Here is a 72089-nt window from a genome sequence, read left to right as displayed (position 1 = left end):
ATAAAAATGATATTTTTGTATTTCAAACCTTGTGTATTGTTTTCAATCATATATTTCGTCTATGTTTATATTTTTATAAAAATATTGATAAATTTTTGGGGGTCCATAATATCAGCATATTTTTTCCGCGCGAAAATTGCACTTCGATTAAAATTGGTACTTTCCTCCAGCGTACCTAGCTTTCTTGATGTTAATTTTTTTATACAGTAAGTAACAATCATTAAACAACGAACTTCCTCATGTATCCGAACTTCCTTCCTGTATGTATGTTTTTGTTGTTAATAGAAAAATAAAAATATTGCGTAGGAAAAAAAATGGTGTTCCATATTACCAACCTCTACATTTCCACCGTTTTTTTACGTATAAAAGTTCTCTTGGTAAAAATTGCTAAGACGAATAACTATCTATTCAATACCGGGTGCGTTCCAAAAGTGGCTCACCCCTAAAACTTTTTTATTTTTACAGATAAATAAACGAGATTTGGTATGTAGTATATGACATAACTTAGGATTGATTTACGTATTCAATTGTTTTCGATGACTTCTGTTTCACCGGAAATGACTACAACTTTTGATTTTTAAATAGCACCCTCGGTATTTTTTTACTTTATTCGATAGAAAATGACACTCGAATGACATATCATATGTCAACTTTTGACATATTCGCTCAAAAACAAATTGTATTTTAAATTTCAATCTATGGTGCCATGGCTGTGTTAAAAACATAGTGTTTAATAAACAGTGAATTATAAAGCATGAAAATGGTTACCCATAATATAATGAAATTTGAAGACCCCTAAAACCTCAACTAAACATATACATACAGGGTGAGTCTCGAAATAAGTGCAAATATTTTTAGGGATAGTATATTTTGACCATATTAGAAACACGATTATGAGTTTGCTTTCGTGGAAATTTTTTTTAAAAAATTTGGAATTTATTGAACAAATTTTTGTATTTTTTTAGTTTTTAGTTAAAATACATAATTTCTTGATAATATGGCAACATAGGTAGTAGATTAAATTTACAAGCAAGAAGACCCCGAAAAGATCCAGTCGTTCTCAAAATTTTAGCAAAAAATATTTTTTTTTGGAAATTTTCAAAATAAAATAACTCGGGTATTTTGGATTTATTTGAAATACGGCAAAGAGAAAATATGTTTCCTTCATCGAGATCTACCAGCCCTGAAAATATAATATTTGCACTTATTTAAGACTCTGTCTAGACCCTGTATAGATCATATCAAATAAAATTTTAGTCGCGTGATTAAGCTGGACCGGTACAGCGTTGCTCACTTTTACATATTTTCTTTTAATCAAACTAGTTAAAAAGTATGTAGCATTGCGTCTCCTACAAGCAGGAATCCTATTAACATCGAAATCCGAATCTTATATTAAAAAACTTACAGGCACCAATTTTCATCCAAATATCGACTTGAGTTCAGAAATTATATAGCAAAATCGAAATAAAAATGATACTTCTACACTCCTGTATCTCCTAAACGAAGCATTTTAGAACAAACATTTATCCGAACTTTTTACTTATTTTTATCCGCATAATGATGCTCCAATTTTTATCCAAATATCTGCATTAGTTGAGAAGTTATTTTGGAAAAATCAAAACAAAAATGAAATTTCTATACCCTGTATCTTCGAAAAGAATTATTTTAGGTCATAAATTTATACGAATTTTTTCATCTGCAGAATATGCTGCTGAAGTTTCCCGAATACAATTGAGACCATCCTGTATAATATGCCCTATTATTATTTTTCAGTGCATAGTAATATTGTTACCGAAATAATTCACTGATACCCTTGAACTGTAATTAACACAAAATTACAGACCGGTACAGCGTTGCCCACTTTTACATATTCTCATTTAATCAAATAATTTTAGGAAACAACAACAAACTAATTATAAATTATATAAACATTTATTATTTACATTATTAAAACTCACCTTCTCAACAGCACTTATAAGGGACATAAAAGGCTATTACTACCATTTTCCTGCTCAAACTATTATAATAAGGTTGTGATGAGCTTTTTGCAACGACTATTAAGCTATCTTGTATACTTCGCTCTAAAAGAGGCTCCAAAAAGAACAATGTTTGACTGCAAGGTCTGCTATTAAACATTTTTAAGCTTAAAGTATCACAACACCATTTATTTAAACCAAAAACTTGTAATACAAAACTAAAGTGTCAAAACGAATGACAATGTCAGGAAATAAATAAATGTCTACCTAACCTAACTTGACATTTTTTACAGCAAAGCTATTACCTGAATCCCCAGCGGGAAATTTAAATTCCAGTTAGTCAGCCCCATAGATAAAAGACTTATACTATTAAATAGATAGGCAACTTATAATACATTTCAATTTTATTATACAAGGGCGCCTCTGGTAGACGGAGGAAGAAATACTAATGGAAGAGAGGGGTGCGGGGAAGGGGGGTTGTTTTAGTTAATTAAAAATAAATTTAGACATACATGTAAGAACACTTTGTGTGCTTTTAATTAGGTCGAACATATTATAAACGATAAATCAACTGAATTAAAAGCATACAAAGTGTTCTTATATGTCGGATATTAATTAAAAAATATATTAAAAATGCTAGAAATAGTATATATTAAGTTGTTACAGTTATAATTTAATCTTTGGTGGTTTTCAGCAAATAGCAGGCAGTTTTACATAATTTTCCTCCCTTTGAAGTGAATTGGAAACGGCTAGGTATATAATTTTGGTGTAGGCAAGATTCCCAGTTTGTTTCCGTTTGGGACCTGAAATAATCAAAACAAATTAAATCAGATGTAATTATCTGCTGATCATAAAAAAAAACGCGCGTCCTTAATTCCTTACATGCACCGTAAAAAAATTAAATAACTGCTCTGCAAGTAGCATTTATTAGCAGTACTAATTTAAAAAATCTATAACTGTAAGTAGATATGTTTAATTTACTTACCATTGTATCCTTCGGAAACCAGGTGTACGACAATTAAACTCCATGATAAAAAATAATTAAGAGTTATTACAAAACACAAATTGTCCCACCATTTTTAAAAAACATTGTCTAAAACAGAATACTGGCAAAAAATCTGAAGGAATTTAATTTTACAATAATTCGACAAATCAAACCGTAAAATCACAACAAAAGCGTCTCTGAGTGACAGTTAAAAATCAAATTTTATTATTGTCAGATATTGACATTTGCATTGTTAATATTGACAGTTTTAATAATTTGCGCCTCTGCATCTTGGAGGAAAAACTATTTTTAATGAACTGTCATTTCCATTTAAGTTTCCCAGCCTGGTCAGCCCGTCGCCGAATATGTCCAGGCAACAATCAATTAAAAATCGGTCTCTCAATTACGTAACTAAAAGTTTACTTTAATATCGTTTATAGTATTAAATTATGTTATTAAATATGTTTTTATATGTGCACATAATATAAGTTTCATAAAACAAGATAACCCCTAACCTGAGCGCTCAATAAATATTTAATATCCTAAATCTAATACTTATAAGTTCTAATTAAATCCAAGCGAACTATAAGTTTTTAATCCGGCGTCTCAGAGGGGGCCGTTAAAATGTTTTCATTAGAAGTGGCTCATTTGCGATCTAAATATTGCACTATCTACTCTCTGGAGAGGCCCACTTAAGAACTCCAAAGCTCCCCGGATGAGGGTTTTCAAAATATTCATTCTATCGATCGCAGTTGGCGGTTTGGTTCTCGTGGCTCTAACCCAATAATTTTAGATTAAATTTAATAAAACAATAAGAACAAATTGGTAGGTTGAAGTTTTGACGCAGATAGGTTTTACTTGATGGAAAAACCACAAAATTTCATCCAGTTTAACATATTGAATTATATGACTTTTTTGCATTTACACACCTAATTTGTACTTTTTAACTAAGAATATAGTTCAGTAAATAAGGACACAAAAAGGCCCAAGTCTCGGCATAATTCGTCGACCTAGACTTTTTAGGCGGATTGTGGGTTCAAGTTTCGTTTAGCCGAAATCAGTTACATAGAATATCGGTTTATACGATGAGTCTATACAAGAAAACTAGCACTACATAATTTGATTTTTGCCGCGGAAATTCTTTGTTTTTGAGAAAACTCGAATTTTTTATTTTTCCCATTATTAACTAAAATTTAAAAAGCGTTTTCACTTTACGGTGTTTTTAATAGTTTTTTTCATTATAGCATGACGTAAAAACATTTAATATAATGATGTAAACTAATTTTTATTCGAAAATATATTTTTATCACAATAATTTTCATTGATTTTTCCGGGTTTAGAAGTGCCGAAATGTGATAGGAAGTTTTATTAAAATGTGATTAAACAATACTTCAAACTTTCTGAGATTGCTTAAAGAGACTCTAAGAACAACTGTTAGAAAAAGTATTGACAAATAAGCTATTATTAGTGAAAATATGAATAAGTTTGTAAAAAACTGAAAATTTTTGGGTTAAGGAAAGTTTGTCCGGTTTTTTTATTAGCATAAAATATGATAACAATTCAAACAAGTTCCAAAATGTGATAGCTGTTGATTCTACTTTTTAAATGAACTTTCAGTCATCAAAAAATATTAAATTTTAGCCGAGTTATTAAACCATTTGTCCTAACAATCCATGATACCCTATCTTCGGAGCCGTTAAGACTTGGAGAAAAAATTCAGGAATCTTCGACACGGAATATCTCGAAAACGACTAATTTGACGTAAAAAATTATAAGGACTATTTTTGTAGGTAGTTACCTACAAAAATCGTAGGTCCTAGCTTCATTTTTTATTCCAAGAAAATAATTGTAAATTGCATATTTTGGCAGATATTTGCGAAAAACTGATTTTTAGGCCATTTGAGACCATTTTTTTTCGGCCAAAGCTGGCAGAGCACGGTGTTATATTTTTTACCCCTAAATCTACTTCCGAAAAGGTACACAATCCGCCTAAAAAGTCCCGGTCGACAAATTAGGCCGTGGTTTCAACCTTCATTTACTGGACTAATATTATTAGTGACTGTTATTTATAGTTTTTTATATATCTAAAGTGATTGTGCCATGTAAAAGGTTTAACGTAAAAGATTATTGAAAATTCTGAAGTTATTGGGCAACTAAAGAAAAAATAAAGTGGGACGAATGTAAGTAACACGATTCGTTGATAGTGGCTTTTTATATAAATAAATAGTTAAGCGTTATTTACTACTGGAACAGTGGCGGCTTAACCATGAAGTCAAATGGCCCCCCCCCCCAAAAAAAATTAGGAGAAAATCAGAAAAACTAAGAAATTTAAATTATACTTTTTGTAAATCACTTTTTTCATCCTAAAATATTCAAAACTATTCTCAATTTATCCAATTTTCGCTTGAAAACATGTTATTTTAACTATTTTCTCTACTGCCGGTCAAAATTTCATTTTATCCTTCGTTCCCGCTATGTTTTACACGTATTAAACTCCAAGTGCCGCGGCTCGTGACGCCAACAAGGTAAGGTATACTACGTATAGAAAATATAATGGGTTCAGGTGCGATAGATATTATATATATAGTTGATTAAGGATAGATAGTTGATTAAGGAATATCAAGTGCATTATTTCTATATAAATATATTATAGGATTTCAGTCATATCGCTATAAAAAATTCGCGGTTTGGGCAGTTTGGGTGTTTATAAAAACTCAAATTATAAAACAGCCTAGGCTTTTCGATCGTTTATCGCGTATCGCGTATAATGTTTGGTTTAGTCAATATAAATCAATATTTAAATTTTTAATATTGAAAAAAAAAATAGTTTTAGTTGTCGTAGCTTTGTTGTAGCCGAGGGTTTGAGATGCAGCGCGAAATTTGTGTAGGTAATAATTCATAATTTTCTGGTTCTGGATAAATGATGAACTTTTGACTGATTCTGGAATAGATATTTTCAAATAGACAACATATTGTGTTTAGTTTGTAAAATCGTACTGTTAAAAGAAAACAATTGCTTAAATTTCAAAAAACGTTTAGAGAAAGAATTGACTTAAAATATAAAAAAATGTGAAATTAAACTTAGAAATGTGTATGTGTATACAGGGTGAGTCTTAAATAAATGCAAATGTTTTTAGGGGTGGCATAATTTAACCCCAAAAACACGATTATGAAGGTTTTCGCGAATTTTTTTTTTAAATTCGCAATTTTTTGAAATAAAATTTGGAAATTTCTTAGTTTTTATTTAAAAAACATAATTTGTTGATAATATTATGGCAACATAGGTAGTAAACTAAATTGACATGAAAGAAAATCCAGAAAAGATCCAATGGTTCTTAAAATTTTTAACAAAAAATATTATTTTTGGAAATATTCAAAGTAAAATAAGTCGGTTATTTTGGATTTATTTGAAAAACGGCAAAGAGAAAATATATTTCTTTTCTCGAGATCTACCAGTCCTGAAAATATTTGCACTTATTTTAGACTCACCCTGTATATGTATTTATATTTTTGTGACATTATTATTTAAGTGTCTTTTAAATCCTACCGTGGACAATTTGTGTAAAGAACATTGACTGGGTTTTTAGTGAAATGGCACTAGCGAATGGCGCGAATGGCACTAGTGAAAGTTTTACAACGCAACGATTCAGTCATAAAAAGGATCACTAACACTTATCAAGTGTCAACTACAAAACTTTAAAAAAAATATATAATATATTAAATTATATTTTGATCTCTTAGAAATTAATGAAAAAACCTCTTTTCAAATTATATTAACTCTCAATTTGTCTCTTTTGTTCATAAATAATTTAGTTGGAGATGTGCATCTGTGCCTCTCATCCATAAAAGCATATTAAATCATAAAACTCCTCGTCACATAAAAGACCAACTCTTGCTAAAATGCTAGATGCTCTGTTGTATATACATACATAGTTGTGTACCAGTTAAAAGCTTTGGATATGTTCGTAGAGTAGTAGCATTATTTTTATTTTATAACTTTGTTGGAGTTTTAAAGTGTAGGTATATTCAGGTTTATTTAGAGAGTACTAAACAATCATAACGACAAATTTTATTATTTCTTGGATTTAGAGTTTGGTATAAGTTAAATGATTAATTATTTTTAATAGAATATACAAAGTGGTCCGAATTATATTCGGGAAACAAAGTTAGTATTAATTTAACTTCTAAAATGCTTCGTTTTAGAAATACAGGGTGTAGAAATTTTATTTTTAGTTCGGATTTTTCCAGATAATTTCTGAAATAATGTCAGTATTTTGATAAGAAAATTATGTCAGGGTGTGTTGTGACATGAGAAATTTGATTTCGATGTCAATATGACTTTTACTTGTACAGGGCCCGCCGCCACCTATATATTTTTAACTAGCTCGAAGATTAATAATATCTTTTCGTCTGTACTTGTATAAAACTACTAAGTGAAAAAATATAAATTTCTGCCTCTTTTACGTAAATAAGATCCTTGGTAAAAATCGCTACGAGTAATGGTTCTCAAAATCTTTGGAATCGAAATAGGCAATACATATCATAATTGACAAAAATTATAAATGTTGACTGGGTAGTTATTAATCTGAAATAATAAATTTTGTTTAATAGAACTGTTGTATCGTATTTTTTTATAGAAAAATTCATGACTGGCTTAAAAAATAAATAGTTCGCAGATTTATTATTTCAGTCAAATAACTATCTAGTGAACCTGTTTATTTTTTGTCAATAATAATATGTATTGACTATTTCCATTCTAAATATCTTAAAAACCATTACGTGTAACGACTTTACCAAGAGATTTTTACGTAAAAAATGGCTTTATACAGGTACAGACGAAAAGTTATTACTCTTAAAACCAGTTAAAATACATGTAGGTGGCGCTCTCTACAAGTATAAGAGTCATATTGACATCGAAATCGAATTTCTCATGTCAAAAAACAACGAGACATCAAATTTCATGCAAATATAGACTTTAGTTCAAAAATGATTAAAAACAAAGAAATAAAAATGAGACTTCTACACTCTGTATCTCCTAAACGAATCATTTTAGGACATACATTTATATAAACTTTTTTACTTATTTTTATCTAATACAATTCAGACTACCCTGTATAATATCTAATGTTTAAGAAATTTCAGGCATCACAAAGTCCATAAAGCAATGTGTATGTTTTAACTAAAGTGCGTAAGGCAGAAAACCTAAGTTACAGTCGTGAACTAAAGAATTGATATTCTTAAATTTAAATGGATAGGTTAATTATCGAAAACTCATAAAACATCCGAGCCGTAAAAAATAGGGTGACACTCTAAGATGGAACCATAATATTAGTCTAGAGACAAAATATTGAAACACGGCGCAACTGAAGAACAAACATACAATATATGTATTACTTAGTTATCAGTCAAATGGAGCTGCATATGATTCTAATGGCAGAAAAAGACACATTTAAAAATGGCCGGTGAATCATAAATTAACAAATTATGCAAGTAGAACGGAATTTTGATATATTTCAACTTTTATTGTTTGCAAAACTGTGTTACGGGATTTTAAAATTAGTGATTGGTACTGATGCTAAAACAAATTATCGATTGGAAGATGTTAGCAAATTATGTCAATTCACTGACAACATTTTTTTGGCTTTTCCTTTTCAACATTTTTAACTTTATTATTTGTTAAATTGAAATATTTTCAATTTTGAATCTTATATGTTTTCAGTAGGACTATAGTGTTCAACATGCAAAAAGGAATCTGACATAATCACGGGATATTTTCATTACAAAAATTTTAATTAATTAACAAGGTTAGAAATTGAATGAATCGGCAAAGTAGCTTGTAAAAGTAATAAAAAAAGGAATAATATGATAAGTCCTTATAACAGTACATTTCGGTTTTTAAATTTATGAAAATACGTAGATGTAGAACTTCTTATTATGAACTGATTATTATGAATTTCAAATGTATTTTATAGTATGTATATATCGGTAAGGTGCCCGGTGGCGTAGAGGTACAGGCTCTCGTCTACCAATCTCAAGGTGTTGGTTCGATTCCCACACCCGGCATTTCATCAGCTGACTATTTTTATTAAAATAAAAATAGTTTGGGTACCTAGGTCGACTCAGCCTTAAATGAGTACTTGGGATTCACAATCCTGAGGTAATAATAGGCGGTTGAAGCGTAGTGCTAGTCACATTGCGATCGCATAATTATTATTGATAATGTTTTATTTAATTTTAACATTACTACTTTTTCAGTGAATCTTTAAATCTGTTGTTTTTTGTTAAGTTCGTTATTTAAACATATGTATGTAATACACTCATATTAACACTAATCATATTTTTACGTTTTTATTCATCATTTTCAATGCCCCCCCCCGGTTGCATCTTTGTAAAGGACTGTGAATTTTTTTGGATCAAAACTAGTTTCTATTACCTTAATATGCGTTTTATCATCAAAATTTATTAAGAGCACCTAATCTAATCTATATTCTTTAGTACACTTATTTAAAAATAAAAAAAATAGAAAAACTTAAAATAAATCCTTTTATTTTTTATGTTTGATTAGCCTCACATTATTGGGGCAAACGAATTTAAATATCGTCTAAAAAGTTAATCATATTACTTATTTTTTGGTTTATTTTGACGCTAGTGGTAAATTATCGAAATTATTATATTTATTGCCAATCAAACAAGCAAAATAAAAATAACCAGCTTATATGTATTAACTATAATTATTGTACATTGTAGATTGTATGTGAACACCAAGACATTATAGACCTATTGTGTCCCCCTTTTTTGAGTTATAACTCAAAATCATACAACCTCAAGGCTTTGACAAAAGCCAGTATCTGAGATGGTTTTACAGATGTTAGTTCTTACGAAACTTTATGGCATGAATGGTTGTCATCTCGGGGCACTCAGTGTTGACGTGTTGGGGTGTTCTAGTGTTTCTCAATTTTCATTACAGAATCAGCATTCGCCGTTGTTTCTTTGCTTCAATCTACTGAGGTGTTCAATGATGGGACAGTGGCCTGTTAAAACCCTGTTACAATCCGAAGACTGTTCTTACTTATCAAGGAAAATCTTTAATTTTTTTCGGTCATAAGTCCGGAAAAATTTCTTTGAGTGTCTTAGACCTTTGGAGGATTCCTATTTCAGGTTACAGATGGAATCTTTCAGGTTCTTGAGTTTTGTTTTAAGTTGGTTGCCACTTGGAAGGCAGAACGGTTCTGGTCCAGTTAATGGAAGTGTTTGCTTCCTTTCCAGCTATATCGCATGTTTTTTCATTACCTTCTATGTCTTGTTGGGCTACCCAGGGTAGGAGAACTTTAATTTCTTAAAAAATGTAGCGATATTTAAGACAAGAATATCTTTTTGAAGTGGAACTTCTTTACGCGCGATGGGAGGAAAATCTGAAGGCCGCGAGTCGGCGTTGATTGACGGCTGCGGGACATGACCTTGTCATAATGCGAAGGTCATGCGAAATAATCGTTGACAGGAGATATGCCCATAGATGAAAAGATATGCCTTATTTTGATTATTTTATAGGGCTATGGCACAGGTTATGGTTGAGAATTGTATTTTAGTTCATTTAATTTAATAATTACTAAAATCAGCAGTTCCAAAAATATATTTAAAAATAAAAGATAAAAATCCAAAATATTTATTATCTATTAACATGGATTTGAATGATAATAGGTAAAAACACAAAATTGATTCGAATAATGCTAACATTTGCCTATATTTGCCCAAGTAAATAATCAAAAATGCACTTTTTATATCAAGAATAGTAATGGGTATATCTAGTTTCCAAGGATTTCAATAAATCTTTAATATCCAGGTTTAAAAAAAAACGATTCTTGATTTGAGGTTAGATCATTCATTGCCAATATGACGTTAGCCACGGGTCACGGGTCATTCTGTCACCGAACTAGTAAGGGGTTTTCTTTTAATATATCGATAACATATTTTCTAACAGAGAAAAATGCAATTACTCTTTTTTCCCTTGTATGGCAAAATAACTAAGATCTCTGGGACTATGCGTATATTGCTTTCTTTGATGGTGCCTCGAATAACGTTAACATTTGCCTATAAAGTTATGTCCCTATCTTAAGTTCTATGAAATGTTTAATAAAAATTAAAAATCATTATAACATTATAAAGCTAGAATAGTATATGGTATTATATTATCTCTAATTTTTTTTAAGTTTGTAAAAAGCATTTATAAAAAATATATGTGTATACTTTAAATCCATCAATTTAATAGCTGTTAGTAAGAAGTTTCACTTCAAATATGAGCACATAGTGCACACACTGTTTTTTTCCATTCAATTTGTACATTTATCTGTCGTATTTCATAAAAATTAATGTTATTAAATAAATAGAACATTGAGCGACCTATCAAGACAACTCTCCTTACGTTAATTTTCTTGGAGATCTCATTGGAAATTGAAATTGTTTTTTTTTCTGGAAAAGAACTTCTCACATAGCGGACCTTTTTTCAAATACAAAAGCGGTAATAAATGGGTCCTCGTAGCCGCTACGCCCATCCGTCCGCCCATTTTGGATTTTCTGGTTTCGATTACGAGACGTCGATACGTTTTGTCAACCCTTGATATATTATGGGGCGCTACATTCATCGAATGGATCCAATAGGGTCTGGATTTCGTTCTATATATCAATGTTTAAATAATTTTGAAAAAGAACAGAAAAAGTCAACTAGCAAGAATTCAAATTAATTATATTATTGTCGTAGCAAAATAAAATTACACTAAATCACTACAATACACCAAAACACTTTTACTTTTACACTGGACGCGCGTTTCGCTAACCATGTTAGCATCATCAGCAGATGATTATAAACTTACATATAAACATAAAGTACAATCTATAAGTTGAGCGTTTATATACTCGCCCAGTAGGTACCGAGTGGGCGTGGCAAAATCTAGCCAACCGAGTCAGAGCCAACTAAGCGTAACAGTTAATTTTCTCCACTAGAGTAGTAGGAACAAAGAACTTGAAGGAATTGGACCGTTGACTCTCTTCATACTATCTTTACATTTATTAATTCTGATGCTTTCATATGCATCTAATTGCCTGTAATTTGAGACTTGTTTAATTAATTTTAAATTATTAAGATCTATACAATGTTCTTTATCAACAATATGTTCAGCAACGCAAGATTTATCCGGTCTACCATATCTTATCTGAGCTAAATGTTCTTTAAATCTAGTTAATATTGATCTTCTAGTTTGCGCAACATATTTCTGATTCAATCTTTACAAGAAATTTCATAAATACCCGACCTTTCCAGTGGAGGTGTTTTATCCTTTGGATTACCTAATAATTGTTGTAATTTATTATTAGCACTATACACAAGTTTATAATTGACATTCTTAAAAATTCCTTTTAGACCACGGGATAACTCTCTATCAAACGGTATTGAAAAATATTTAGACGTATCTTTCTCCACTTGAAAAGTCGAATTTTCAGAAATCATTAACCTATACCTACGTTTTCTAATTAATTTATCAACTAGTGAAGGAGAATATCCATTACACTCAGCTACATTCCTACTGTAATCTCTTTCTATCTATCTTCATATCTTTCGTTGGAAAGTGGAAAACTAAGTAATCTATGAACTAAGAAATTTAAATTAGCCATTTTATGTTCAACACTATGATGTGATTCATTAGGAATATATCTGCGTGCGGTGGTAGTTTTCCTATAGATATCAAATTCAAGGCAATTATTAGTATTTCTAATAACCAATACATCTAGAAATGGTAATCTGTCGTTGTTCTCAATTTCATGCGTAAATTTAATGGAAGGAAAACGATTATTTAACTTAGAAATAAAATTATCTATGGTGTCTGAATGTGTGTCAAAAACAGCAAAAATATCATCCACATACCTAAACCATGCTCTTGGAAAATCTGCTGATGATGCTAACGTGGTTAGCGAAACGCGCGTCCAGTGTAAAAGTAAAAGTGTTTTGGTATTTTGTGGTAATTTAGTGTAATTTTATTTTGCTGTGTAACACCAAAGGTTCCAACCCTCAACTGTAATAATTATTGTCGTAAGTATATATTCAATATAATTTTTCCAACTTTATTACAGTTTTTTTCTCAATTTCTTTCTCCAGTGTTTTGTTTCTTTCTCGAAATAATTAAATAATTTATATATTTTTTAGTGATTTAAAATATGAAAAATAATTTTAAAAATTTAGTTATTTTTTTGTTTTAATAAACAAAAATAGTATTTTGGAAGAGTTTTTCTCTTCCTGGCATTAGTCTTTCGAAAATCTTCCAAAGGGGCGCCTGAGATGAACCGCCTATTTAAAAATAAACATATTTCTTTAAATTCAAAACATTTATTTTTAAGACACTCTGTATACATAAATAAAATTATTGATTTTTAAAATATTATTCGTAAACTATGGAGAGGGAAATCAGACAACGAATAGTGATGATAGATGTTAAAGTAGGTAATATATTTTAGACTACCATTTGAGACGCATTAATGTTATTTTGGTTTGTAAATTTTGGTTATTGAGACAAAGAATGTTATTAAAGTTAAAGTAAATGTTCTCTCATTATTTAACTAATGTTAACTAAAGCATATATTTTGTTTCCTTGTTGTAATATTCTGTTCTAAAGTTTTTCCTTATTTATTTGATCTAACAAAGATATTGTATAGCATGTGTATGTATTTAATTGATTTGATTTATGCTGTAAATAATTTCTAGTTTAAAATTAAATCTAAATCCAATCGTTTACTGTCCATTCGTGTCGATGTTTTTGGTTCAGCATGATTTAGAGTGACAATAAGGGCCTTCTTGCTTGTGTAAACAATAGATCTTGTATTTTCAAATAAAACACTGGATTTCCCTCATAACTTCTTTATTACATTTTAGTACTTAGGATTACGACACAAACATGTGTATCGTGCGAGCGCACGGTACCGACTGACTGGGGCGGGCGCCTCACTCACCATCTTATCTCCCGTAACATTCTATCGCCTCTGTCATAAAAACCATGCATTATGAATAATACAATCTGACATATACATAAACCATAATTTGTTAATCATAATAATACACTATATAAACAAGGTACTCATAAAAATCATAACACTTGTACTAATAATTTCCAACCGTGCATGGGCGAATATCTTAACCAAAGAATGGTATAACTCATAGTCTAAAGATATTGGCACCAACCATATCAATTCTAGCTGAGTAGCTTCCCGAATCCAGGGACCTCAGTACTTGAAGTGGGGACCTGCTAACTAACAAAACCTCTTCAGTTATGAATGTTTAATACATTCATAACTAACCTAACCTCAAACCTTGCTATGAAGACAGTATTTTTATTATTCTCTTTAATTAAAGTTCAGAACAGCATAGTTGGATTCTTTGGAATAGTGTTCAGGGTTTTCTCTGCCGTGCAGTACGGCACTCCTTTTCATTTCATTTAATAAAATAAATAGGGCTATTTTATATTTAGCGTTTGATTTACATAACTTATCCTCAGATTTTCCAAAATATTGCTTTTGTCGACCGCATTCGAGGTAATCACAATGAAAATATTTTTAACACAACCTATGTTCCTTTATATCATATAAATTGTTTTTTATACAGCTGGCCAAAATATTACCACTTCAACTTTGTTGAACGAATTTCGGTTGTTATTGTTGTTACAACTTACTCCTATACCTTGTTAACGGGGCTTAATTGTAACACCTTTTATTATAGGTTGAAGTTTGTTGTTGTGATACGTTTAGATTGTATAACTTAAAGATATTTTTTTGAAATTTACTTATGTGTATGTGTAGTTAATTAATTTTTATTGTTTGTAGCTTTTTTTGGATGTAAATCTAATACCCGAAAAAGAGGTGAAAATACCTCAAAACTCCTAGTTATAAAAACCAAATTTTGAACCTTTTTAAATAAAGACCTTTTTATACAATTTCACGCATATGCTTAAATAGTTCATGATGATAGGGACATTTAACTAAAATATTATTTTTCGATGAAGCTATCTTTAAACGTAATGGATTTATGGTAAATAAACGTAATGCCAACAAAAAATGTAAATTTTTTGTTGGCCATGTCGACTATTTTATCTAACAGAATATTAACTCATTTAATTAAGGAAAATATTCTTGTAATATCTTTATTAAATACTTATCTAAAACGAACAAAAATAAACAAGAAGATTAACAATAATAATTAAAGATTTTAATACATTTATTTGTTGAAAAGCTTTGCCTAGTAAAAATGCTAGAGTTCTTTGGCTTAAAACCTACATTCTGGCGTTTTAAAAAAGCGACGAATTTGTGATATTTTGATATGCCAGTCTTTTCCCTTAATTCTAGCGTTGTCCGTATCATGCTGTACGTAGCCCAAAGAGTAGATGGCTTTTTCTGCCTTGCCATGTCGCTAAAATATGCCATCAAGACTGTCTCCGAAGCAATATTCTTCGCATTTTTTTAGACACACCATTTTTCGTATACTTTCAATGCTATTTCATATCGCCCCCTACTTTTCTCTGGAAGTAAACTGGCTTCTGCTCCTTTTGCAGCTTCTGTAAGTCCTGGTGGACTACCAATATTAAAGTAGCCTTCATGGTCAGAACTTTCCTACAACATTCTGGCTTTCTATGTTATATAAATTCGAAAAAGCGAACGAGAAATTCAAAACTGTCACGTAGTTGTTTGTTTTGCTCCTTTGAATAAGAAGACTAAGGAAGGAGCATATCAAAAATCTTAGGTACACCGCGATGGGCCTCAAATATGGCCGACTTAAATTCCGGTTTATCAGTGTCGTTCTAATTTTATTTAAAAAATATAAAACTATGATATAGGGTAGACGTGGGGTAGACTCAATAATTTGTTGTTTTATTTTACGTTGTGAATAAATGTTGGTAGTTATTAAAATTGTTATAAAAATATATAATTCTAATAAAAATAGATAAGTTATAATAAGTATTTATTAACACAAACATCCGATACGCTACTGAAGCAGGTAAGTCAAATTAACGTATCTAAATTCTTTGACATCTAATCTTTGACAAGTAATAAATAAAAGCTAAAATGCAAGACAAATATATAATTTAGTTAATTTAAGTGAATTTCATAAATGATCGGTTTACTACACGTATGTATATTATATAGTCACTTACTAGCAAAAAGTTGTTCCATTATTTCACTCAATTTTTGCCGAGATCTACCGCACGCTACACAATCCACTATTTTTCGAGTCTTTTTCGATAAATCGCGATAGTGTCACTGTTAATTTAAGTTCTGCCACAATTTCCATCTAGATTTACTACCTTTATACAACTATCAGTAGTAGAATAAATAATAAATAACATAAAATAAGCTCCATAAAGACTGACAAATCCACAAAATTTCAAATCAAATTCAAATGTGTCAAATGAATCGTCAAACAGAACTGTCAAGGATCCCCACCCTAGAGAGCTTTTATGGTGCCTTTTCCGCCCACCATGCATGAATACATGGATAGCATTATGCTCCTTCCTTAGTCTTCTTATTCAAAGGTTTTGCTCCATAACAATCATTGGTACCGGTAACTATAGATATGGAAATGCCAAAACAGAAAACGACAAATTTTCGCATATTTATTTTTTTTCAAAATAAAATATCTACTGTTTCTATTTTTTAATTAATGATGTGGTTGTAAATAAAATAGTATACGAACCTGCGAGATTCGCTACCGTGTTTCGATTAATAATATCAATCTCTCGACAGTAATGAAACACTTCCCTCCTCGGTATGTAATACTATTATTGTGTTGGCAAAATGTTAATTGCAGATACTACGGTACCCTACGCCGCTGCTACATAAAATACTAAAATTTTCAAAGAACGAATGTTGAGCTTAAGTAAATAATTAATATACAATTTCAGTAACGAACATCGTTTCGGGTTTACAAACAAAACGTTTGCACGATAAATGACAAATATTATCATCATTCCGATTGGACGAGTTTTGTAACGAATGAAGGCTAGGGGGGTGAGGGGATACTGTTCGAATTTAGCGGTCGTCGGTCTTTTCAAACGCTGCTGCTATCGCTCTGGAAATTCGATTGTGTTTTAAAATGGGCCTTTTGACAAATGAGCTCGGCCCGGCCCATGTGCAATCAGCATTTTTGATTGCCGCAAACCGAATTTTCTATCAAACAAGCAGGGAACGGTGACGTATAACGACCATACGAGGAACGTAGTAATATTATTAATATATAAATTGTTATTGTTGTTGTTATATTAAAATATATTTATTTATTTAAAAAGACTGGGATGCCTTAGAAAAAATCCAAAAAACATCTTCAATTTAATCCTAATTTACAGTGCTTAAACTAATATCAAAATTAAAAAAAAGATACAATGATGAAAATTGTAAAAATAAATCTTTAACGTGTTTCTTAAAATTAGATATTGACATTTCAAAAATATCCACATTTTCACAATACATATTAAGAGTCTATTACGCTGTACTGTTTGGGTTGCTCTCAGGGGTCGGGTAAAGCGGGCGGTGTGTGGCCAAAGGAAATATATATTATATTTCAGAAATCTTCCTACGGCTTAGCCCGATCCTGTCGTGTTAAGCCACACCCAAAGTTTCAAACACACGTGTTTTGATTAAGGCTTGATTAAGGTTTGTACTGTCACTGTAATCACAAAACTTCAGTCTATTTCCGTATTGTAACGGAATATTAAATTATGTCTTTATTTTCGAGAAAATTTAGTGCAAACATAAGGAATATTTTGTTGATGTTTGACCATCACAATCTTAAAAATAAAGAAGTTGTCTAAAAATGTGCTACAATACGGATATATTATGATCCTTTATTTTTAATTTCCTTCTTCATTTTTGTAAAAATACCTAGAGAGTTTTACATAAAACGTTAAATGCCGAACACTTATTTTGATACTTGTTCGAACTAGCTAAATGGACTGGTAATATTTATAATTGCCGAAAATTCGAAATCACACTGTATCTCGGTTCGCAATGAAAATAATTGAAAATGTCTCAGAAATCGAGCTCATGATATTATAGTATAACCAATAACATACCCAGGATCGTTCAACAAAGTCGAAGATTTGAAGTTTTGATCAACTGTGTATCAAACAGTTTAAATAAAATAAAGGAACCTACTTTATGTTAAAAATATTTATATTTTGATTTATCTCGGATGCGCTCGACAGAAGCAATATTAGTGAAATTTCAGGAGAATAAGCTATGTAAATCAGACGCTAAATTTGTAAATAGCCCTACTTATTTTATTGAAATTAAATTAATGAGTGCCGTGCTCTGCCTGGACATTACAAGGGAAAAGAGCACGGCAGAGGAAACCTTGATCACATTTCCAAAGAATCCAACTACAAGTATGCTGTTCTGAACTTTAATGAAAAAGTATTATTAAAAATATAAATACTGTCCTCATACCAAGGTTTGTAGTTTAATACATTCAAAACATGGCAGATATATTACATTCAAAACTGAAGAAGTATTTGTTAGTGTAGCAGGTTTCCACCCACAGGTACTAAAGTCTCTGATTTTGAGGCTCAAGGCTAAAGCTTATATGTTTGGTGTTAATATCTTTGAACTATGAGTTATTCTGTTTTTTAGTTTTGATTGATCACTTGTCTGTTAAAATGGTACCAGTCATGGTCGAAAAATATTAGTACGTAGTACACTCAACAAAGCCCTTATTGTCACACTGAATCAAAAATATCGGCACGATTAGACAGTAAACAATTGTATTTAGATTACTTTTAAACTGAAATTATTAACATCATCAGTCGATTCCATTAAATACATACACATATTATGTAATATAATTCTCAGATGAAATACATAAGGAAAAGCTTTATCACATAATATTACAGCAGGAAAATCAACTATATGCTTTAGTTAAAATTAGTAAAATAATGAGGAAACATTTACTTTACCTTTAATAACATTCTTTGTCATAATAACCACAATTTACAAACTAAGATATCATCATTGAGTCTCGAACAGTATTCTAAAAGCTATTACCTAACATCTATCCTCTCTCTTTGTTGGCTGATTTCCCTCCCTGTAGTTTGAGAATAATATTTTAGAAATCAATAATTATTTATGTATACATAGTGTCCTAAAACTGATGTGGAATCAATGGATTAAAATATTAAAAAGTACCGGTTACGTTACGTAACGTCAAAATACTTGCTTTAACTCTCGTTTGCGTGACGACGCATCCACATCCGTAGCGTAAGTTTTTATCGTTACGTACCCTGAGATACGTATACGTATTGTGTCATGCTTTTTAAAAATAAACATATTTCTTTAAATTCAAACCATTCCGTTTTAAGTTTCCGTTAAAACAGATAATTTTTTCTTCAAAAAGTTGGAGTGGAACAAAACATTATTAAGAACTCAGCGAGAATTTATAATAGTGTACTAATTAAGCGGGTCTTCTTTGGTGACGTCACATATTCACATCTCAGGCCTCTATCTATACACAAATTAAGTTAAGAGTCGACATTAAGTTAAGACATCGATAAATCACAAATAATCGACACGTAGAGTAACATTTTGTTTTGCCACATTTTAATTATTCTATATATTTTTTTTCTTGGCAATCATTAGGCAACAGGTCGTTAATTTAAAAACACCAGAAAAACTATCAACATTTTACGTCGTGTGTACTATTCGATCCACTTAAAATGAATTAACTAGTCGGGCGAAACCTGAAATAGGCGGATCGTCGGCGTTGACTAGCGCAAAATGACAAATCGTACGCCGATAAATTAATGAATTTTGCGGCGGAGTCGATGTTCCAAACCCAACAGCGAAGCCGATGAAAAATCGTGCTCCTGTTTACTTTCGATATTTTCGGTTTTTACCCTATTTCGGATGCGAAACACACCAGTAGATATAACCGTACTACGAAAAAAATTGAGAAAAAACGACTACAGTCAACAATTTCAGTTGCTCTTGATTTGATTGATGTTGACAGGAGAAAAATAATTGTAAATTTGTAAACAGTCATAAATCTAAAAGTTAAATCTAACTGGATGAAATCGTAAATGTAAAATAAAATTGTTCTATTTATAAAGAAGTGTGTCTCATATGTATTTTAGTTATGTTGTGAGTTGATTCTAAAATATGTAAATGAATAAGTTCGTAAAAGAAATGCGATTTGGTTTTTTAACTAAAACTGGTCTAATAATTCGTCACATAAGTATAAGTATTCTTAGTTTTTTTTGTAATTCATTCATTATAAAAAACAACAAAAAACTATTCTTTGCGTGGTAAACGTTTTTGTGCAGTTTAAGATAGAAATGTATATTGTAGTCTAAGATTCGGCTGCAGGATTATTATGCTCATCGTATTTTTAATCAGAACCTTAACTTTTACGTATATTTATGAACAGGAGGTTGGGGACCTTTAAAATACTTAAATATGCTGGTAGGAGAACTTGGAAAATCCTAGCAAATATATACATTAGCTGTCTAAGGAGAAAACATATACCACAAGATTGGAATAGCGCCAACATAATTCTAATTCATAAGAAAGGCAGCAAAGAAGACATCAGAAACCATAGACCAATAGGCCTACTACCAGTAACATACAAGATATTCACAAAAATAATATACAATATGTGAATACAAAAGACGCTAGAATCTGTATAACCACAAAGACAAGCAGGGTTTAGAAGCAGCTTCAGCACGATTGATCACATACTTGCACCAAGAGAAACTATCAACCGAACAAAAGAATACGAACTTCCACTAGCCATATACCCTGTATAGACTTTGAGAAGGCTTTCGACTCGATATATCCTATGGCAATAATAGAAGCCCTAGCGACACAAAGTATTGACAGGCCTTATATAGAACTCTCGCCAATATATACAAAGAATCCAAAGCAAGAGTAATGATATATAAATCAACCCCAGAGTTCACAACTGGTAAAGGAGTACGACAGGGAGACGCAATATCCCCAAAGCTGTTTACAGCAACATTAGAAGAAATCTTCATTTAACTGGACTCAACCAACAAAAGATTAAAAATAGATGGAGAATACTTTAAACCATCTAAGATTCACTGATGACATAGTCCTAATTGCCAATAGTTCTGAAGAACTACAAACACAAATTAATGATCTAAATACAGCCACCAATAAAGTGGGTCTGAAAATAAATTTGGCAAAAACTAAAGGGAATGTACAACAAAGTAGTGACAGGAAAAGATATTCTAATATATAACAAAACACTGGAAATAGGAGAAGAATATATATATAAATATATAAATATATATATATATATATTTGGGACAACTAATACTCTGTTTGGGACAACTAATACAGCTCGGGATCTCTACTATTAGAAATCAACAGAAGAATTAAGTTAGCATGGAGTACCTATGGAAGAAACTAAATCATATTCAAATCTAAAATGCCATGCTGCCAGTCATGTTCTCTGCATGCGAAACCTGGTTTTACGAACTGCATACGAGTGGATACGGCAAAAGACCCAGGTAATAGATGCGTGATCCACAGAGTCAAATCCCGCAAATGGCAATAGGCAGGATACCTGGCAAGAAGAACGGACAACAGATGGACCACAAAAATTACAGCATGGTACACACGAGGAATTAAGAGACCTAGAGTAAGACCGAACCTGAGATGTGTCCATGATATTAGGAAATTAGCAGGGATAACTTGGGTCTGCATAGCCAACAATAGACAACAATGGGCCCAACTACAAAGAGAGTATGTGAGGGAGACTACACCATAATTGGAAATGGTTGAATAAGTCGAAAATAATTATGATGATGAATAGGAGAATAAACTTTTAAACAGGGTGCCATTCAAAAAATTGCCGAAATTATGTTTAATTAATAATATTAATAACTGATTTTGGAGATATTACGTTGATAAAATTTTCATAATTTATATGTCAAATTAAAAACTAATATAATAATTTTACATCTCTAGGAGTGAGTTTCTTGTATGTCGAAGAGAGATAAGTTGACTGATTATTCTGATTAGTAATAATCTCTTTACTCTATACATACTCAAAATAACATCTATCGAAATCTATAATTCTTAGTGTCGTTTCAATAGGTTCAATCAGCAAATACAATTTAGTCTAAATATATCCAGTTAGTTTGAGAACGGAATTTACTTAACCTCAAACACAAATACAGATTGTTGTTGTATAATTACGAAGACGCATACACATGTAGCTGTAATGTAAAACCGATAATCACCGAAATATCTCAATCAGTGGAAAGAAAATCGAATTCGACTTTGGGGCCCTTTGGCAACAGCAATATCTGTAAATTGGGTTCAACTAAGATAAACCTTAAGACAACATCTACTCAAATTTGTACTTGTAATAATTTAGTCAAGGACGTTATCTCTACCTCAGATATTTACTCAGTTTCAACGCAGCAAAGTGAAGAGGGCGACAACATAGGGGTTATTCCATTCAAAATGTCAATTTTTATGTCTTATATTATTTGTTATTACTTATCGTTCATTTTCAATATACTATTTTTTTTGTTAATTAAATCCTCACAAACATATTCCGGGTTCGTCTCAAAAGTGGCTCACTCCCTTTAACTTTTTTATTTTTTCAGATAAAAAATGGAGAATTGACATGTTACTATAAAACATAAATCAGGATTGATTGACGTATTAAATTGTTTTTGGTCACTTCCTGTTTCACCGGAAATTACTACAACTTTTGATTTTTTAAATGGCACCCTCGGTATTTTTTACTCTATTCGATAGAAAATTACATTCTGAATACATATTACATGTCATATGTAAACTTTTCACAATTTTTGGTTAATAAAAAAATGTATTTTAAATTTCAATCTAGAGTTAGAGAGTTAGATTATGTTAGATTACGTTAGATTATGTTAGCTTAGATAGAGATTATGTTAAAATGCTAAAAAATGCTTAAAAAAAACACTAATTCTCAGTCAAGGAGCCTTGAAAAAATAGATTGGATCGTCTATTGTTTTTAGTGTCTTGTCCTGGCCAGTTAGAAAATGCTCAAATCGTATTTTTAATCATATCTCAATTTTTTCAAATGGTCTAGGGTGGCTCATTTGCATATTTGGCAAAATTATTTTTTTACGAATAATTTGATATTACATACTTGGTATTTCCAGTCAAATTTTCGATACGAACCGCAAATTTTAATTTCAAATAAATCATATGCGAAAATGTCAAAAGTTGACATACGATATGTCATTCTATTCAGAGTATTATTTTCTATCGAATAGAGTAAAAAAATACTGAGGGTGCTATTTAAAAATCAAAAGTTGTAGTAATTTCCGGTAAAACAGGAAGTGACCGAAAACAATTGAATACGTCAATCAATCCTAATTTATATCATATACTAACATACCTAATTTCGTTTTTTTATCTGAAAAAATAAAAAATTATAAGGGTGAGCCACTTTTCAGACGCACTGGTATATAATAAAGTAAAAAATAAGTGCAATATTTGACTTAAATGTCACTATACTATATTACTTTCTAACAGCGCTTTCAGATCGAGTGGAGCGTCCGCGCGGACTCTCCGTCGTGTACCATGAGTTTATATGAACGATTTCACATGGGTCGCGTATGCTTCGTCCGGATGAGCTATATTGAAAAAACATCCGCGCGTACGGTCTGCTCCATCTGAAGGCGCTGTAAAACTTGCATGCAAACAGGTATTTTCCTTGTAATTTGCCTGCGCTTCCATTTTACTTTGAAGAAAAAAGCTGCTTATCAACTTTAGAGCTAAGTTTATCTAGGTCTGTCTTGACGTTATCAATCTTATTGCAAACATTTTTGTTAATATTATCCAAGAGCGTGTATAAATCTCCTAATTTAAATTTTTGGGTCATTTTATCAATAAACAGCAGTAAATTTTGAGATACTTGGCAACACCGTGGGAATAGCTAGTAGGGTTGCCTATTAATTTTCTAATTTATTTCATAGATAACTCCACTTTTTGAGTATTTCTAACGGATAAAATTTTAATTCACATTAACACTTGACCTGCGACGTTGCCCTAATGATTAACTAATAGCTAACAGATCAATATGCTGTCATTTTTCTGAGAAAAACATTTTTTCCCGTTTTATTATATAGATGATTACTACTATATATATTACTAATAACTATTTATTACACGAGGCCATGCATTTTACTAACTGGTTATATAAGGTGTTATAAATAGGATTAGAGATTAATTTCAGCAACCACCAACGCATATATTTAGACAAGCAAACATATTCAAACACTCGTTTGTACGAATCAAAGTAACGAATTCGTATTAAGCCCCATAGAAAGCGTGGGCCGATTTGTTCCACCTTCTCCTTGCTTTGTATTTGCCCCGGCTGTTTGTACGGTTACTCGCATATGGTCCTATTGATACAGACGACAGTTTACTTCTAATTACTATAATTAGAGGGTAGGTAATGGGGATAGAGGTAAAGGCGGGTCCTTTCGATTGATGGAGACCGATGGAGGAAAAGGTAAGAGAGATCCTAGGGGAAGGTTGTGCAGTTTAGAACATACAGGGTGCATCTCAAATGTGGCTCGCGCCTGTAATTTTTTATTTTTTTACTTAAAAAACGTGCTTTGGTATGTTTAGTACATGAGATAAACATTAGGATTGATTGGGGTATTCAATTGTTTTTGACGTATATTCAATCCTTTCTCACTTCCTGTTTCACCGGAAATGACTACAATTGTTGATTTTTAAATGACATCCCTAGTATTTTTTTCTTTATTCGATACAAGATGACACCCTGAATAGAATGACATTTTATATGTCAACTTCTGACGTTTTCGCATATGGTTTATTTGAAATTGTAACATGCGGTATATAATGACAATTAGACTCGAAATACCACGTGTGTGGTATCAAATTATTTGTAAAAAAATACTTTTTCCAAATATGCCATGAGCCATCCTCGTTCCATTTGAAAAAATTGAGATATGATTAAAAATACGGTTGGAGCATCTTTGAACCGACCAGGATAAGACTTTGATAAGACAAATTTGAACCTTCACTATGGTGCCCATGTATATAAATGACTCACAAGTTAGTACTAAAAATATGAACAAAATTTAACCCACGTCCCAAAAATGTTCGCCTATTCTTGACCTACAACCTATACTTCTTGAGCAAACAATCCACGCGACAATATACGCATCTCCAACTAAAATTTGCCACAATTCTGCCCTATCTGGCAATAAATTCCGGTCGCATTCGAACATATATCAGGTGGCAAGTCCCCCAGAGAGGAAACGTGAAGAGCCAGGCATATCTGGAGCCCTGCGGGACCCAGCGTCCGGATATCCTTATGATGGGCCGGCCCGGGGGACCCCAAAACGAACTGTCAGCCGTTGTGGCGGGGTCCCGCTTAGGTATGCGCGTCGGTGAAGGCCTCCGGTGTGAGATCCAGTGTTTCCAGAACCTTTTTTCTAGGACGGAGAAGAATAAAGTAGAATATGGTTTCATGACCATGCATATTTTGCGGTAAACGTAAAATTGTCTTCTTGTGGGTTATTTATAAATAAGGAAAAATGCATGCGCATAATATAGTAAGATTAAAATTGTTAATAAATACTTAAAATAATAGATGCAAAGAGAAGTATCAACTCAAAGTTAAATCGTGGAACCACTATAAGCCTCGGTGGTTGTCAGGAAAACTAATTTCCCATTCAAAAAAGTCTATTTATTTTAATGTTAGATATATGCAAATTCTTGTACTGAATTTCGTTTTGTTTTTGTTGCGTCCAGTAAAAATGTGCACAGGTTGTTGACAGATAAAAACAATATAATTACAATATTTGAGATCTTGCTTGGCGCAGTCTATATTAGTAGCTATTCAACTAAACCAAGGAGATTCGTAAACAAACCTTAAGAAACTAAGCGAATTATAAAAATTAATATATCTATTATTTAAATTGGTCTAAGCGTTATATATAGGTATAAAATAATCAATTATTTGTTTGGAGAGAAAAAAATTACGTAACAACGCATACATATAATTAACGTAACAAATGCATACATACCGATACAAAGACAGATTAATAACAATATTCAACAGCCGCATTACCTATTTAAATTCTGTATTTCTAATAAATGCTTCTTATACCTTGCTTTAAATGGGTTTACATTTTAGCAACTTAAATTTGGGGACATACGGTTATGACAGTGAACTGCATTATAAGAAAAACTGCGTTTAAAAGGAGCTGTATTATGTTGGGGCATAGCCCAGACAATCTCCATTTACACGATGTACCGGGTGACCAACTAAGAATAGACACCGGCTGTATCTCAGAAACTACTTATCGTATAACTTTGGGAGAAAAAAAAACAATTTACCTCTTTTTGTTTCCTAGCCTACTACTATAATTTTTAGACCATATTATAATCCTAAGCGGCAGCCTAACATGATTTGTTCTCTTAATATCTCCGGTTAGAAAGAACATAGAAAGTTGCGGTTTGGCGCTGATATTTTGGAAATTTTGTGTTCTATTTAACTGCGCAAAGAGAAATATAGACTCCTATTTAATTTTTTTTTGCAAAAGCGCAATATCTGTTATGATGTCAAACAGCGCCCTCTAGCTACCACGAAAAAAATTATGGAAACAAAATGTATACCTACTGGGAATCATTAAGGAAGAAAAGCTCTATTAAACGAGCCCTAGTTTGTTTAAATCGGCTAACCGAAACCAGAGTTATCCTTATTTTAATAAAAGCAAGTTTGACGTTCCCCACCACTTTATTTTATAAGATAGAGCAAAACACTCTATATAAAAAAAAATTACAAATTTCTCGATGATTATAATAGTAATATTTAAAATACCTGTTCATCTTCTGAGATACACCCGGCGTCCATTTTTAGTTGGCCACCCGGTATATTGAGCCTAAAAATTAAACGCTCACGAATTGATACAGGGGAGTCACGGTCATTAATAACACCAATGAAGAAGCTACAGAAGTGAAGTATCCTACTATCCTATTTATACGTATAATGTGTATATTTTTACCCAAGGTAAATAAAATTGTTTATCTCCTCTATAGGTGTAGTTCCAATGATAAAAGGAACGACATTGTTGGTACAAACTTTCATTGATTTAGTTTTTTTAATATTAATCTTAAGACTTCTAGACGTAATTCTAGCTTCATTTGATAAGTCAAGTAGTTTTGATGCCATATCTGCGTGACTATGAGAAAGGAGACAGATGTCATATGCATAACACTCAACAGAGATCTTCTAACATGTTAGGAGGGAGTCCACCATATTCCACGATAATTCTTGGAAATTGTTCTCTTTGGAATGTCATCTAAGAGGATATTAAAAAGAAATGGCGACAAGACACAACCCTGTCTCACCGCATTCCGAATGTTGATGGATTCACTCCGTTGGCCCTTATGCAAGACTGCACATTGAGTCTCACAATAGAGCGTCTTTATGATTTTTACAATTTTATTAGGAATACTGGCTGCCCAAAGAGATTGGTGCTTTACGACGCTTACAATCAACAAATATCGGGAATAAAGGTGAACACCATTTCACTGATTGTTCACCGACTGTACGCAGTGTATTTATGTGATCCACACACGATCGCTGAAGCCTAAATCCTGCTTGTTCTGGACGAAAATGCGGTTCTATATCCTTCGCTAACCTTTCAAAGATGACACTAGCGCAAGTATTTTATTTTTAGTATTTCTTTGGGATTTTAATTATGAGGCCATCCTTCCAGTTTGTAATGATATTCTCACAAGTCCATGAAGAATCTAGAAGAAGATGAAGTAAATCAAGCTCAGATATCAATTTGGAATATTTCTGAAGGTAAATTATCGGGGCCAGAGGCCTTACCTTTCATTAATGATCTGATCGCTTCTTTTAGCTCGGTTTTTGAGGGAGTATTCCACATGAGTTTTTGTTTTTGGTTAGAGGTGGCGCTGTTATTGGGCTTTTATTCATAAATTCATGATTTGTACTCCCAACAGCGTGGTATTTCTTCTTCTGTGAATGTTAAAACTCCTCCAGTGCTGTCCTTTAATCTTGGCAAATTAGTCATTCTTTTGTTGGCTAGTTTTCTTGTGGTGTTGTACAGCCCTTTTATATCATGCATTTCTGAAGCTTTTTATTCTTGTAGTGATAATAGTCCATTGTCGCTTATCTTTTTTGGCACTTCTCATTAATTGCTTTTTAATTTCGTTGTATGCTTTTGATTTGACAATTGCTGCGTTTCCTTCAAAGTCTGTGCACAATTTATTTTAGCTATAACACGTTTTCTGTGCTTAATTACATTCCAGGTAGCATCTGATAACCATTCCTTACAGTCTCTTTTATTTAGTCCCAAGATTTTATCAGATGTTTTGATCAAGACAGTTTCCACTGCTTTCTTAATTTCTTTGTTGTTATTGATCTCATTCAATGCTATTGCTTTTTCACTGATATATCTCCGCAGTTCATGTTTCACTGACTTTATGGCACTCTATTATAATCTCTTCGAGTTGAACCCGTGCCTTTTTTCTGAAGATTTGCTAGTTATAGTTTCAAAATGTCGATTAGAAGATGATGATTATCAGTAACGTCAGCCCTTCTTTGCGATAGATGCGTAGAAATAAATTAATAATACCGATCTTTAGGGGTAAGATGGGGTGAGTCAAAAAGTGCCATATTTTTGCTCCTTCTTCCAATGTATAATATATTTTTTTCTTATTTGTTTTTTGGCTTGAGGTCGGGGAGTTCAAAAAATTGTAATTGTAAACAAATTTTTGAACTACCCCGAACTCAAGCCAAGAAACCTACCAGGAAAAAAATATACTCTTTGTAACTATGTTTCAATAGAAATATTGTTGATTGAAACTTTTCGAAACTCTGTATGTGCATCCTTCTAGTAATATTCATTATCATCATGTTTCAATAGAAATATTGTTGATTGAAACTTTTCGAAACTCTGTATGTGCATCCTTCTAGTAATATTCATTATCATCAACTATTTTTTTGACTACTCCAGAAATTGCACTGTTTTACTAGGTATAAACTGCCTCTATCTCTAAACATTATGTTTCTCAGCTAAATCTAAATCAAGTAAACAAAAACTCACACGCCTACTACTGTTTCGATTGTAACTTCTGCAGCAAAAAAGACAGACTAGCTTGCTGCAACTTGACCAGTGAACTCCTATCGAGCTATGCATGTGGAGGATACTCTTCGAGCTACAAACGGTTTTATCAGCACTCCGATTCGTAATCCCGTTCTCCTTTGTTACGAATGTTTTTTGGCGGTGGTGGTCGCCATGACTACGACTTGCCAGTTGTCGTGGAAACGGGAGACGCTCGCAGGCGTTGATACTAGTACTCCCCGCCATTCCGTTGTTTTCACCTTTCCAGTTATTCTACACGGAGAAAACATATTAATATATTCTTCAAGTTTGCTTTGGTATCACCATAACCTCAGACAAATAATATAAATAAATAATCAAATAAAATATGTTTGCTGTGCAGAACGAAGGTAAGTATCTAAGACGTACAAATAAGATTTATACAGAAAAATGCTAGATTGTTATTTATTTATTAAAGAAGTTTATTACCGAAAGTCTTATAAGATTATTATGTAGAATGTAGAATGAGTAAGAGGGGGGTTAGTCACCGCGGACCTAAAGATCTATTGTGTTCCCATTTCTTTTATATTTATTTATAGCTATCATGCATTCTATATCTCATCAGGGCAATGGCCCAGTTACATCGAAACACCGGTTCCCATTAGAGCACCGAAGTTAAGCGACGTAAGGCGATACTAGTGGATGGATGGGTGACCTGTTCGAAACTCGGTATCCTGCTGTTGTCCAAAAAAAGGCAAAAGTGTAAAATCTATTGACACACTGCTCATTCACGGCGTTTCGAGGCCGGATGAGATCGGATATCTCGTGAGTAAGAGTCGATTTAGGCACTTGCCAAGTCGGTAGGCCATTGACCATGATATGGCCGAGGACCGCGGTTCGGATTCAACGTGAACAAAGTAGGCCCCGTCCAGATTAGCCCTGGCAGCAAAAAGGAGACGTTAACTGAAATATTTACTTTACTTTTTTATATCTCATCATACACGGGGATCTTCCTATTGAAGGGGGATATTATTATTCTACCTATTATTATTCTATCTATTATTCCTATTGTATTTCTATTGTAGGGTTGCTATTGTAATTGCAATCCTCCGCTGACAACAGATCCTCCGAGGAGTGGGATACCTCTACCCTCTACGAGAGTATACACCCTTCCACGGTTGGGGTCTAGGTGGTTGGTTGGTTGGTTGAAGTGGCGAGTGCGGCCGCTTTTCGAACTCCAATTAGCAGAATTGCGGTTTTGACAGCAACCACTTACTCTGAGACCCTTCCCTAGGAATGGAAAAGTTGGACTATTAACTTTTATAATAATTCGGTGGCATTAAAGTAACGGGTGACTTCTGTTATGCTCTTCCCGGCAACATCTTCAAGACTTACAAATCTGTAACCAGTAACCACCGAGGAAACGGATGCGGGTGCTATACAGAGCCGGATAGCGGCTCAGGAAAAGCAGAACCGTTTTCCTTTCTTTCGGGTCCTTCCAGCTTCGGCAAACTTCGTTAAAAGGGATATCCATTCTCGCCGCATGTTTGCCAATTGGCTAGTTTCCCGTATATACCGCCGCGCCGTAAACCTGGTGATTTCTTACATCCTTACGCGAGTTGGAGCTCTCACTATTTATTAATCATTAAATATCACTAAATTTTTAAGAATATGTATATATAATAAGTATACCGGGTGTGTCTCAAAAGTGGCTCACCCCTATAACTTCTTTAGATAAAACAACGAGATTTGGTATGTTAGTATATGACATAAATTGGGATTGATTGACGTATTCAATTGTTTTTGGTCACTTCCGGTTTCACCGGAAATTACTACAACTTTTGATTTTTAAATGGCACCCTCGGTATTTTTTTATTTTATTCGACTGAAAATGACACTCTGAATCGAATAACATATCATATGTCAATTTTTAACATAGTCACCCAAAAACAAATTCTATTTTAAATTTTAATCTAGAATGCCATGGCTGTGTTAAAAACACTAATTTTTAATCAAGGAGCCTTGGAAAAATAGATTTGATCGTCTAATATTTTTCGTGTCTTGTTCTGGCACACTTGGTATTTTCAGTCAAATTGACGTTATGAACCGCACCTTACAATTTCAAATAAACCATATGCCAAAAAGGTCAAAAGTTGACATATGATATGTCATTCGATTCAGAGTGTCATTTTCTATCAAATAAAGTAAAAAAATACCGAGGGTGCCATTTAAAAATCAAAAGTTGTAGTCATTTCCGGTGAAACCGAATGTGACCAATAACAATTGAATACGCCAATCAATCCCAATTTATGTAATATACTAACATACCTAATATCGTTGTTTTATCTGAAAAAATAATATAGTTATACGGGTGAGAAAAAAAACACGTGCAAAATTTATCACCGAACTTCAATACGCTGATGACTGTGCTCTAGTTGCAAATACGTTACAGCAATTGCAAGAAATGTTGAACACATATACATGGGCATACGAGGCCTTGGAACTTAAGCTGAACATCGATAAAACTAAAATCATGTGCACTCCCCCAGAAGATCACAACAATGCTATAAAAATCGGAGATGAACTGTTGGAATATGTAGCGGAATTTAATTACCTCGGCAGTTTGATTTCGGAAAAGGCCAATATCGATTCTGAAATTCAGCACAGGATTAGCAGCGCCTCAAGAGCATTCTGGAAATTAAAAGAGAGGGTTTTCTACAATCATGACTTGAGCACAAAAACGAAACTTGCGGTGTACCGAGCGATAATAATTCCTACCATGTTATATGGAAGCGAAACCTGGGTGCCGCGCCGTACCGCCGACACATAAAAGCATTAAACAAGTTGCAGCAGAGACACCTTAGACAACTCTTAAGAATAAAATGATTCCATCGCCTTTCAAACGTATCGGTCCTTGAAAAAGCTAACTGCGAAAGTATTGAAGTCATGATTACAAAGTCCCGCTTAAGATGGGCTTGGCACGTATGCAGAATGCAAGTAAACCGCATATCAAAATCTCTGCTTTACGGTGAGCTTGTAGACGGTAAGAGGAGGCCGGGTGGACAACTCAAAAGGTTCAAGGATATTTTCCACGAAATCTTAAAGGGAATTAACAAGCAGAATGAGTGGGAAGAGGCAGCTCACAATAGAACGGAATGGAGAAGAATTGTAAAGTCAGTTAAGAGCGACAACAAAAAAGTAAAGAGGCAACAAAGCAATGAGATTTTTGAATGTCTGGAGTGCGGTAGACAGATAACATCACGTATCAGTCACGGCTTTTCAGTCACAGAAAAGCTCATGAAAGAAAACGCGTTGCGTGACCATCTTCTGATGCGTGTCAAATACTCGTCAGCGAGTAATGGCGGTATGTATGTATGTATGTAAAGAAAATTAAATAGCCCTTCTTACACAATATAACAGAAATAATCTTGAAGCAGAAATGTTATATCCAAATATATTAAAAAAGGTTTAGAATTTGTAGGATTCGAAACCATCCTAGATTACTTCTGTCGATTGGAAGATTTCGTTTTAAACTACATGATCACCACCTCTTTTTAAATACGTATATAAAATGCTATTTGTAGCAATTTCTTCATATAATTTCTAAACACATAAACTTTTCTAAAAACTTCTGCAAATATTGCAAAACCAAAATTAATCAAATCGATAGAGCAGTTATTGAGTTTTAGTCACTTTTTGTCACCAACAAACGTCATTTCATGTTTATTATGTACCACATAATATACACATTCTGTTTCAAAAACAGTTTGTCTAAAATTTTCGTTCAACTCCAGTGTAGTTCTTTCAGTGTATACATTTTCTATTCTAGCTTTGACTCTATGCCTCATCTAGGTACTATTGTAAACAGTGTTCCGCTTGATTTATACAATTGAAAGACGTTCTATGAATGTGTAGTGATGTGTAGATTAGTCCCGATGGAAAGAGCATTGATAAAAAAGAGACTTTCCTACAAAAATGGCTCAGATTGTCAAAAATTTATAACGATTACTGAAATTTATCAAGCTTGTAATGAATCTTATATATAATCTTTTGGGAAACCATCTGCACCATTTTACTGGAGCATCTAATTACACTTTCAAGCCGTAAGAATTGGTTGCATTATTTGTATACTCACAAAAAAGATGTTTAGATATTTTAGATAATACCTAAAAAAGTGGATATAGAAACGAATCTTTTCAATGTTTTCTTTCTGAAAAAAAAATCCAGACATAGTAAACAAGTTATTCCCTTTTTGTCACAGAAGTCTTGCACTTCCATTGTGCGGTGTGATAGTGCATTGTCATCAACGAAAACAAAATTTGCCCCTCTGAATAAACGCACAATTGGGTTTAACATCTCCCGAATGTAAACTCGGGTTCGAGTACCTCTCATTATCCCAGCTCAAAACATTACAGTACTTCTTGAAATAGGATGTGGGACTGAGCTGTAGCTAATCTGGCTTGTCGTCCTGAAGCCCTCCAGATATGGATTCTTCGAAATTTTGCGACTAAACTGCCCGTCAAATTAAATACCACAGCGATTTTACTCATTTTCAACGAGTTGTAACTTTGAAAAAAGTGAACCGATTTTGTCGATTTTTAGCATATTAAAGATCGGTTTTCGTAGATTGATCTGATTTTTCTAAATTTTGTATGAGATTTAGTTTTCAATGATATACAGGGTGTGAAAAAAAAGGAATGACATTTTTGTAATTTTTGTGTTGCTGTCATTTTGCAAAAAAAATTAACTAGAATTATAAGTTCTGTTAGGAATTTATACGATAACTCATCTGGAATAAAAGATAATCAATTTTTACTTACCAAACTTGCATTTTTGTTAGCATATCTCTTAAGAAAGGTAGAAAAAATACAAGTTAGAGTAAAAATTGATTATCTTTTATTCCAGATGAGTTATCGTAAAAATTCCAAATACGTCCCGAGATATTAGTCTTAGCTATACCCAGAACTTATAATTATTCTAGTTAATTTTTTTTGGCAAAATGGCAGCAACACAAAGAGCATAACATTCTTTTATGACAGCATCTAATAGGTTAGTTCATGCCTACACAATAAAAGTGTTTAGAATGTAAAGCAGGAACATGATTTCATGTAACTGATTCCAGTTATTATAAAGTCGGAAAAAAAAGAAAATGATGCATTTCCGCAGAGAAATTTTTAAGATTTAGTTGGGGAGACTTCTATATACTGGATGTTTTGTTGTTTTTTAAGTAAAAAAAAACTTAGCCCGTATGTTAATAGGTAAGTATATTAAAAAGTGATAAGTAATGTAAATAATGTGTAAAGTTTGTGTGTGTGTGTGTGTGTGTCTGCTAAATTATTAATCACTTGCATTATTAATATTTTGTTTTCGTCGGACTATAAACATTTATATTAATATGTTTAAAATTGTTTACTCTTTTGTTATTTCAATTAGCGAATCCTATGCGTGTGTTTATCAATTACAAAATTGTTAATTAATATAATGTATCAGTTTTGGAAGTGATCCGGTTATGCGATACGGTGACGTACTACATAGAAATTGAGGTTTATTACTAAACCTGACCGCATCTATATTTAAATATTTAATATCGCTAATGCGGCTGCATTGGTATAGTCTGACCAGATGTAATCTACAGGATGCCACTTTAGTTGCCACTTTTATTTATTAAAAAAACTTTAATAACAAAGATCATATATGATTATTATATAAAAATTATAGTAGGTACTTTATTGAATTATAAAGATTATTGCTTCATACTTTTTATTTAAATATTTATAGATTTTTATCATCGATGTATAATATTTATTTGTTTTTAAAAGAATTATATACTTCAGTTTTTTACTTTCTAAATTCAAAATGACAACCATATTTAAGGCAATGTAATTTTTGCTTTGGGTATTTTTAAGTTTTATCTTATGGTTTGTCTTTACGGTGGGTATTTTTGTCGATGACCATTTCAATACAATCATTGTAAATTCATCAACATGATGAGCCCTGAATTTCCACTTTTTGTCAAATTCCTTTAATGTAGGAAAAATCTCCCCAGTATTCCCAACAGTTGGCGATTTTACGCCATTGCGATATCTAACGGTGGTGAATCGGTTTGGGATAGAGAAGCCATTATCTGTTTTATTGGTAAAAATATGTGCTTGGACGCTGTGTGATCCTTTTATAAGATTAGGTTACGTTTACCACTCACCCGGAGTCTATAGGCCCATTGCGATACCCCTGTATCAAATCTTCCTCTCATTCTTTGTTTGCGTTAAAGCTCTTTGCAAAATTTTCAATGTAGCTGATGTTGACTTTTGCTGCATCCTCTAGTTCCTCCAAATACCTTGCCCTAAAGTTTTAAAGCGTCGGTACCCCAGTGCCGGACAGTAGCACAGCAGGTGCTCTATGGTTTCTTCTTCCTCTTCGCATTCTGTGCAGTAGTCGTCGTTGGAAATCTTCCATCTCACGAGGTTTACCCCCGTGGTGCAGTTTTCAGTGATGTCACCTACAATTATGCATACTAGGTTCTTTTTGTGCTCCAGTAGTTGTTTTGTCTTTTTGCTATCTTCCACTGGCCAGAAGTCTTCGAGCTGTAGCGCTGTCCTCATGGTGTTGCCATGTCTCTTGCTGCTTGGCCTTGATGGTAGTTCTTACAGTTTCCTTCAGTCTATTGATCGCTACAAGTGGTGGGTCATCTGTCACGGCCTCTCCCCTAGCCTCCTTTTTAGCGAATCTGTCCGCTTTTTGGTTACCCACCACATTGCTGTGGCCTGGCACCCAGCATAGAGTGTAACTTATGAGCATAGAGTGTAACTATAGAGTGCCTTGATGCAGACAGGACAGTGTTTCTCGGCAGTCCACCACAGTTTTCGATCTCACTGATTGCATGGTGATGCTTCTTACAGCGCCCAAACTGTCAGAATGTATCTCTTATTGGTCTATTAGCTATTTTCCATCGTATACAACTAGCCGCTTTTTTTATAGCGTAAACCTCTGATTGTAGAATATTACAGCCATCCGATTGCTTTAAAGATCGTCGGATGTCTAGTTATATAGATAGAAGAATCTGTGTAGACTGCTATCTCTTGAGTGTTCATTACTCGGTTCCTTTCCCATTCTTCTCCTGTCGGGATACGAATACTTACATTTTCTCCAAAATCATGTTTGGTGAGCATTTAGTCCGTTTTCTGGTTTAGAAGGTTTGGATTCGTTTTCGCCATGATTTTCCCTATCATTGGTAATATCCTCGAGTGACCGTAGTGGGTCTGGTGCCACAGATTGGATTGCCTTAATCTTAGGGCAGCCTTAGCGGCTAGATCCTTCACGAGTCAGTCGATTGATTGCAAGTCCAGAATTACTTCTAGCGCAGCTTGTGATGTGTTGTTCCTGGCTCCAGTTGTATCTAGAGCTGATAATCGCTGTACTTTTGTGAGGCTTTTTATTAAAGTAAAACAAACATTCTGTGCGATGTAATGAGGATTTGTGTATTGTACATCATATTTTTGTACATCACGTAAGTTTTTTAAATTATTGATATTTATATTGTTGCATTTTCGTGTAGGTTGTCTGATGATGTTGGTTTACAAGGTGGATGAACGATAGTGTACAGTTAATTATTTTAATTGCTTAGTTTTGAGAATAATAAAAAAATGTTAAATAGGAATGTTTTAGGTAAGGTTAACATACACAAATTATTTGTGTGATACACAATACGCCATACGCCCAAATTGTCACAGAATCGTCACTATCCTATTTCTCTTGTATATTAAATCTCCTGTCGAACATTCCGCAATTCTTACATTTTTGATCGGAGGTCGTATCGGAATGGATAAAACAGTTGATACCATACTAATATCACGGCATATAAATCACACGGCAGGCCAACTCGCTTTGGCGGGAACGCTACGCGCATATCCTCGCGCACGCCGCCATTTGCGTTTCCATCAACAGAGAGTAACCAGTGTCGTAGTTTTTTCAGTGACAACACACAGTTACGGCAGGTTCGAGTCAGTAGCGTACGGCTTAATTTATTTTGATTTTTTCTTGAGTGATATATTTTGTTTTTGTTGTTTTATTTTTGTTTATTATGTGATATATTTGGGTTTTCTAGTTTTATTTTCGTTTCTTATGTAATATAATTTGTTTTAGTAGTTTTATTTTTGTTGTTCAATAAAAGTTTCTTTCTGTTTCCTAGATATCCTATTGGGTATGTATATATGTGATTAATTATTTTAACATATTTTAGTTGTGAAAAAAACAGTAGTATACATATTAGGACATTCAGCTAAATAGGAAGATCTAATTAAAAATCTTTAAAAACTTTAATATTATAATAGTAAGATTTAATGTTAAATATTTAGTAAAATTTAATGCTGTATCTAGACATTAAAAATTAAATTAAAAAAAATCATTATATTATTAATTTAAATATAATTACAAAAGTAAACAAAATGAGTATATCGAAAATAAGTTAACAATACATTTTTAGGGCAAGAACATGGGCAATTGCAGCTAATAGAGAAGACTTGATTGAAGATATAAATAAGGCACACAAAAGGTACAGGTTGTGTTCTGTTCATTTTGAATTTAAAATGTTTACCAATCCGCTTTGTAACCGTATAAAATATAATGCGGTACCTACTTTGTTTCCTGCCATGAAAAAAAAAGTTTCTCAAAAAAAAATTGTGGATTTGTTAATTTGTGAAATTTGAATATTGATAAAATTTGCTACGCCCATTGATGGGCATAATTTGTACGTAGCCTCTTTATATTGTTCAATAAATATTTTATTGGTATTTCTTTAATTCTTATTTATAACTCCTGGCATGTTTTTATTAGTCGCATGTTTTTTAATTTTAATTGTCTATTCTCTACAGTGAAATATTTAATTGATTTTTTCATTTTTACTTTTCGAGAAGTATGCGCGGTTAAGGATTCATTTGTTTGGACAAAAGTATTGTGTAAATAAAATTCAGTTTCAGTCAATTACAGTATTTTTTTAATACGACCCTGTCTATCGATAGTTTATTTTCTGAGAAATTTTTTGATACGTTTTAATCCTGCCCTGACTTGGAAATGATAATGGCGCTATCAATCAAAGTCAAATTTTATAGAAATTTTAAACAATGGAATCTGAGCAGAGTTGTCGTGCCGATTGTTTTATGTGCCGTGCTAATATCTTATAAGTGAGACGCGCACAACATCCATATAAGTATATTTGTTGTCAATTATGGCAGCATCCAAGTGTATTTGATCTTGATCCAAGTACACTTGTACCGTGTAGCCCCTCACCCCAAATATCGATTTCATTCTATTGGCTTTTCTGAGTCATTTACATGAATACATAATTGTAAATTTGTCTGGTTGCGTTTTAATTAGACAAAGACATTTTCTCAAAGTGTTTTTTTTTATCTCAGAAAGCAGTAGGCCGGACTGAAAATCACGCCTAAAGAAAAACTGACGAGAGAAAAGGAAGAAATACGGGGATCTTAAGAAGGGGACAAATATACGGACAAGTACCGATAATAAAACGTGATTGCGTCATATTCGGAAAGAGTTTTTTGTAAAACATTCCACCAGTGGTGTGTCAAGAAAATATATTTAAAATTTTGAATGATATTATAATTAAATATTGCCATATAATAAACATAAAATTACGTCAAGTCGTAATATGTATTTTAATTTCTTATTTTAGGTTAGTTATTTTTAAAACATTAAAAATCTCTATTTACTGGGCAAGCAAGTTTATACTCCATTTAGATTTGTAATTCCAGCCCAATCAGCTTATTGAGTTGCTTTGATGTACCGCTGTCAAAGTGAAAGCTTGAGAAGGATGAATGGTTGGTGCATGATGATCATTTGCATAGATTATTTTCTTTGCTCTACGTTTGGAATTAAATGTTTAGCTGCTTGATATAGGTATATTCAGGAGACAGCTCCGAACCAGTGTATTTTTTAAGCGGACCGAAAAGTAATCTGGCCCTCTAATGGCCGATGCTTATTGTTTTAGTTTAAAAAGAAATAAAATAAAACGGTAATAAAGGTGGCTTTATTAAAAGGTCAGATACTAATATTACAATAGATAGCAATATACAGGGTAAGTTTTGTACGATGTTTTCTATGGGTATCTGGGAAAATACTGCAGCTAGAGAGTCAGTTAAATGGGGAAAGAATTGCAGTTTGTGAGGTCATAAATATGCGTCTTTCGGTTTCTTAAAAAAGTTTATGGTTATGCTAATTTTTGTTATTTGGAAAATAACAAATTTCGGCTATTTTATAAATGCTTCCTATTATAGTTCCATTGTAATCTATTGTCTAATCTCATCCTTAATGAGATTGTGTTCTCCGTTTTTGTCTAAAGTCTGTTATTTTTGACATATGACACAAACATATGTTTTTTTAAATGGAACCCATAGTTAATGACTAACTAAACCATTACTTCTTAAAATATGTTTTATACTTCTATAATATGTTTTTTTAATGACTGAGTTATAGCTTTCAATTCATATCTTTTTTCAACAATTTCACTTAGTTAGTCATGGAAACAAGAACTTTTCTTGGCTCTACATTTTCGAGGATACGCTAACCGGTAAACGTTTCAAGACATGTTAAAAACTAACATGTTAGACATGTTAGTTAAATTTAGAGTCTTGCACATCAATAGAGTGGCCCCAACATGACTTTAATTATGACGCTCCCCTTCATAACGAAAGAAATGTTAAAAATTATTTATATCATAGCTATAAAAACTTAGGGATAGAAAGAGGCGGACCAAATGCATGGACCTCCGCGCTCACCTGACCTATAAGTACATGCTGTCCAAAAAAAACGTAGGAAATTGGGTTAAAAGCATGAAACTTGGCATAGTTGTTTAATAGGTCATTTTAAGCTATTTTACCCGCAGCACCTAAAATTTCACCCTTTGGGGTAGTGTTGCAACCATTATTTATTTTTTAAGGAGTTAAATTTTTTTACAAATTTATTTCAATATTTTTTTTTAATTTTAGTGTCTTTTTTGACTAATTCGAACATGAAGATTTCCAAAAAATACGCCAATTTTGTATAACCTAGCGTTTGGGCTCTACGCTGTAATATTTGATATAAGTGTCAAAATTTCATTCTTTAACATATTTACCGTATCCTGACCAAAATGCTGGATATTTTTGTTTTATTTATTTATTTTTGTAACCCCATGGGCGCACCTATGGAGGTAGTAGGAATGTACCCCCCCCCCTTGGATGCGCCGTCAAGGATTCTTTGTATCAATTTGGGCAATACACTTCTAGAATCTGGGACTAACGTTTTGTATAATAAAAAAAATTAAGTTTACATTTAATCTTAATTAGTTTGTTTATAGTTATGTAATAACAATAAAAAAACAAGTATAAGCTGGCTTATTAGGTATTTAAAATTCATTGAAATCTCGAGCTGCAACAAAAAATAGTTTTATTATAACTTTTACTTTCTTCAGAATTGTTTGGCCTCCTATTACTGCATTCTCCTTTGCAGTTCTTGCAGGCGATGGTACAAGGTAAGTCATGTTTTTTGCAGGAACACCGCATTGTTTCACAATGCGTGTTACACCCACACGTATCGACTGACTTGCATGACTCCCAAACTTGGGCTTTTTTCGACCATTTTCCCTCAAACTCCATCCATCCTCAGCTAATTGGAGCAGGTAGATCATCTTGATATATTTGGTCAGCTCTACCCCAAATATAACCCGGCCGCCTGGTATGTGTGTTCGCCTGGTGTAGAGTAGCTCGACTTGGTGGCATAGCCGTAAGTGGCCTATTTTCAGTTGCAAACAAGTGTTTTCTGGCCATAATTATGTTATTAGTAGACTGAACATTATATAGGCGAACCACATATTTTTCAAATTCTTGAAGCACATTATCTTCTAACTTCTCACGGGGGAAAGATATTGCATGAAATGCAGTTGTTGTATCTTCTGTCCAAGTTTTCCAAGCCGACCGTTTGCCCTTTGACGACAGAAAAGACACAGTGTCACATCCAGAGAAGGCATGAAAACCGCGTAGAGCTTCTGATTTTCTGTCACCAAGAACTTCCACAATACAGTGAACAGGAATGTATCGCAAACTTTTTGAAGAGCTATACAGAAACCAGAGGTTTTCTTGGCCTAGGCGTTTAAATTGAGGAAAAAAAGATATAGCTAAAACCAAAATGTCAGTGTCAGCACAACGAATTAACACCGATTTGGCTCCGTTAATAATCATGTCTTTAACGTGCATGATTATTCGTCCATCTGCTTTCTCCATCTGGGCATAGGATACACCTTCTAAGTTGGTAAAACGGCCAGTTGATGACCTGCAGCTGTCTGGCCCACATTAGTTACTAAATTATAGGAGTTACAATTCTCAATAATACTTTTCAGATTACTTACATACTTTCCGGACTTTTACACATAACCGTATCTACTTGCTCATCTTTAACATTACGACTACTTCTTTTGTATAGACGTGCCAAACACTTTAGATGGTATTTGGCTTCTTGAGCTACCAAATTGCCTTCTGGAGCAGGTAGTGTATCACCAAGAATTTTAACAGAGTGCTCCACTTTTTTATAAATTGTCTCAGTAGCACACAAATGTAAAAGATTTTTTTTATTACCTGGTTCAGTGCATAATGAAACAAACATATTTTTTTACATTTACCAATAATGCAGTTGATCTTGTTGCTCGAACAGAATTATTTCCCCCTGTTTGTTGGGAAATCGATGCCTGAGATTGTTCTTGAGACTCACAGCAACATGCTGCCTCATTAGATTTAGATAAGAAGAGAGGAGTATGTCAAATTTTGGTGAAACGTATTTTAAGTTGCATGCTTTGTGCCACAGTACTTTTTTTCGATTAATGTTTGCTCAATTTCTCCTTCCCCTTTAAGACAATTAATTTGCATTCCAGATTACGTGATTGTAATTAGTTAAAAGTAGTAAATTAGAAGTTAAAGTACCATATCCTTTATTTCGAAGCGAAACAACTGGATTATTTGCAGGACAAATATTTTTCCACCGCCAATCTGACAGATACAACATTTTTTCCAATCTATTAAACTATCTAGGGGATGCGGTACTGCCACCGTTATTTTATTTTTATATTTTTTCATTTTTTTTCATGCTACAAAGAAGCAAATATTACATTAAAAAACAAAAAAATGAAACCGAAGCCATGCAATTAGTGTGGGTACCTATTGTAATAAAAAATCTACTCATCGGCAAACGGTTTAATGATTAATATTTTGTTCGTTGCTCAACATAAATTATTATAATATATTAATTTATATTGCTTCTTTTGTTTATGCCACTATACACAGCCAGTGCCGTCACTTAAAGCAGGTTAAAAATTATTAAATGTATAAAAATTACGATATAGCGTTTATTTCTAGGGTAGGGATGATAAACATATCAGTTTAACTTTGTTTATTGATAATAATAATATTAATAACAATAATTAATAATTGAGTTATTCGTTTTAGTTAAATTTTATAAAAATATGTCACCAAATATTATACAATTGGCGTTGGCATTAAAATTTTGAATATTTGTAACCTTTTTTGTAAAAAAGGGGTAAAACCATCATCATAAGGGGTGAAATTTGGGGTGCTGTGGCTCAAATCATTTAAAATGGTCTAAATAACCACTCTGGCGAGTTTCATGCTTTTAACCCAATTAGCTACGTTTTACCCTATTTTGAGGGTCTGCCGCATAGACTATATCCGTTTTAGATATTTTTTATACGACTCGTTCAATCTTTGCCCATCTCTACGTCAATCATAAAAGTTGTATTATTAAATATTCTAAAAACATAATAATTGTATTAACAAATATTTTAAAATTTACGTAGGTTTACTTATTTTTCCACGTCTACGCCACTGTCATTGGCCGTTTGCCTTTGTTCGACAAAATGCCTCCAGCTAAAATTTCGAAATGAACGCCATTCTGCCAGGACCGGCTCCTAATTCCAGTCTTTTAGTCATAGAGGCGAACCAAAAAGGGGAAAAAAGTTTGTCGTTTTTTACGCATTTTAAAATTGTCCTACAATGCCTATTCGGGGAAATGCTCGTTTTCTCCCATTTTTTCCCTCTGACTACGATGAATCGTTTGAAAAAAACTTTTATATTCTCGACTTGCCCGGCTGCTAATACAATATAGGACAAAACTTGAGGAACTGAATTTTGAAAATTTATTTTATTGTTCAATCACAATAATTCGATTTCAAGTTTCGTTGACACACACAATAATTCAAAAATTAATATTTGATTTATAAATGCTCTATTTATGAAAAATATATTCAATTAGTAGATTTGCATGTAAATAGTGTCGGTATATGGTTCAGTACTTTAGACAAATAGTGTTTTGGGGTGCAGAACTCCAGAAAATAAAGTAACATGACCACGCCCACGAAGGGCTCTTTTTGGACTATGAAATCGTCAATCTTAAACTGAAAATTGAAGGACCTTATTTTATTAAAGCAAACCATAAACCCTACTTATTGTCTTTAAATACTGCATGTTAATGTCATTTTTGTAGTTCTTGAAATCAGAAATCTCAATCCGATGCTGATTTTAATGGTGAGCTGCAAGTGCACGAATTACATATGTGCACACGCACAGCTTAATGCATCGAACGTCGCTGAAGTGTCGTTGATAATGTCGCTACGACGATTATTTTTCCTTGTTTTATATTATTATATTTCTCCTCACTATTTCAACTTATATGTAATTTATTATATTATAATTTATATTTCAAAAAAGTTTTTTTCTCAAGAAGAGGGATTACATTTAAGGATTCACATGCATATGTGCACTAACCAAGGACCCACCACTGCATGTGACATTTGGATTGACGTTTTTGAAAACATACTTTTTTCTATTCCAAAATCTGTCTAAATTCCAAAATCTTCCGCCTAGTCGAGCAGAGCCATACCATCCTTTTCTCGAAGATATTAGCGGCACTTTTGACCACCATATAACTTCGTTGTGAATAAAGCAAAAATATTAATTTTCACTACACATGAAGAGATACTATAGCTGTCTAGGTTACCAAAATATCTAGAAATTATGCCACATAGTTTATGAATTATCGCTTGTCAAATTTCTTTAATGTCGACATTGACTCACTGACAGATCATCAAAATTTCAAAGTACTTCTAGATGTGTAACAAACTTCAAATTTCGAATTTTAGATAGCTTTAAGCTTACAATGCAATGGAAGGAAAAAATAAAAAATCTCGAAATATCCTTATGGATCAAAAGTTAGCTGCCTAGCCGCTACTGCACTGGTAACCGATTCTCCAGCGATGGTAATAGGAGGACCGGTGATAGGAGGATAGGTGGACCGGATTCTTTCAAAATTTGGGTTTTTATATAAAAGCACCTGCTCCATTTATCTAAAATAATTATCAGCGTTACAGTGTTGCCGGATCATTTAAAAAATGGTAGTATTTTTGTTATTTTAAAGGGAACACCCAGTATATTATTACATTTTTGAAAACTATTCTCATATCTCATAATTTTTTTTATTATACTAACCTATACCTATCTCTTATAGTTTCCGAGATAAAAAATAAAATATGTGTAAAATTGACAAAACATATGGTCAATACATTTTGAATAAGCAGTGGTAATAATGGTTATAACGAAAGTCGGAAACACAAGTCGTTAGAAAACTAGAATAAATCCATTTGATATTATCTGACTTTATACGATAATTCAAAGTTTATGGATTATTGCTAGTCAAACTTCTTTAATATTATTTTGAATGATATATTACCCGAGAAAAAATTGGAGGATAACCTACAAAAAGAAATGAGATTCCCCATCAAAAACATAGACTGTAAAAAATGCCAAGTCGCGCAAAACAATTCTTCCACTGTAAAAAGTTGTGAGATCCCATGTAAAACCAAGTCAGTTTATTTTATTTAGTCTCTCTTTAAGCACCTAATCAACAATTTTGTTATAAATTGTTGAATAATAATAATTTAACTTTTTTAGATTTACTTACTAATCGAGATGGTAGATTATTCTTCTATCATTATGGTGCTGTGCAATTGCCAAGTCATTATAACTATTATAGAAATAAAGATGACTAATATTGATACTAAGAATTTTTTTACATTCTATGTTTTTGATGAAAAAATATAAAGTAACTCTAATTTTGTCCAGTACTGTAACTTGCTGCCTAAAATATTTTTTTACTGTCGAGAATTCGAAATCAGTCGTCTCTATACAATAACAGCATTGTTTCTGCTCTTTTATTCACATCTCTTTTGAGTTAACATTCAGTTAGATGCTCGTCACAATTTGTTTATTGAAGATCGTTTCTGATGCTCTTTGTGTTTTTTTTTGTTAGAACGTCGACATGCTGTATTTTGACATACCTCTTTGTTTTTCGTTGATAAAGAAATCATTTTAAGTACCTATTTGGCAAATGAGAATTCTGTACTTCATTAATTTGTACAAGCGTATAACTAATTGGGTTCTTTGATTATAACAGAGTAAAACAATATTAGAACATGGAAAAAAATTAGCACATGCTTCCTATGCCGCCCATTTTTTTCCTAAAATAATCCTCTAGGTTTGGACGTTACTTTCTTAAAGATATAACATACAATAATATTATTAAATGCTATTTATTCTAACGATATATATTTTAATAAGAATAATTTTAATTAGAAATATGAATAAGTAAAAAGTTACTACTGTGGTTTGAAATCAGCTTCTTTTTACAAAAATCAATGTATTTATCCCGATGTCGTCGACTCAATACAACACAACGTTTTAGAGACGACCGGTACCGTCAGCAACACGATTGCAAATCAGTAAGGGCTGTAATACTCAGGGTTGTAATACAACACCCAAATGTATTGGTCATAGTACAATAATATTAGTAGAATTTTTTTAGCGTTGATCAAATTAATCTACATAGTATACCAATACATTATTTTCTTTTAAATAATTTATTCTATCTATGTTACAAGACGACAGAATGAACTACAAGAGGATAAGGTAGATCATAGACATAAAGATCATAGATATAAAAGATAGAACAAACATATACATACATGGAATTATTTTGAGCCAGCATATACAAGCAAAGTGTAAACAAACCGTTTGTTCATTTTCTGTTTCATTTGACCATAGACTTGATATAATAATTTTTCAAGATTTGGCAACGTTATTGGCGTAGTTTTAGAATCTCCATAAAAACAGGAAAAGAGTAATAAAATAGATATGTTTATTTACGTCAAAAGGCATTTAGGAATTACGCAAATAAAAAACAAATGACACAAATCAAATATAAAATCCGAGATAAAATCTAAAGAAAAATAAACAGTAGAGATATAATATCAAATGTGTCTTAGATCATCATATCTATGTGATCCAGACGCAATATACTAGGTATCACTACTACGCATGGTAGAAATTCAAAAATATTAATTTATGGCATGTTTATTTTTGTTGTAAATTTCACAAATCATACACTTGGCTGCATGGCTGCTATGTTCCATGGCACAGAATTTTTGTTTTATTTTGATAAAATATAGTCACAGCGTCCAACACCAGAGTAATAATGTTGAACAATTACACAAATAAATAACAAATGACACAAATCAAATATAAAATCTATTGAAAAATAAACAGTAGAGTATATAATGTCAAATGTATCTTAGATCATCATATCTATGTGATCCAGACGCAATATAATAGGGATTACGCATAATTATTATAATATTATATAATTATATTAGGGATACTACGCATAAGAAAATTCAAAAATTCTCTTGTTAGTTTGGGTTAAAAAAATAAAACAATTATTTTTATTTTTATTTTTTTAATAATTTATATAAATAAATAAACATTATTATATTCAACAAAATAAATAATGAAAAAAAAACAACAATTAATTCTAATTTATAACTGTCATTAACGAGATTGGGTGTGTTGGTATATGACATAAATTGGTCACTTTGGTATGGTACCGGCATAGCACTTAGAACAGTAGAGTATATATAATGTCAAATGTATCTTAGATCATCATATCTATGTGATCCAGACGCAATATAATAAGGATCACTATACTACGCATGTTAAAATTCAAAAATATTAATTTATGGCATGTTTATTTTTGTTGAAAATTTCACAAATCATGCACTGGGCCAGAGCCTATTTTTCATCTGGTCGGGCCCAAAGGCCCAAGCAAAAATTCGGACCTTTTTTCCAATAAAATTCAAAAATTCTCTTGTTAGTTTGGGTTAAAAAAATAAAACAGTTATTTTTATTTTTAATTTTATATTTTTTTAATAATTTAAATAAATAAATAAACATTATTATATTCAACAAAATAAATAATGAAAAAAAAACAACAATTAATTCTAATTTATAACTGTCATTAACGAGATTGGGTGTGTTGGTATATGACATAAATTGTTCACTTCGGTATGGTACCGGCAGAGCACTTGGTAATTTCGGTCACTTCCGGTTTCACCGGAAACGACTACTTTACAACTTTTGATTTTTAAATGGCACCCTCGGCATTTTTTTTTACTTTATTCGATAGAAAATGACAGTCTGAATTGAATGACATATCATATGTCAACTTTTGACATAGTCACTCAAAAACAAATTGTATTTTAAATTTCAATCTAGAGTGCCACAGCTGTGCCAAAAACACTAATTTTTAATCAAGGAGCCTTGGAAAGATAGATTTGGTCGTCTAATGTTTTTAGTGTCTTGTCCTGACCGGTTAAAAAATGCCCTAATCGTATTTTTAATCATATCTCATTTTTTTCAAATGGAACGGGTGTGTTTTATTAGCATATTTGGAAAAAGCATTTTTTTACGAATAAATTGATACTACACACTTGGTATTTCGAGTCAAATTGTCGTTATGAACCGCATGTTATAATTTCAAATAAACTAAAAAAACTAAATATGCAAAAATGTCAAAAGATGACATTTGACATATGATTGTTATTCGATTTAGAGTGTCATTTTCTATCGAATAAAGTAAAAAAAATACCGAGGGTGCCATTTAAAATCCAAAAGTTGTTGTAGATAGTCATTTCCGGTGAAACCGGAAGTAACCGAAAACAATTGAATATTGTCAATCAATCCTAATTTATGTCATAATATACTAACATACCAAATCTCGTTGTTTTATCTGAAAAAATAAAAAAGTTATAGGGGTGAGCCACTTTTGAGACGTACCCGGTATATTATGTAGCTGTAGTAAGTCTCTACTCTGTGGTTGTAGTTTGTATTTTACAGTATACAAATTGTACAATTTGAATTAGTAGGGCTTGCAACAGGCCCCTCGCTGGCCCGGGCCCGTGTTCCATCGAACACGTTTGAACACCAATAGTTACGTTACTGGTTTTGATAAAAAATATAATGGGCGTAATAAAACTGCAGCCGGATCCTGTACTAATAGATGCTGTGAATAGATGTCACTTCTTTTAGTATATTAAATTAAGTATGGTGTTTTAATGGCAGTATTCTCCGTAGCTAGATTCCAGTTATAGCCGAACTTTTTAGTACAATCTCTGTTTAGCTCAATAGTACAGTTTACATCCGGATTAGGACAACGGTAGCAATGCCGCCAGCAGCAGCAACAGCAGTGCTTGCAACTTGTTACTAATATAAAAAGTTCTCAAACTCGCCAGTCGTCCATGTATTTGTTCGGCAAGAGAGACGAAACTTTTGAAAGAGTTTGCAGTTTGCGTTATTTATAGAATTTGATTACGGCTGCGAAGTTCTACAGAAGGAGAGCTAAAGCGAGACGGAATCTAGGGAGATGATTTTCAAGTTTCTCTCGTTTTATTTTCGAGCTATTTTACCAGGTTAATCAGCTGGGAAAGAAAAGCAAGCAATAACTAAATAAATTCTAATTGATTTTGCAATAACGCTAAGATTTTGTGGCTATTTCCAAATTGGCCGAGACATAGGAACACGAGACATAGAAAATCCCATGTAAAATTTGAAAAGGTCAAATACCGTATGATCGAAAAAAAAAACAGCGTCCAGTTTGCTTGGAAATGACGATCGTTGACATTTGCCATATAATTTTACATATAAAAGGACAACGATCTTCATTGCCGTTTTTTCTCGATCATACGGTATTATCTCCCCAGATGATTTTATGCAAAAACTGTATTAGAATTTTTGGAAGAGGCGTTAAAGTTGGACTTAGAAAGTAGGATCTAGAATTTCGTTTTATTTGGAATATACACCTAAAAGTTATTTGCAAAAATCTACCTTCAAATTACTAAAAATTTGCAATACCGCCCATAGAAAGCTACAATCATTAAAATACCAGTAAAAATATGATTTTGCCATGTCAAATTCGATGTCACATTTTTTTTTGATTACGAGAATTTATGTGGTTTGGAAAGGGTGGTTGGTTTTTTTTCTGAATTGGAATGTTCATCTACAAAAGAATTAGTTGAAATGAGAATAGTATTCGCGGTGTATGACTTGTTTGCTGTTCATTAGTCGGTCACTCGCAGGCCTCGCTCATATCACACACATCCACAATAATAAACAAATAAAATAAATATTTGTAACTAAAGGAACTTTATTAAATTATACTAATTAATAAAATGTTTACATAATTCGCCAAACAATACCCCAAATGATTATAAAATTCACGCCTCACAATACCAAGCCGTTAAGGGGAGAATCTAAATTTCTGTATTTCATATGCCCATAAAGACGGTTTTTGTGTGTGGTGGCAACTAAAACAGGTGCAACCTGTTTTAGTTGCCAATAGTAATGTTAATATTAATTTTAGGGTAAATTATAATAAGAAAATTAATTTACCAGTCGCTATCCTGAGGGACTTCTATAAAAAGACCATTTCTTCATTATATTAGCTGTATCGTTAGACTCGATAACGTCTAGACGAATTTGCAACAGGCCTTCCAAGTCGCATCAAGTGGGTCCGATGTTAAATTGTCGAATTTGAGGGTTTGAAGGCAGGTCTCTGCATCTTGTTCCGGTTCTAATGCCAAATATTAAAAGAACATTCGAATTTACCATAATCAGTTTCATGCCTCGACTTGTTACTATATTTTTCTTCTTTTTGTTTTTTATCTTCTGAAGCATATTTGGACACTGCTGTTTTAATGAATACCCGCACCAGAGATCTCACACAGCGGAATTTGATTAGACAACACAACAAATTAACTACAATACGATAGGACTTTTATTTAAAATATTGAAGAGAACCGCTCTAATGAAACTAAAGCTTCACTGAATAACACAACCACACAGACGTTGTTAAAGTGCCAAATTAACCAATCAAGATGGCCACCATATTAGTCCTAATATTTTATTTCTGATATTAATAACCGCGTGCATTAATATAATGTAGTGTGTTCATTGTATTAACAACATTGTTCATTGTCACATTGTACAACTCATTATTCAATGATTTAGTATATTAATATAATGAATATGTGTTCATTAAAGTTTCAGCATTAAAATAAAGAACGCATTCATTGGGACAATGAACGCGTTCTTCTATACTATAAAAAAATATCTTCACCTATTCTGTTTACATTAAAAAACTCTTCCTATTTGAAATTTCTAATAAAACGCCACGCAAACTGCCGCACTTGCTTTTTAGGTCTCTCTTCTCTATATTCCGATAACAGATAACAGCTATACGGTCCCGTATAGCTGTTACTGACTAGTTAAAGCGATATACAACCTCGATTCTCAACTCAAACCAGTTCTTTTTACTTAACTGTTCCAAACAGTTCCAAGCCCCTAACTGTTCCAAGTCTCAAACTGTTCCAAGCCCCAAACTGTTCCACATGAATAAAACAGTTCCAGTTCTACTGGTCTTTATATTTATTTTTCTATGCTAATTTGTGTCGCAGTGTTTTGAAATAGCTGCAACAGTTGGAACTGGAACTGGTACAGGGTAGCACATGAATCTGTTCTGCTTTCCGGAGACTGGATCTGCGAACCTTTCTTATACAGCGGGAATACTATTTCCAGCAAAATGCCATTTAACCATCGTAATTTTTTTGCGAAAATCATAATTTTGCGAAAATCATAATTTTTCGAAAATCCTAATTATTTTATACGAAATTACTCTATTCGGTACCTTCGAATTTTTGTAAACAAAATGTGACATCACATTTGATAAATGACACATCACATTCAAATCACATTTTTGCTGGTATATATTTTAATTCTAGCTTTCTCCGGGCCCTATTATAAATTTTAATAATTTGAAGGTATAGATTTTTGGAAATAACTTTTGAATTCCGATTCCAAATGAAACGAAATTTTAGAGAAAAGTACAACTTTAACGCCTCTTTAAAAAAGCGTAATATACTACTTTTGCATATTATATAATCATCTGGGGAGATAATATGTTTCAAAATTTACGTGGGATTTTCTATGTCCCAAGTTCGATACACCACACTGTATATTTATGTGATTTCTTTATTGTGAGACCAAGAGTAATTCTATTAAGCTTGATTTTCATGTATCCGTTGTCCGACGATATGTTGGTACGATATTAATTTTATATTTTATTGGTAGAATTTAAAGACTTTGATTGTTTACTAAAAAGAAAAGGTTCTTTTGTGGTAATTCTCTCCTGCAATCTAGAACCAGCCGATATGTTGTATAACCAAGTTAAATTTTTTTTTCTCTGAGCCAGAACGACGCAGTAGTGCTACAGCGGCAAAAGTTAAGTGGAAAGAAATATGTTCCTGTTAAGTGGAAAGAAATATGTTCCTGTAAGCCGTAAGTTTTTGAACTTTTGTACATTTTGAAGCTGTATGCTGAATGGCTTAGAATTTGACAAAGTTTTTCTCAGTTTGGTACGTATCAGCGCATAGATTTCTACTACGGAAGGTAGAGGCATTTATAGGTATGGAGGGTAGAGGGTAAAATTATCTACTATCCATAGTTTTACGCTTTAATGTTTAGCGTTTGCGCAATATAAAAATATTATATTATCACTGGTTATTAGCTGCCCATACACGGAAAGGCCCGGCTTTCGGACTTGGCCTTGAGGCCGGGCCTTTTAACCAAAATATAATAATAAAAAAAGGCAAAGGCAAATTCCGCGGACCTTTAGAAAACTCTGGTATTTTGGAGGACGGGCCTTTCAGTGTAGAGGCAGCTATTCAACGGGTATATTATCACAGGGTCGGATTCAATTAATTTAAAATGACTTAGTAAAAATTAGGATAAAATATGATAAAAGCGTATTTTAATTTTAAAAGCGAAAACTACGAAATACTTAATATAATTAAAATGACTTAAATCTAACACGTAATATTTACACTTTTTTATACCTTTTATATAATTGTAGGGAATCCGGTGACATATACGCGGTCTACCGGAAACATTACTTATTACTTCGCATAACTTGAAGAATATCTACTTTTAATAATGAACACTTCAGAAATACACCAGTAAAAACATTTATTATTTGAGATTAAAACTCGAATTAAATTATAAATATTAGTTACCTATGTTGTTATAGCTTTTATAGGCCTGTTTAACGACTTAATAAGTTACCTAGCGAAAAAATCTGTGCGCGTACCTACCACTATTGTTACAGGTTAATTCGTTAAAGAAATATGTTACACAAGTTAAAAACGCTAAAATTTTAATGGTATTACTTGTGCATTATTGGCCTTATAATGTAATTTGTTGGAATTATATCTTCTTTAAATATAATTAGACTTTTTAACGACTTTTAAGTTACCTAGGAAAAAATCTGTGCACGTACCTACCAGTATTGTTACAGGTTAATTCGTGAAACAAATGTGTTACATATTATTCGTGGTATTAGTGGTATTATATTGGAATCAGCTTGGCATTAGTGGGGCATTATATGAGAAATTTGGTATTTAATTTGTATTTTTGGCATTACTTTGGCATTAGTATACAGACATTTGTCAGCGGTTTACTCCTTGTAGATAATCAAAAAGTTTTTTGATAAAATTTGCTTTTCATGTCAGATCATTTCTATGAAAAATTACATTAGATTTTTATTAAAGACGCTGGGTAATTAAAACATTGACTAATAAACCTTGTCCACTTTAAATACGGGGTCACGAAATATCCTCCTTGGAGTGTTTGGGTTAAGGGGTGTATAATAAATTAATCGTTGTTTTATAATAAAAACCATAAAACATTTATTTGTGAGTAAAATAATGCAATGGTTGGATATCTCTCCTTTATAATTCGGTGACTAAAAATACACTAAAATAATTAGAAAAAAAATCTTGTACTTATTTAGTAATTACGTCAATATTAATTAATTGACTTTCTAGTCTATTTTATTTTATGTACAAATATATTATTAAATTTTAAGCATTAAGTAATAAAACACTTTGTGCCCTCTTATATCGTAAAAGGTTACGAAATATACTCCTGGTTACACCCCTTACAGAAAACAGTGTAAGGGGTGTAAATAAATTGTATAATCACTGTTTTTTATAATAAAAACTATAAAATATTTCTTATTTGTGAGATTAAAAAAACAAAACAATGCATTGGTTAAAATAAGTACATTCAATACTGTTTTCAATTGTTAATTCAATAATGTGTTATAACATAATATAGCCATTACTATTATACTATTATTATTAAAATAATATGTGTGTAACATATTTCTTTAACGAATTAACCTGTAACAGACATTTATATGCCCAGTATATTTTTGTTTAACAAACCAATCAGGAAAAATCCAAAACCTACCGTTATAGGAGGTATAAGACGATTAAACTTATATAATGACAACTACTTATCGGATAACAAATTAATTACTACTGTCAGCTAGTTCAGCTACTGTCTAGGTAGAATTTACCTAGAGTACCTACACCTACCTATGATGATGTAGGTAGATTAAAGCTTATTTTGACGTTACCTCTCACTTCGGTGTCACAAGCTGAATTTTTCAGGGATGGAAGTACAGTACATCACAGTACATGATATGGGGACCCTTATTCCGAAAGTAGTACAAAATTAAACAGGGTAAAAAGGCACTATCATCAAAAATCGATATATTAATACCACCGTATAGAGAAAACAAATACTTATTTTTTGATCCAGTACAGAATAAAGTCTTCGTAGGGAGTAATTTTTTATAATTATTTACAAAAAAACATTTCCATTAGCGCTTATGACCAAAAAAAAACTTTAAACATGAATAATCATTTCAATCATGCGAAAATTTGGTTTAAAAATAGAGATTTTTTTTTAATATAACTTTCATTTAACGAAAAACGAAGGCCTAAATGAAAAAAAGAAACAATTTAAAAGTTTCGCTTATGTCTTGACAAGGTATCAAAGCAAACCCCATATTTTTTGCTTTTAAACTAATAAAGATATATCAACAAACAATTAGCGATGTAATGGTTTTTGCGCGCGCTGGCCGACTGCCGCCGCTGCGCCGAGATTTCCTATACCCTTGTATATATGACGTCATGGTGTGGCAAATGTAGCATTTTAATTCGCTTTGGGCTCCCTTATATAGGATAACAGAAACATTTTCAATGTTAAAAACTCTTCCTATTTGAAATTTATAATAAAACGCCGCGCAAACTGTCGCATTTGTTTTTTAGGTCTCTCTTCTCTATATTCCGATAACAGATAACAGCTATACGGTCCCGTATAGCTGTTACCGACTAGCTAAAGCGATATACAACCTAGATTCTCAACTCAAACCAGTTCTTTTTACTTAACTGTTCCAAACAGTTCCAAGCCCCTAACTGTTCCAAGTTCCAAACTGTTCTAAGTCACAAACTGTTCCAAGTCTCAAACTGTTCCAAGCCCCAAACTGTTCCACATGAATAACTGGTCTTTATATTTGTTTTTCTATGCTAATTTGTGTCGCAGTGTTTTGAAATACCTGCAACAGTTGGAACTGGAACTGGTACAGGGTAACACATGAATCTGTTCCAAGCTAGTTTCAAAACAAACCTGTTTCGAAAATAACAAATCCTGTTCCAAAGCATAACCACTATGCTCCACAGGAAGAAGCTGTTCGGCGAATGGTCCTGTGGTTTTCCTTCTGTATGCCCAATAGACGGGAGTCAATGTTTTTCTTTTCTTCAGCATAAAGAATATTCTATAATATATAAGTTATTGTTGTTTTCTTCCTGTTCAATAATTTTTGTCCTCAAACTCCCATGTTCTTAATACCGTGTGTTTTGTTTCAAACCTCTAGTTTATTCTTTAAATTTTTGAGTTATTATGGTATAGGCTTTCCGGAGACTGGATCTGCGAACCTTTCTTATATAGCGGGAATACTATTTCCAGCAAAATGCCGTTTAACCATCGTAATTTTTTTGCGAAAATCATAATTTTGCGAAAATCATAATTTTGCGAAAATCATAATTATTTTATACGAAATTACTCTATTCGGTACCTTCAAATTTTTGTAAACAAAATGTGACATCACATTTGATAAATGACACATGATATTCAAATCACATTTTTGCTGGTATATATTTTAATTCTAGCTTTCTCCGGGCCCTACTATAAATTTTACTAATTTGAAGGTATAGATTTTTGGAAATAACTTTTGAATTCCGATTCCAAATGAAACGAAATTCTAGAGAAAAGTACAACTTTAACGCCTCTTTAAAAAAGCGTAATATACTACTTTTGCATATTATATAATCATCTGGGGAGATAATATGTTTCAAAATTTACGTGGGATTTTCTATGTCCCATGTTCGATACACCACACTGTATATTTATGTGATTTGTTTATTGTGAGACCAAAAGTAATTCTATTAAGCTTGATTTTGATGCATTCGTTGTCCGACGATATGTTGGTACGATATTAATTTTATATTTTATTGAATAGTAGAATTTAAAGACTTTGATTTGTTAGAAAATAACGCAGTTTTTAAATTGATTGCATTTTCATGCCTCCGTTTATTGGATATACGTTGGTGTTATTTCATATTTTCCTTTCCATAACGATTCTATTTTACTAATATTTTTATTAAGGTTAGATTAAATTTGTAAAAAAAGTGTGAAAACGTCCGTTATCGTATGAACGGGTGTGTTGACGGGCTGAAGTAAAATATTTACGGATGAAAAGTGACGCGAAAACGCTATGACCAATCAGAGCACCGTCGGACCATCGTATCAACGTATAACCGATGCATGAAAATCAAGCATTAGAGATAAAATAAATGTTTGCTTAGTACTCAGCTTGTTAAACCGGTACTACCGTTATTTACCGCACCCTCATTATTTGGAAGGTGCCGATGCCGGTTTAACTCAAACATATAACAAATAACTCAATAAACTTATGTCTACTTGCACCGTTTGTATAAACTTTGTTTAAAGGCTAAACAGTGATTCACTATAATAAGATATTATATAGTTAGTCACTGTTTAGCCTTTAAACAAAGTTTATACAAACGGTGCAAGTGGGCATTAATTGACTATGCAAACTGTCTAACTTCTACTAGTAGTGGTTATTTCCGAATTCGGGTTCTTTTATTTATTTTTTTTTTTCATATTGCCTTTGTTAAGATGGACCATAAGATACTTTTGTCTTTAAAGGAAGCTCTAGGCTCTAGTATTATCCCCTTTTCCGATAAGGCGGATATTTCCAAACAAACCCTTTATATAACGAATTTTTTAGATAAAGAGATTCTCAACAAATAATATAAATAGATAAACTTTGCTGTATGAAATGAAAGTAGCCAAGTTACAAAAACCATCAGGTGTAAACAAACTACATACACAAATTCGACAATTCTTATCTTTCAACCTCAAGTTGTAAATGTAAAAACGTGTCTTTTTATGTAACAATGGGGAGGCATGAAACTTTTAAAATTACTTGTGTTAAAAAGTGTCTGTATATTTGTATTGTATTGACATTAGTTTTTTTAAGCTTTAATTTGTATAATTTAAATTGTTGAAAACTGTTTAATAAGATATTTTGTTGTAATTGTTACAGAACTTGTTACAGAAACTGTAACATTAGAAATTTACTTTTGTACTCTTACTCTAATTCAATTTAAACGGAAAAGAACTGGCGCGAATTCGACCGGAAAACGTTCGAAATAATTTAAGCGCTCTGATTGGACGAACGTCACCTCGCCTGTCAAGGATACGCGGACGCCGGACGCATCGCGCGTCGGCCGCCATATTTAATATTTATATTATACAATCGGCAATCGGTCGCGTCCTTAGACAAGGAAAGAGAGGGGACAGGTAACACGGCAGCTGAAAGTGAGGGTGCAGCAGCCACTCTATCCTAAAAACGGCGTATCGGCGTAACGGCGTAATGACCTTGAATAGATTTCCAGTAATTCTATTGGCTGAAACATTCATCTGTCAGAAATTTTATCTGTCAAATTCATCTGTCAAAAATTTCAGCCAATAGAATTACTGGAAATCGATTCAAGGTCGTTATCGCCGTTTTTAGATAGATGTGGCTACTGCACCCTGAGGCCAGCTGTCACCACGCGAAATTCTCCAATGGCGTAGCATCAGAAATTAGCTTGTACCTAGACGATACAAAATATTTATTAAAACGTAAACTAATATATCGTTCATTTTTTGAGTAATGCATATATACAATTTTGTATTTTATAGTCCCACCTTTTATAATATTAGAATATCTAAGTCGATAATGCAAAATCTATTTAACAGTCACAGTGGACTGATCATCAAGACAATTATTTATTTATAACGTGTGTATAATGTATAATTAAATAAAAAAAATAATGTAAATATATATGTTTTTAAACGTGTATGTACATACCGTATGATCGAAAAAGCGGGATCCTGTTTGTTTTTGAAATGATGATCGATGACATTCCCCAAATAATACTACATATAAAATGATATAAAAACTATATAAAAACGACATCGAAGAAGACAGCGTCAGCGATGGCTATGAAATGAAAATCGCTGTCATTTTATATATAAAATTATATAAGAGGAATGTCGATCGTCATTTACAAACCAACTGGACACCGTTTTTTCGATCATACTGACTATAATAATGAATCTAGCCAATCCCCTTCACAATTGTTTACGGATTCAATGAATAATGTATTTTTTTTATATTTGTTACCTTCAATCATAAGAATATCCTAATTTTTCCACAAAAAAATAAACAATACTAGAAGATTTGTGTTATTTTATTTATTTTTTTAAATTTTTATTAATTACTTACAAACTGTTATTATACACCCTAAATTAGCAAATTTTTTGACAGGATATTTAAAAAAAATATAGTAACAAGTAGTCTTGTAAGAAATATATAAAAAAAGTTTATTGCAGAAATTGTATTTCTCTGATTATAATTCCCTACGCCACTGGAGGAATCAAATCAGATTCTGCATGATTTATAGTCAAACATTAATTATAATACAGGATATTGAAAATACTATTGGGAAATTATTAAAAGAAGTTAGGTTTGGATGTGGTACAAGACATATTAAAAGCATTTTACATATTTTTTACTGCTATAATTCAAAATGTACATTTATGACTACATAACAAAAGTTGTGTATCAATATTTACCCGTGAAATGTAATTCCAGCCACTTTTTTCTCGGTTTGGCCTTTGCAGCCATACGCTGAACATCTCACCATACTAAACAACACAGTTTATAAATTTTAAATAAAACAGTATTCACAAAAAACATATAAATTCGCTTGGTGTCACCTCGAAATCTTGTCACCAAAGTATGGCCGCCGATCTTCCCCTAGGAGATGCAAGACCTTGTCGTTGGTGGGGAAGCTCCTTGTCAGGTGCTGGCAGAATCTCCTCTAGCACTTTGGCTCGGTCCAAGAAGCATCTCACTCATTGTCTTGTCTCTGTGGCTGTAGTGGCCAGGAAGTGCAATTCAAGACATTTTAAACCAGGCACCTTCTACTGTCTGTGGTCATGTCTCATGGTGGAGGGTGGGGGTCTTTGGCTTAACCGCCTGGACCAAGAGGAGACAACCTCACCCAAAACCTAAATCCTACGATGGCGGGGGGCCAGGTCAAAGGGGATGCGTGGCTAGATAGGGGACTAGCTGTACTGGTCTCAACCTTTGGGGCATCAGGGGGCACCCATCAGAGCTTACTCCACTTCTACATGCGGGGCTCTGTAGAAGTGGACTGACTATCTAGCGACTCGTGGGAACACTATGAGCAGTAATAAAAATAAAACACCAACACCACCGGAGAAGCTGTGGGGAAACCCCTAGCGACACTGGGAACAGGAACAATGAAAGTTCCAGGGGGTCAAACCCCCAAAGAAAACTACAGGAGGTGGTGGCTGACACTTGCGCGGGACCGTCCTGCGCTAGTGATACCTCAAGCTACCCACCTCCCTTTAGCAAGGGTCGGGAGCTTACCTCTAAACCCAACAGGCGACACAGACTACCGTTTTAGTCTACCTGGCCTGGGTCAATCCAGGCGGGTTGGACGATCCCTTTGAGAGTGGGTGCTTAGCGGGCAGAAGCACGGAGATACCTCCGACTGCTCCACGCAGGACTTGCTCCAGAGGAAGCAAAAGAGAAAGTACTCCTCCATAGAGGGGGAGGGCAAAAGGAACCAAGAAAGGCCGGGCGCATCTTCACCAAAGGGCAAAAGGGGAACGAAAACCTTTCACCTCTGCTCCGGCAAGAAGAGAAAAAAAGCCAGGATGGAAAGACGTCCAACACACCGAGAGGCAAGCAGGGACATATCACCAGCTTTGCCTCTATTGCTGGACAAGTGAAAATGGCAGTGCTACCAAAGGGATTACCCAAGTTTGTACTGACCACCAGACCAACAAACGGCTCTAGAAGAGGCGATACTGGACGAAGTAGTGGCGATTGGAGAGCAACAGAACGACGGACAAAATGTGGGTCAAATGCGATTTGCGGGGATTCACTTTCAATTTGGGCATGCTCCTCATAGACTGTGTATCTCAGAATCAGCGGATTGGATTGATAGAAACGGCACCCTAAACTTAAGAATTGGCAGGGGCCGGGACTGGTTGCTCTCTGGGGAGAAAGCATCCCTAAGGAGGCGACCATCACGGTCTATTTGCCAAGGAGCAAAGGGAAAGACACCACCTACCTGCTGAACCTTTATCCAGGGTCAGAACTCCGATGTAAAGGACGTCGTGTTGGCGAATCATCATCCTCGAGGGAGGAGGGCCATGGCCAAGTCCTCACAATAGGAATTGACCTCAAATCCAAGGAGGCAATAGAGAAGAGGGATACACTCTTTACTATAGATTCGGGACAACACCGGTATCAGGTCTAAGAAGAGAACCAAGCTAAACAGGTAGAGAAAATGGAGACATATCCTCCAGCCTCTACCTCACAGGAACCTCAGCCGAAGACCCAAGCTCCTCGACTTGTGAAGGGCACGGAGGGGCCAAACCCCAACCGTGGAAGGGGTGTATATCCTCGGAGAAGGTTGATGGCCACTTCTCGGAGGAGGAACTCCGTTGTCAGAGGAAGATGAGGAATACCCTATCCCTCTACAACGGAGAATCCTCACACACCCCAATAACCTAAACCAGGTCCAAAGTCCTACTCCAGCCCCTCTTCCCACCCCAAACTTATCCTTTTCTTCCTTCCCCATGCATGGGATATCCCAAATAAACCTGCACCATGCACAAAGGGTCTTCCCGCTACAATACCGAACTCTTTGAGAAAAATCATTATGCAATGGTACTAGCCCAGGAACCCTGGGTGTATCAGGGACAAATTAAGGAGTTTGTCTGGAAAAAATTCAAAGGTAATATATGATAACAGGCAGGAATTTCCCCGAGCCTGTATTCTTATAAGAAAAGGACATTAACTACACATGTGTTTCAGAATTTACAACCAGAGATCTTGTACCTATCATGGTTCAGCTTAATATCGAGGATTGCAGTAAAAAAACATCGTGATTGCCTCTGCTTACTTTCAGCCGGGTGACAGGGGAGGCACCGCCTCCGGAGGTACAGGAGCTCGTGCGATTCTGCAGCCAACGGCGACTACCTCTGCTAAATGGGATGGAAACTCAATACACACAATGAGGTATGGGGAAGCACTAACACTAACACTAGAGGTGAGTGTTTACTTGAATTCCTCTTAGCATGCAATCTTGAAGAGTTCTCAATGCTTGGGAACAGCCCACGTTTGTGACAAAACGCGGGCAGAAGTGTGTAGATTTAACAATCGGGAGTGCTGGTGTAATCAGTTACATTGGTGAAACAATGGAGGGTCTCAACGGAACCCTCCCTATCAGACTGTCACAGTCATCGAGTTCAAATTAGGAGGAATCACACCCCAAACAGAAACTCGAGAAGGAATCCAAGAAAAACAGACTGGGACATGTATAACACCAATCTCGTAGACAAACCTAAACCGTATAGATGCAAGTAGGGCCCAGAAACCATCTGCATCTAGAATTGTACGCAAGAGAAGTCAGCGGTTTAATATTGGATGGCATATGAATCTAGTTGCCCCACAAAGTAAAGGCACACAAAAAAAGCAACAAAGAAGCCCTGGTGGAACAAGAAGTTGGCCAAACTTAGATCAGGGAGGTCCGACGACTCTTTAATAGAACTAAATCCAGTGGCGAATGGCAGCTCTACAAGCGAGAAATTAACTGAGTATAAGAAGGAGATAAAAAGAAGGGCAAAAGCGGTCTGACTTTAGATCCTTTTGCGAAAACATCACTTCTACTCCCTGATGCAGCTAGATTACACAAAGCTATGGCCAAAGTGGATCTATCCCATCATGGCACCCAAGAAATCTGACGGAAGCTACACGGAGGGAGAGGAAGAGAGAGCAAATCTCCTACTTTATACACACTTTCCAGGTAGCATACCTATTGATACTTTCTATGTAGCTCCCACTTTGAACCTCACAATCCTTGTAGGGAAGATTGGGGAAGTGGCCAAGCTAGTAATAACAGAGCAAAAGCTGAAATGGAAGCGATCGACACCTTTTCAGCCCTATAAAACTTCAACAGGAGTGGATGGGATCTTTCCTGCCCTTCTAAAAGGAGGGGTCAGCAATAGCTACTCACCATCTACTAAGCATTAAGAAGCAGTCTAGCGATGGGATATATACCAACCACATGGAGAAAGAGCAAAAGTAATCTTCATACCCAAAATAGGCAAAACTGACTGGACAAATCCCAAGTCATTTAGGCCTATTTGTCTCACATCGTTCATACTAAAACGCTGGAGAAAAGTAGTTGACAACCATATTGAGAAAATCATCTAAAGGTTAACCCACTGCATGATAGTCAGCATGCATATAGAACAGGCAGATCCACAGAAACTGCTCTGTACCAATTAACAGAGCTAATACAGAAGACAAGTCTGGATAGCAAAGAAACAGCGCAATTTGTGCCTTCTTGAAAAAGGATATTGCAGGGGGCGTTTGACAATATACCACATAAGGTGGTCAGGCGATCTCTAGAAACAAGAGGGGTGAACAGAACTATTATTCCGCTGGTTTTGGGAAATGCTGTCCACTCGAACAGCAGAGGCTCAGATGGGCACCAAAACTGTAGCTGTTAAAACAACGCAAGGAACTCCCACAAAGGTGGGAGTAACCTCCCCCTTGCTGTGGAGCTTGGTGGTGGATGAACTACTAGATGAATTAATACTCTAGCGGGAATACACTGCATTGGGTATGCAGATGACATAGTCATGATCGCTCGAGGACACATGAAGGCACCTTGTGTGATATTATCCAAAGAGGACTCCTGTATCACTGAGAGATGGTGTAGGACTGTCGGGCTGAGTATCAACTCAGACAAAACCGCGATAGTGCCATTCACCAGAAGGCGAAGTCTGAAAAACTTGAAAATAATCCAACTAGATGGAAAGGAAATACTCGCCAACCAGAGTTAAATACCTACTGGGAATAACCCTGGACAGTAAACTCTGTGGAACAGGCATTGGTTAAGAACACTACCAGCAAAAGCCATAAAGGCTCTCATGATATGCAGAAGACTGGCCGGAAATAGATGGGGCTGCTCCCCCTAACATTTTGCGCTGGATGTATACCATGATAGTAAGACCCATGATTACTTATACAAGACAGTTGCCTGGTACACAAAACTAGAGCAACGGACGGCAAGGCTAAACCTATGCAAAGTCCAGAGACTAGCATGTGTGTGCATCACAGGAGCCATGAGAACCTGTCCAACAGCAGCAATGGAGGTCATTCTAGATCTAACACCACTGCACATTGTCATTGGTAGGATATGCCAATGCGACAATGATTAGAATGATCACCTAACGGAAGGAATTAGTACTGGGAGAATTGTCAGATCAGGGGCTTGGAACACCCTCAAAAGGAAATACCACTTCTGCAACTCCCAATGGACTGATATGCCAAGAACGTACAACTTTGACAAACATGTCAATGTAGTATTGTGAGCAATAAGAAGGATTGGAAGAGCGAAACAACTTGCCCAGCAGTTAAAAGACCATACCATAACTTGGCATACTGATGCTTCAAAACCAATACGGGAACAGGGATCAGAGTGTTTGGGCCGAGGACTAATTACTCCGAACCAATGGGCCCCTTACCCTAGTATCCTACAGGCGAAATCTACGCTATCGAGGAGATGCGTACAACTTATCTTAGATAGGAACTATCGGAAACAAGAAATAACCATCTTTATCTGATGGTCAAGCAGCATTAAAGGCGATCAACTCAAGTATCAATCAATTCGAAATTGGTCAAAGAATGCATAGAGAAGCTGAATAAATTAGCCAAAGAAACAGGGTCCTCCTACACTGGGTGCCTGCTCACCAAGGGATAGAAGGCAATGAAAAGCAAATAATCTAGCTAGGAAAGGAGCGAACACTCCACTAACTGGACCAGAACCGTACTGCTTTCCAAGTGGTAACCAACTCAAAGGCGGAACTCAAGAACTTGGAAGATTCCATCCACCAACTTGGGATGGAAATCTTACAATGGTCCCTAGGACCACTCGAAGAAGTTTCTGAGGGCTTATGATCAGAAAAATCACAAGATCTTCCTGGGTCTGAGTAAGAACAATCTTCGGATTGTCACGGGGTTTTTAACAGGACACTGTCTCCCTCAATGAACACCTCAGTAGATTGAAACTAAGGAAGAAAACGGCGAATGCAGAGATTCTGTGGGGAAGATGGTGAAACACCAGTACACCTCATCACTGAGTGCGCCGAGACGACAACCATTCGTGCCATGAATTTTGGTACGACTGATATTGGAGATGGAGAACTACCTATTCTATAAAACTGTCCCAGATACTGGCTTTTGTCAAAGCCCTGGGACTGTATGATGAGTTATGATTCAAGAAAGGGGGACACAATGGATCTGTAAGGTCGAAGTGATTAACCCCCCTCCCACTCATTCTAAATTCTCATTCTAATGGCCGCCGATCAAATTTTGGCCTCAAAAACTTTTCACTGGAGAAGATGCGTGTTATCTGGCCCCCAGGGTTACCAACCGTACGAGGTTCCTCGTACAAATACGAGATTTTTGACTTGCTGTACGAGGTACGAGGACAGGACTTCCCTCGTACAATTATGTACGAGATTTTGATAAAAGATGATTTGATACTTTAACGTGACTTTTTACTTCGGCTTGAGTAATATTTTATAGCATTAATTAGGATTTTCCAAAGGAGATACTTCACATATAGCCTTATAAACCTTAAATACATGTAAACTACACATGTAATTTTATAGACTAATTAATAAATGATTATTTTAAATCTCGTGGTCAAATTATTTATTAACGTCTTCTCATTTAACTTCAATTAACAGATTAATATGTTTAGTGCAAATTTTTGTCTTTATTGCAGTTATTTTAAATGTTTATTAAATGTACGAGGTTTTTACCCTTTTCATAGCGAAATACGAGGTTTTTAGCTGTCTATGTACGAGGGAAAAAGTTCTACCGTTGGCAACTCTGCTGTCCCCTCTCTTTCATTGTCTAAGCCTTAGATCTTAGACTTTAAGGTCGCGTCGAAGCAGTCAATTTGGAGTCACGCAGTCACGCTACGCATAAAAAATGAATTCTCTGGCTCGCTGCGCTGTTTGCTGTATTATTGTTTTGCCGATTCGGAACCCGTGTTCGTAAATTATTGTACATCACAGTTCAAAACTCTCCCTTTTTATAGCGATAGTGCTCTCCGAACCGTAATCTCAGCCAAGCAGAATCTTCTCTTACACCTAGCAACAAGTTTTGTCCTCCATTTTGTTGCTGGCAAGGGAAATTTTTCTCAGTTTACTAAAAAGAAAAGATTCTTTTGTGGTAATTCTCTCCTGCAATCTAGAACCAGCCGATATGTTGTATAACCAAGTTAAAGTTTTTTTCTCTGAGCCAGAACGACGCGGTAGTGCTACAGCGGCAAAAGTTAAGTGGAAAGAAATATGTTCCTGTAAGCCGTAAGTTTTTGAACTTTTGTACATTTTGAAGCTGTATGCTGAATGGCTTAGAATTTGAGAAAGTTTTTCTCAGTTTGGTACCTATCAGGGCACATAGATTTCTTTTTCTTCTACTACGGAAGGTAGAGGCACTTATAGGTATATGGAGGGGTGAGGGTAAAATTACCTACTATCCATAGTTTACGCTTTTAATGTTTAAGCGTTTGCGCAATGCTCAAAAATATTAATATTATCACTGTTTATTAGCTGCCCATACACGGGAAAGGCCCGGTTTTCGGACTTGGCCTTGAGGCCGAGGCCCTTTCCAGTAAAATATAATAATAAAAAAGGCAAAGGCAAATTCCGCGGACCTTTACAAAACTATATGGTATTTTGGAGGCCGGGACTTTCAGTGTAGGGGCAGCTATTCAACGGGTATATTATCACAGGGTCGGATTCAATTAATTTAAAATGACTTAGTAAAAATTAGGATAAAATATGATAAAAGCGTATTTTAATTTTAAAAGCGAAAACTACGAAATACTTAATATAATTAAAATGACTTAAATCTAACACGTAATATTTACACTTTTTTTATACCTTTTATATAATTGTAGGGAATCGATGAACGACAGGTATCGTTAATAAATTATTTTAATTAAGGTTTATGAAATTAACTAACGCAATTTTGTTGATTAAATACCGCATGATCGAGAAAAAACGGCGTCAGCGATGGCTATGGAATGAAGATCGCTCTCATTTTATATGTAAATTAATATGGTTTGGTTTGGTTTGGTTTGGTTGTCATTGATGTTCATTTGCCAATGTCATTGATGTTCATTTCCCAGCCAACTGGACGCCGTTTTTTTTTGGATCACACGATACTATGTAACTGAAAAACATATTTTACTTTATACTCAAAAATTAAAGGATACACCTAAGTATGAATATTGTACGCTGCTAGCAGTTAAAAACAACAAACAAATATGTATTATATAATCAGAGTCTATTGAAAATAATAATGTAGGTAGAGAGGTATAGTTTTTCATATTAGTTCGTGATTAGAAATTGCACCGTACCGTGTTCTTTAATAAATTGTGTTCTTTTCGTTGAGAACAAATGCAAAGAAGGCGAATTTAATTAATAAGTTGCTGTGTCGAAGTAAAATGCAGAAAGGATTGGAACAATAAATTGCAGTTTTACTGTTTATATATTTTTCAGGTTTCCAGCGGATGTGCCCAGGTGCGTATAACATTTAACGTGTTAGGTTTGACATGAAATTATAAGGTGTTATGCAGTGTGTTTCAAAAAACATGTGCCATCTCTCGTAGGGAGATTCCTCACCTAAAAATAAGATTTATAAGTCCAAGAAAATAGTCCTTCAAATACGAAGGTAGGTGGTAAAAACTTGAATTTTTTATATACATTAGGTATTTTGAAAGATCTGAATTGTGAAAGATTTTTTTAAATTCACACCCGAGAACGTATAAAAGAATAAATTAAATTAGTTTTTCGAAATTTCGGAGAAACGCCAAGGGCTAGAAAAAAAAGTCCAAATAAAAAGTTGTAGAGCGTTTAATTTTACATAAAAATAGTATCTATAGTTTTTTTGCTTAAATCAAAATTAACCGAGATAAGGTGGCTATATAGAATTTAGGGGACATCTTTTATTGAACGATGTACTTAAACAGCCGTTATACGGTAGCCTACTAAAATGCCGTTAATAGATATTGTGACGTCGTTCATGTCGGCGGAAAGTAATGCCTAGCCTTAAGCATTCTGCAAGAGCACCTGTGGGCTAGTGGCTGATGCTACCGCTTCGTAAGCGAATGGTCCGTGGTTCAAATCTCATGCCGACCAACACTTTTTTAAATTTTTTTGCTTATAGCGTGATCTTATTGCATTGGTTTCACTCTTTTTAGTTGGATTGGTTTAGTTATTTGGCGGGTTGGTTAGCGTGGTTATTTGAAAGGTGGTAATTCATTGGTTAGTTGGTTATTTGGTGGGGTTGGTTGATTTTTACTAATTCATATTTGTTTTTTATATTTTTTATCAGTGTCGAGGTTAGTTGCGTTGGTTAAGTTGGTTATTTGGTGGGGTGGATAGCGTTGGTTAGTCTTTATAAAATTTCTATATTTCAGTAAGCCGTCAAATGCGTCACATCAACGACGTCATACCTATTAACGGTATTTTAGTAAGCTACCGTTTAACGGCAGTTTAAGTACACCCTTTATTAAAACATTTTTTTCCTACCGTTTCTCGGAAGGTCCCTACCGTTTCTCGGAAATTTGATAAAAAACTTTATTTGTATTTTTCACCCCTTGAAATTTGAAATCTTAATTGAAATTTATAATATTCCAAGCAAATTGAATAAAAATCTTAAATACCTATATGAATTTTTCAGCAACTTATAATTTTGTTTAAATTTATACTATGATCCCTAGCTTCTAGCCACCCTATTTCGGTTAATTTTGCTCTGAGCAAAACAAGTATAGAGATCATTTCTATGTAAAATTTGAACTATCTTTAATTTAATCGTAGTAACTAAAAATGTAATAATATACAGGGTGTTCCATTTAAAAAAATATACCTTGATATTTTTTCTTTATTTGGGACAGTTCTAAATAGTTCTTGGATTGTACAGGGTGGGTTAAATTCGACGCTTTTAAATGGAAACACCCTTTTCTTTAGGAGATACACGAAAACTAATATCGGTGTCTGGAGCTCAATTTTCATCAAAAACATGATGGTGAAAACCGCACATCAATATATGTTACCGTTTCGGAGTTACGGGTTGTTTTTAAAAAATGTGCATTTTTAACAAATCCCTGTAACTTTTTTGCTATGGAAAATTTTCTATTTCTATGAAAACATTTCCAAAGCACCTTTTTACGTAGAATTTAATGGTTTAAGTATAATTTTTTTAAAATTAATAATTTAAGAATTATCAACAGAAAAATTGATTTTTTATTTGGGACACCCTCTATATTTTTAATTAACTGAAAAGAATTTAATTTCCGTTCCAAAAATATAGCACACTTGATATTTTGTTATAATCCCTTTCGAAATACAGAATTTTTTAAAGTTTGCCACTTTTAACTAGTAGGCGTTGGACCCCTTATTGATGATATGCCCTTAATGGAACTCGAAAACATATTTTTCCAGCAATACGACGGACCCACCGCCTCTGAACGCTGAAGTTATCAGCAAATTTTTGCAGCCAATTTTAAGAATAATTGAATAGCTAACCAAGATCCCATCCGTTGGCCGTCGAGAGGCCGCCTGACTTAGTGCCCATGGATCTAATGCTATGGATATATTTGCGGAAGAATAAAGGTTCCTTATTCTTCCTTTTAATCTAGACAAGAATAATTAGAAATACTTAGCAGTTATGAGAGGGTATCTTTCACCTCCACTGAGTTAATGAATTCAGCGAGAAATTTTCAAAAACTGCCCCGTCTGTCCATAACAGAAGACGGTCGATATGTCGAACACCTATTGTAGCAAAATCTCATGTCTTGGTTTGCTATTTATTTTTATTGTTATTAGATATAGTTTAAATGTGTTGATGTTGGTTAAATATATTTTAAATTGTCATAAAATTCTGCATCTCTCATAGCAAATATTATTTTCGTTTTAATTGATGCTCACAGTTAGAATTTTTTTGCATTACAGCCGGTGCCGTTCAAAGCCTACTTATTTAAAGCGGGCGAATTTTTAAATACTCTATATCTCGAAGAGGAATCGAGGAAAAAGTCAAGTGTGTTATATTTTTGGAAAGGCAATTTTAAATTTTTTTCAATAAATTAAAAATATATAGGGTGTCCCATATAAAAAATCAAATTTTCTGTTGATAATTCTTAAATTATTAATTTAAAAAAAAGTATACTTAAACCATTAAATTCTACGTAAAAAGGTGCGTTGGAAATGTTTTCATAAAAATACAAAATTTTCCATAGCAAAAAAGTTACGGCGATTTGTTAAAAATGCATATTTTTGAAAAACACCACGTAACTCCGAAACGGTAACAGATATCGATATGCGGTTTTTGCCATCATGTTTTTGACAAAAATTGAGCTCCAGACAGATATTAGTTTTTGTCTATCTCCTATAGAAAAGGTGTTTCCATTTAAAAGCGTCGAATTTGACCCACCCTGTACCTTTTGAAAATAATTTTAAATTGTAGCTTTAGTAGTCCTATCGCTTACAATTTCTAAAAATGTTTTCATTTGGCTACAATACTCCGTGTCGTATGAGCTGAATAACCCTGTATAACGCATACGAGTAAGTACAATCACAGAAAATATAACGCTGTAGAATAGAAAATATAATAGAGTTAGAAAAGGTTATATGACACATACACGGGGTGGTCCGAAATGCATCTCGGGAAACTTCGGCGGCATATTCTGCAGCTAAAAATAAGTAAAAAGTGTGTAGAAGTTTTATTTTTATTTCAGTTTTTCCAAAAAAATTAAGAAAGTTTTCCAAGAAAGACTATACATTTCCGTTATTTTTCACGTAAAAAGGTCTCTTGGTAAAAATCGCTTCCAAGTAATAGTTCTCGAGATATTTGGAGTCGAAATAATCATTACAACTCATCATGACAAAAATTGAACACGTAGACTAGATAGTTATTAGATATAAATTTGAAATGTTTTTGTGTGTTAGAGGTTCAACAGAAACTATTCAATAATGACATGTATAAATATATGCATTCCAAATATCTTGAGAACGGTTGGTCGTAACGATTTTTACCAAGAGACTTTTTTACGTAAAAAATGGCGTCAATGTATATTTTTTTGGTCATAGGTTTATACAGATGCAGACAAAAAGTTATTAGTTTATAAACCAGTTAAAAATATGTAGGTGGCGCCCTTTACAAGTAGGAGTCATATTGACATCAAAATCAAATTTCCCGTGTCAAAAAACTCAAAGACACCAATTTTCATCCAAATATCGACGTTAGAAATTATTTGGAAAAAATCGAAATAAAATTGAAACTTCTGCTCCTGTATCTCCGAAACATTTTACGATATTTTAGAACAGAAATTTATACAAACTTTTTTACTTTTATTTATTTATCTGCAGAATACGCTGCCGAAGTTTTCTGAATACATTTCGGACCACCCTGTATATCTGTATGACGGCAAATGAAATTGTGGAAGCACTTTCTAACCAGATATCTGGCAAGACTGCAGGAATAAATAAGGGTTTGGGTAAATCGTTGTCGCGCTATGGTAGTTTCGGAGTTTGTGGAATATTCTGGTGAATTATTTAAGCGGGTTGTCGTAAACCTGACAGTGGATTAATGAAAGGAGGGGTGTGATTAAAAGTTAGATATTCATTTCATTCAATTTTGTTAAAAAGTTAAAATACGCAGGAAAATTAATGACCTAAAAACTTAACAAAGAATATGCAGAAAAAAACAAAGAATATAAAAATACAGCAGCATATACAGGGTCCGGCAATGGTCGGGCATCTGTGCTTCTAGGATAAAGAACTTGTGAATTTTGTTTAAGTGTATAATTATCTAAAGTATGTACTAGGATGTATTTCAGGAAAATATTATAACTTCTACAGGGTGGCTCAAAAAAGAGTGAGATGATCTTTTTAAACGGAACACCCTGTATATTATTGCATTTTTGGCTTCGTTTCTGACTTAGATTACAGTTGAGGGTTGGAACCTTTGGTGTTACACAGCAAAATAAAACACTAAATCACCAGAATACATCAAAACACTTTTACTTTTACACTGGACGCGCGTTTCGCTAACCATGTTAGCATCATCATCAGATGATTATAAACTAAAATACAATCTACAATTGGAGGGTTTATATACTCGCTCAGTGGGCACAGAGTGGGCGTGGCAAGATCTAGCCAACCGAGTCAGAACCCACCGAGCGTAACAGTTAGATTTCCGCCACTAGAGTAGTAGGAATAAAGAACTTGAAGGAATTGTACCGTTGTCTCTGTTCATACTATCTTTACATTTATTAATTCTGATGCTTTCATATGCATCTAATTGCCTGTAACTTGAGACTTGTTTAAGTAATTTTAAGTTATTAAGATCAATACTATGTTCTTTATCAACAATATGTTCGGCAACGCAAGATTTATCAGGTCTACCATATCTTATCTGAGCTAAATGTTCTTTAAACCTAGTTAATATTGATCTTCTAGTTTGCCCAACATATTTCTGATTACAATCTTTATAAGAAATTTCATAAATACCCGACCTTTCCAGTAGAGGTGTTTTATCCTTTGGATTACCTAATAATTGTTGTAATTTATTATTAGCACTATACACAAGTTTATAATTGACATTGTTAAAAATTCCTTTTAGACCACGGATAACTGTCTATCATACGGTATTGAAAAAATATTTTGACGTATCTTTCTCCACTTGAAAAGTCGAATTTTCAGAAATCATCAACCTATACCTACGTTTTCTAATTATTTTATCAACTAGTGAAGGGAGAATATCCATTACACTCAGCTACATTCCTAATGTAATCTCTCTTTCTATTTCATATCTTTCGTTGGAAAGTGGAAAACTAAGTAATCTATGAACTAAGAATTTAAACCAGCCATTTTATGT

The sequence above is a fragment of the Sitophilus oryzae genome, unplaced genomic scaffold, assembly GCF_002938485.1.
Source record: "Sitophilus oryzae breed Bouriz unplaced genomic scaffold, Soryzae_2.0 scaffold_802_pilon_pilon, whole genome shotgun sequence".
NCBI classification, from domain to species: Eukaryota; Metazoa; Arthropoda; class Insecta; order Coleoptera; family Curculionidae; genus Sitophilus; species Sitophilus oryzae.
The sequence above is the reverse complement of the archived record's forward strand: the minus strand, read 5'-3'. Positions refer to the sequence as shown.